This window comes from Mytilus galloprovincialis, chromosome 11, assembly GCF_965363235.1.
Source record: "Mytilus galloprovincialis chromosome 11, xbMytGall1.hap1.1, whole genome shotgun sequence".
Lineage (NCBI taxonomy): Eukaryota > Metazoa > Mollusca > Bivalvia > Mytilida > Mytilidae > Mytilus > Mytilus galloprovincialis.
In genome coordinates, this window is record NC_134848.1 from 17,266,301 (window position 1) to 17,338,389 (window position 72,089).

Below are 72,089 nucleotides of genomic sequence, written 5' to 3' on the forward strand. Positions count from 1 at the left end.
AGATTGGAAATTTTAATTTGAGAGTTAAAATCGGAGAGGACGAAAAAAAAAGAGGGGGGGGGGCGGGTTCTTCCACAGGGAATATTTTGTTTTATCTTAGGAACTCTACATTAGAAAGTTTTTTTTAATTATTTAAAAAAAAAAGGGAAAACAATTGTAAGGCAAATTGTGAAGGTTCTTTCTTCCTTTCTCCCGTGGGGCTATCTCGCATATATCTGGTTTACCGTCAAACCGAGCGCATGCATGTCTTTTTGTTGTTTCTGTCACTAGGTGGCTGTATCATTGACGTTTATCCAAAATTTTCATATTGAAGCACAATGCACACGTAAATATTGTTTTAGAACATGAATTTAAAGTTTCATGTCATGCATACTAAAGTAAAGAAAAGCAAAAAGGCGACTCAAAGAACTAAATAGAAAAAGACGAAATGATCTGATTTTCTGTACCTCAAATTTGTTTAACTGAAACAAAAAAAAATGTCTTCACTGGGAACTCTCGAGCTGAAACCTACACTCTTCAGGTTAGCAGGGACAATACTCTGTCTTTAATTTTGTCATTTTTGCGCATTGGATCGTTAAAAACCCTGTCAGTGGTTCAAAGTATTACTTATCAAAGACATGTCTACTAAGTTAACGAATGCTGCATTCGAATAGGGACAGCTCTATTCATTCTCAAAAATTTTGCAATCTTTTGACATAGAAAACACCCTTTTCTATTTAAAATAGATATTCTACATTATAAGGTGTCGACTTGAAGTTAGTAATGGAACTTGAATAACTTTGAAAAGTTTAATTTGTTATAAAACTTAAACAAAAGGTTGCCACATATGTAATATGATGGACACACCAACCTTTAATGACAGTACCCTTTTATGTTCCCTTATCCTTGGAAATCTTAAAAATCTTAAATATCTTCTTATTAATTATTGGTTTCCCCTTAAACATCTGACATTAATTTTAAATGGTTCTGCTTTAAAATTCATCTAGTAATCTTTCTATTATTTAAAATTATTAAAGGTTAAGATTTTTCATGTCCAGCCGCACATATTACAGTGTTATCCGGATTCATCGTTATACGATGCGGGAAAAATTGCTATTGTCAAGTTCAATTTCAAATAAATAGATTCGTGTTTGAACAAAACTATGATCTGATGTACAATGATTGGTGTATTCATTGTTGGTCTTTAATGCCACTTTTATCATTATTTGCTATTTCATGGCGCCCAGCTGTTTTTGAGTGTAGAAAGATGAGACGCCCGGAGAGAACCCCTGACTTTCGGCAGGGAAACTGTCAATCCTAGTCACTTAAGATTGGAGTCGAACCAAGCTACCACGTGTAGGGTTCAAACTCTGAAATAAGCAGTGAAGTAGTAATATTTACTAACGAAAGAAACTGTTTCTCACTTTATCCAGTTTTCGTTTGATATATAGTTTTGTTTTCTATTTTTCAAATTGAAGAAACTAAGACGTTTTAAAAACAATTTGAAGAAAACAAGGTAGCCGAGTGCATAGTTCTTTCAAACATATTATTGTATCGCTAGAAGGCTGTGTGGTCATGCCAAGAAATTGCCTCCGTTGAAATTTTGCAAACATCCCATAGAGCAAATTACATGGATGATTATTATTAACCATTTGGTATATGGCCGTGTTCTAAGCGACACGTACATTTGTACATGCAGGTCATATATTAATTTGTTGAATGAAATCCAATCTTTAACTACTAATAGGTGCCGCAGGAGGTCAACCGGAATTTTTAGCGAGGATTTCTTGGCATGTAACAGATAGAAAACTCAGGGTAAGAATTTATAGAGCAGACAAGGGGCAGTGGCAAATATTTCATGTATATTATGAACACAGAGAAGATTACCCAGGCACCCTTTGCCAAAAACAAAATCTTTTTCATCCATGTGCCTTTGGACTTTATGTTTTGAATTGTAGTTTCACTTTCCATATTCGGTATTCATTCTAATGTAAGCTCCACGTGGCAAAAATCACGTGATGCAGGAATATTGTATCTTGGAGTTAGGCTATTTCTTTCTTTTCTGGCGGGGACTCCAAGCAGACAACATGCATGTTTTATAACGCAACTGTATATTTTCTTATTAAATGAAGAAAGTTGCCGGTCCAGTACAAGGATAGATCGGTTAGAAAGCAAGGTTTTAATTTTAATTAGATTGGAAATTTTAATTTGAGAGTTAAAATCGGAGAGGACGAAAAAAAAAGAGGGGGGCGGGTTCTTCCACAGGGAATATTTTGTTTTATCTTAGGAACTCTACATTAGAAAGTTTTTTTTAATTATTTAAAAAAAAAAAAAAGGGAAAACAATTGTAAGGCAAATTGTGAAGGTTCTTTCTTCCATTCTCCCGTTGGGCTATCTCGCATATATCTGGTTTACTGTCAAACCGAGCGCATGCATGTCTTTTTGTTGTTTCTGTCACTAGGTGGCTGTATCATTGACGTTTATCCAAAATTTTCATATTGAAGCACAATGCACACGTAAATATTGTTTTAGAACATGAATTTAAAGTTTCATGTCATGCATACTAAAGTAAAGAAAAGCAAAAAGGCGACTCAAAGAACTAAATAGAAAAAGACGAAATGATCTGATTTTCTGTACCTCAAATTTGTTTAACTGAAACAAAAAAAAATGTCTTCACTGGGAACTCTCGAGCTGAAACCTACACTCTTCAGGTTAGCAGGGACAATACTCTGTCTTTAATTTTGTCATTTTTGCGCATTGGATCGTTAAAGACCCTGTCAGTGGTTCAAAGTATTGCTTATCAAAGACATGTCTACTAAGTTAACGAATGCTGCATTCGAATAGGGACAGCTCTATTCATTCTCAAAAATTTTGCAATCTTTTGACATAGAAAACACCCTTTTCTATTTAAAATAGATATTCTACATTATAAGGTGTCGACTTGAAGTTAGTAATGGAACTTGAATAACTTTGAAAAGTTTAATTTTTTATAAAACTTAAACAAAAGGTTGCCACATATGTAATATGATGGACACACCAACCTTTAATGACAGTACCCTTTTATGTTCCCTTGTCCTTGGAAATCTTAAAAATCTTAAATATCTTCTTATTAATTATTGGTTTCCCCTTAAACATCTGACATTAATTTTAAATGGTTCTGCTTTAAAATTCATCTAGTAATCTTTCTATTATTTAAAATTATTAAAGGTTAAGATTTTTCATGTCCAGCGGCACATATTACAGTGTTATCCGGATTCATCGTTATACGATGCGGGAAAAATTGCTATTGTCAAGTTCAATTTCAAATAAATAGATTCGTGTTTGAACAAAACTATGATCTGATGTACAATGATTGGTGTATTCATTGTTGGTCTTTAATGCCACTTTTATCATTATTTGCTATTTCATGGCGCCCAGCTGTTTTTGAGTGTAGAAAGATGAGACGCCCGGAGAGAACCCCTGACTTTCGGCAGGGAAACTGTCAATCCTAGTCACTTAAGATTGGAGTCGAACCAAGCTACCACGTGTAGGGTTCAAACTCTGAAATAAGCAGTGAAGTAGTAATATTTACTAACGAAAGAAACTGTTTCTCACTTTATCCAGTTTTCGTTTGATATATAGTTTTGTTTTCTATTTTTCAAATTGAAGAAACTAAGACGTTTTAAAAACAATTTGAAGAAAACAAGGTAGCCGAGTGCATAGTTCTTTCAAACATATTATTGTATCGCTAGAAGGCTGTGTGGTCATGCCAAGAAATTGCCTCCGTTGAAATTTTGCAAACATCCCATAGAGCAAATTACATGGATGATTATTATTAACCATTTGGTATATGGCCGTGTTCTAAGCGACACGTACATTTGTACATGCAGGTCATATATTAATTTGTTGAATGAAATCCAATCTTTAACTACTAATAGGTGCCGCAGGAGGTCAACCGGAATTTTTAGCGAGGATTTCTTGGCATGTAACAGATAGAAAACTCAGGGTAAGAATTTATAGAGCAGACAAGGGGCAGTGGCAAATATTTCATGTATATTATGAACACAGAGAAGATTACCCAGGCACCCTTTGCCAAAAACAAAATCTTTTTCATCCATGTGCCTTTGGACTTTATGTTTTGAATTGTAGTTTCACTTTCCATATTCGGTATTCATTCTAATGTAAGCTCCACGTGGCAAAAATCACGTGATGCAGGAATATTGTATCTTGGAGTTAGGCTATTTCTTTCTTTTCTGGCGGGGACTCCAAGCAGACAACATGCATGTTTTATAACGCAACTGTATATTTTCTTATTAAATGAAGAAAGTTGCCGGTCCAGTACAAGGATAGATCGGTTAGAAAGCAAGGTTTTAATTTTAATTAGATTGGAAATTTTAATTTGAGAGTTAAAATCGGAGAGGACGAAAAAAAAAGAGGGGGGGCGGGTTCTTCCACAGGGAATATTTTGTTTTATCTTAGGAACTCTACATTAGAAAGTTTTTTTTAATTATTTAAAAAAAAAAAAGGGAAAACAATTGTAAGGCAAATTGTGAAGGTTCTTTCTTCCTTTCTCCCGTGGGGCTATCTCGCATATATCTGGTTTACCGTCAAACCGAGCGCATGCATGTCTTTTTGTTGTTTCTGTCACTAGGTGGCTGTATCATTGACGTTTATCCAAAATTTTCATATTGAAGCACAATGCACACGTAAATATTGTTTTAGAACATGAATTTAAAGTTTCATGTCATGCATACTAAAGTAAAGAAAAGCAAAAAGGCGACTCAAAGAACTAAATAGAAAAAGACGAAATGATCTGATTTTCTGTACCTCAAATTTTTTTAACTGAAACAAAAAAAAATGTCTTCACTGGGAACTCTCGAGCTGAAACCTACACTCTTCAGGTTAGCAGGGACAATACTCTGTCTTTAATTTTGTCATTTTTGCGCATTGGATCGTTAAAAACCCTGTCAGTGGTTCAAAGTATTACTTATCAAAGACATGTCTACTAAGTTAACGAATGCTGCATTCGAATAGGGACAGCTCTATTCATTCTCAAAAATTTTGCAATCTTTTGACATAGAAAACACCCTTTTCTATTTAAAATAGATATTCTACATTATAAGGTGTCGACTTGAAGTTAGTAATGGAACTTGAATAACTTTGAAAAGTTTAATTTGTTATAAAACTTAAACAAAAGGTTGCCACATATGTAATATGATGGACACACCAACCTTTAATGACAGTACCCTTTTATGTTCCCTTATCCTTTGAAATATTAAAAATCTTAAATATCTTCTTAATAATTATTGGTTTCCCCTTAAACATCTGACATTAATTTTAAATAGTTCTGCTTTAAAATTCATCTAGTAATCTTTCTATTATTTAAAATTATTAAAGGTTAAGCTTTTTCATGTCCAGCGGCACATATTACAGTGTTATCCGGATTCATCGTTATACGATGCGGGAAAAATTGCTATTGTCAAGTTCAATTTCAAATAGATAGATTCGTGTTTGAACAAAACTATGATCTGATGTACAATGATTGGTGTATTCATTGTTGGTCTTTAATGCCACTTTTATCATTATTTGCTATTTCATGGCGCCCAGCTGTTTTTGAGTGTAGAAAGATGAGACGCCCGGAGAGAACCCCTGACTTTCGGCAGGGAAACTGTCAATCCTAGTCACTTAAGATTGGAGTCGAACCAAGCTACCACGTGTAGGGTTCAAACTCTGAAATAAGCAGTGAAGTAGTAATATTTACTAACGAAAGAAACTTGTTTCTCACTTTATCCAGTTTTCGTTTGATATATAGTTTTGTTTTCTATTTTTCAAATTGAAGAAACTAAGACGTTTTAAAAACGATTTGAAGAAAACAAGGTAGCCGAGTGCATAGTTCTTTCAAACATATTATTTTATCGCTAGAAGGCTGTGTCGTCATGCCAAGAAATTGCCTCCGTTGAAATTTTGCAAACATCCCATAGAGCAAATTACATGGATGATTATTATTAACCATTTGGTATATGGCCGTGTTCTAAGCGACACGTACATTTGTACATGCAGGTCATATATTAATTTGTTGAATGCAATCCAATCTTTAACTACTAATAGGTGCCGCAGGAGGTCAACCGGAATTTTTAGCGAGGATTTCTTGGCATGTAACAGATAGAAAACTCAGGGTAAGAATTTATAGAGCAGACAAGGGGCAGTGGCAAATATTTCATGTATATTATGAACACAGAGAAGATTACCCAGGCACCCTTTGCCAAAAACAAAATCTTTTTCATCCATGTGCCTTTGGACTTTATGTTTTGAATTGTAGTTTCACTTTCCATATTCGGTATTCATTCTAATGTAAGCTCCACGTGGCAAAAATCACGTGATGCAGGAATATTGTATCTTGGAGTTAGGCTATTTCTTTCTTTTCTGGCGGGGACTCCAAGCAGACAACATGCATGTTTTATAACGCAACTGTATATTTTCTTATTAAATGAAGAAAGTTGCCGGTCCAGTACAAGGATAGATCGGTAATAATTAGAAAGCAAGGTTTTAATTTTAATTAGATTGGAAAGCTTAATTTGAGAGTTATTATCGGAGAGGACGAAAAAAAAAGGGGGGCGGGTTCTTCCACAGGGAATATTTTTATCTTAGGAACTCTACATTAGAAAGTTTTTTTTAATTATTTATTTAAAAAAAAGAAAGGGAAAACAATTGTAAGGCAAATTGTGAAGGTTCTTTCTTCCTTTCTCCCGTGGGGCTATCTCGCATATATCTGGTTTACCGTCAAACCGAGCGCATGCATGTCTTTTTGTTGTTTCTGTCACTAGGTGGCTGTATCATTGACGTTTATCCTATATTTTCATATTGAAGCACAATGCACACGTAAATATTGTTTTAGAACATGAATTTAAAGTTTCATGTCATGCATACTAAAGTAAAGAAAAGCAAAAAGGCGACTCAAAGAACTAAATAGAAAAAGACGAAATGATCTGATTTTCTGTACCTCAAATTTTTTTAACTGAAACAAAAAAAAATGTCTTCACTGGGAACTCTCGAGCTGAAACCTACACTCTTCAGGTTAGCAGGGACAATACTCTGTCTTTAATTTTGTCATTTTTGCGCATTGGGTCGTTAAAGACCCTGTCAGTGGTTCAAAGTATTGCTTATCAAAGACATGTCTACTAAGTTAACGAATGCTGCATTCGAATAGGGACAGCTCTATTCATTCTCAAAAATTTTGCAATCTTTTGACATAGAAAACACCCTTCTCTATTTAAAATAGATATTCTACATTATAAGGTGTCGACTTGAAGTTAGTAATGGAACTTGAATAACTTTGAAAAGTTTAATTTTTGATAAAACTTAAACAAAAGGTTGCCACATATGTAATATGATGGACACACCAACCTTTAATGACAGTACCCTTTTATGTTCCCTTGTCCTTGGAAATCTTAAAAATCTTAAATATCTTCTTATTAATTATTGGTTTCCCCTTAAACATCTGACATTAATTTTAAATAGTTCTGCTTTAAAATTCATCTAGTAATCTTTCTATTATTTAAAATTATTAAAGGTTAAGATTTTTCATGTCCAGCGGCACATATTACAGTGTTATCCGGATTCATCGTTATACGATGCGGGAAAAATTGCTATTGTCAAGTTCAATTTCAAATAAATAGATTCGTGTTTGAACAAAACTATGATCTGATGTACAATGATTGGTGTATTCATTGTTGGTCTTTAATGCCACTTTTATCATTATTTGCTATTTCATGGCGCCCAGCTGTTTTTGAGTGTAGAAAGATGAGACGCCCGGAGAGAACCCCTGACTTTCGGCAGGGAAACTGTCAATCCTAGTCACTTAAGATTGGAGTCGAACCAAGCTACCACGTGTAGGGTTCAAACTCTGAAATAAGCAGTGAAGTAGTAATATTTACTAACGAAAGAAACTGTTTCTCACTTTATCCAGTTTTCGTTTGATATATAGTTTTGTTTTCTATTTTTCAAATTGAAGAAACTAAGACGTTTTAAAAACAATTTGAAGAAAACAAGGTAGCCGAGTGCATAGTTCTTTCAAACATATTATTGTATCGCTAGAAGGCTGTGTCGTCATGCCAAGAAATTGCCTCCGTTGAAATTTTGCAAACATCCCATAGAGCAAATTACATGGATGATTATTATTAACCATTTGGTATATGGCCGTGTTCTAAGCGACACGTACATTTGTACATGCAGGTCATATATTAATTTGTTGAATGAAATCCAATCTTTAACTACTAATAGGTGCCGCAGGAGGTCAACCGGAATGTTTAGCGAGGATTTCTTGGCATGTAACAGATAGAAAACTCAGGGTAAGAATTTATAGAGCAGACAAGGGGCAGTGGCAAATATTTCATGTATATTATGAACACAGAGAAGATTACCCAGGCACCCTTTGCCAAAAACAAAATCTTTTTCATCCATGTGCCTTTGGACTTTATGTTTTGAATTGTAGTTTCACTTTCCATATTCGGTATTCATTCTAATGTAAGCTCCACGTGGCAAAAATCACGTGATGCAGGAATATTGTATCTTGGAGTTGGGCTATTTCTTTCTTTTCTGGCGGGGACTCCAAGCAGACAACATGCATGTTTTATAACGCAACTGTATATTTTCTTATTAAATGAAGAAAGTTGCCGGGTCCAGTACAAGGATAGATCGGTAATAATTAGAAAGCAAGGTTTCAATTTTAATTAGATTGGAAAGCTTAATTTGAGAGTTAAAATCGGAGAGGACGAAAAAAAAAGGGGGGCGGGTTCTTCCACAGGGAATATTTTTATCTTAGGAACTCTACATTAGAAAGTGTTTTTTAATTATTTATTTAAAAAAAAGAAAGGGAAAACAATTGTAAGGCAAATTGTGAAGGTTCTTTCTTCCTTTCTCCCGTGGGGCTATCTCGCATATATCTGGTTTACCGTCAAACCGAGCGCATGCATGTCTTTTTGTTGTTTCTGTCACTAGGTGGCTGTATCATTGACGTTTATCCTATATTTTCATATTGAAGCACAATGCACACGTAAATATTGTTTTAGAACATGAATTTAAAGTTTCATGTCATGCATACTAAAGTAAAGAAAAGCAAAAAGGCGACTCAAAGAACTAAATAGAAAAAGACGAAATGATCTGATTTTCTGTACCTCAAATTTTTTTAACTGAAACAAAAAAAAATGTCTTCACTGGGAACTCTCGAGCTGAAACCTACACTCTTCAGGTTAGCAGGGACAATACTCTGTCTTTAATTTTGTCATTTTTGCGCATTGGGTCGTTAAAGACCCTGTCAGTGGTTCAAAGTATTGCTTATCAAAGACATGTCTACTAAGTTAACGAATGCTGCATTCGAATAGGGACAGCTCTATTCATTCTCAAAAATTTTGCAATCTTTTGACATAGAAAACACCCTTTTCTATTTAAAATAGATATTCTACATTATAAGGTGTCGACTTGAAGTTAGTAATGGAACTTGAATAACTTTGAAAAGTTTAATTTATTATAAAACTTAAACAAAAGGTTGCCACATATGTAATATGATGGACACACCAACCTTTAATGACAGTACCCTATTATGTTCCCTTGTCCTTGGTAATCTTAAAAATCTTAAATATCTTCTTATTAATTATTGGTTTCCCCTTAAACATCTGACATTAATTTTAAATAGTTCTGCTTTAAAATTCATCTAGTAATCTTTCTATTATTTAAAATTATTAAAGGTTAAGATTTTTCATGTCCAGCGGCACATATTACAGTGTTATCCGGATTCATCGTTATACGATGCGGGAAAAATTGCTATTGTCAAGTTCAATTTCAAATAAATAGATTCGTGTTTGAACAAAACTATGATCTGATGTACAATGATTGGTGTATTCATTGTTGGTCTTTAATGCCACTTTTATCATTATTTGCTATTTCATGGCGCCCAGCTGTTTTTGAGTGTAGAAAGATAAGACGCCCGGAGAGAACCCCTGACTTTCGGCAGGGAAACTGTCAATCCTAGTCACTTAAGATTGGAGTCGAACCAAGCTACCACATGTAGGGTTCGAACTCTGAAATAAGCAGTGAAGTAGTAATATTTACTAACGAAAGAAACTGTTTCTCACTTTATCCAGTTTTCGTTTGATATATAGTTTTGTTTTCTATTTTTCAAATTGAAGAAACTAAGACGTTTTAAAAACGATTTGAAGAAAACAAGGTAGCCGAGTGCATAGTTCTTTCAAACATATTATTGTATCGCTAGAAGGCTGTGTCGTCATGCCAAGAAATTGCCTCCGTTAAAAATTTTGCAAACATCCCATAGAGCAAATTACATGGATGATTATTATTAACCATTTGGTATATGGCCGTGTTCTAAGCGACACGTACATTTGTACATGCAGGTCATATATTAATTTGTTGAATGAAATCCAATCTTTAACTACTAATAGGTGCCGCAGGAGGTCAACCGGAATTTTTAGCGAGGATTTCTTGGCATGTAACAGATAGAAAACTCAGGGTAAGAATTTATAGAGCAGACAAGGGGCAGTGGCAAATATTTCATGTATATTATGAACACAGAGAAGATTACCCAGGCACCCTTTGCCAAAAACAAAATCTTTTTCATACATGTGCCTTTGGACTTTATGTTTTGAATTGTAGTTTCACTTTCCATATTCGGTATTCATTCTAATGTAAGCGCCACGTGGCAAAAATCACGTGATGCAGGAATATTGTATCTTGGAGTTGGGCTATTTCTTTCTTTTCGGGCGGGGACTCCAAGCAGACAACATGCATGTTTTATAACGCAACTGTATATTTTCTTATTAAATGAAGAAAGTTGCCGGGTCCAGTACAAGGATAGATCGGTAATAATTAGAAAGCAAGGTTTCAATTTTAATTAGATTGGAAAGCTTAATTTGAGAGTTAAAATCGGAGAGGACGAAAAAAAAGGGGGGGCGGGTTCTTCCACAGGGAATATTTTTATCTTAGGAACTCTACATTAGAAAGTGTTTTTTAATTATTTATTTAAAAAAAAGAAAGGGAAAACAATTGTAAGGCAAATTGTGAAGGTTCTTTCTTCCTTTCTCCCGTGGGGCTATCTCGCATATATCTGGTTTACCGTCAAACCGAGCGCATGCATGTCTTTTTGTTGTTTCTGTCACTAGGTGGCTGTATCATTGACGTTTATCCTATATTTTCATATTGAAGCACAATGCACACGTAAATATTGTTTTAGAACATGAATTTAAAGTTTCATGTCATGCATACTAAAGTAAAGAAAAGCAAAAAGGCAACTCAAAGAACTAAATAGAAAAAGACGAAATGATCTGATTTTCTGTACCTCAAATTTTTTTAACTGAAACAAAAAAAAATGTCTTCACTGGGAACTCTCGAGCTGAAACCTACACTCTTCAGGTTAGCAGGGACAATACTCTGTCTTTAATTTTGTCATTTTTGCGCATTGGATCGTTAAAGACCCTGTCAGTGGTTCAAAGTATTGCTTATCAAAGACATGTCTACTAAGTTAACGAATGCTGCATTCGAATAGGGACAGCTCTATTCATTCTCAAAAATTTTGCAATCTTTTGACATAGAAAACACCCTTTTCTATTTAAAATAGATATTCTACATTATAAGGTGTCGACTTGAAGTTAGTAATGGAACTTGAATAACTTTGAAAAGTTTAATTTATTATAAAACTTAAACAAAAGGTTGCCACATATGTAATATGATGGACACACCAACCTTTAATGACAGTACCCTTTTATGTTCCCTTGTCCTTGGTAATCTTAAAAATCTTAAATATCTTCTTATTAATTATTGGTTTCCACTTAAACATCTGACATTAATTTTAAATAGTTCTGCTTTAAAATTCATCTAGTAATCTTTCTATTATTTAAAATTATTAAAGGTTAAGATTTTTCATGTCCAGCGGCACATATTACAGTGTTATCCGGATTCATCGTTATACGATGCGGGAAAAATTGCTATTGTCAAGTTCAATTTCAAATAAATAGATTCGTGTTTGAACAAAACTATGATCTGATGTACAATGATTGGTGTATTCATTGTTGGTCTTTAATGCCACTTTTATCATTATTTGCTATTTCATGGCGCCCAGCTGTTTTTGAGTGTAGAAAGATAAGACGCCCGGAGAGAACCCCTGACTTTCGGCAGGGAAACTGTCAATCCTAGTCACTTAAGATTGGAGTCGAACCAAGCTACCACATGTAGGGTTCGAACTCTGAAATAAGCAGTGAAGTAGTAATATTTACTAACGAAAGAAACTGTTTCTCACTTTATCCAGTTTTCGTTTGATATATAGTTTTGTTTTCTATTTTTCAAATTGAAGAAACTAAGACGTTTTAAAAACGATTTGAAGAAAACAAGGTAGCCGAGTGCATAGTTCTTTCAAACATATTATTGTATCGCTAGAAGGCTGTGTCGTCATGCCAAGAAATTGCCTCCGTTAAAAATTTTGCAAACATCCCATATAGCAAATTACATGGATGATTATTATTAACCATTTGGTATATGGCCGTGTTCTAAGCGACACGTACATTTGTACATGCAGGTCATATATTAATTTGTTGAATGAAATCCAATCTTTAACTACTAATAGGTGCCGCAGGAGGTCAACCGGAATTTTTAGCGAGGATTTCTTGGCATGTAACAGATAGAAAACTCAGGGTAAGAATTTATAGAGCAGACAAGGGGCAGTGGCAAATATTTCATGTATATTATGAACACAGAGAAGATTACCCAGGCACCCTTTGCCAAAAACAAAATCTTTTTCATACATGTGCCTTTGGACTTTATGTTTTGAATTGTAGTTTCACTTTCCATATTCGGTATTCATTCTAATGTAAGCGCCACGTGGCAAAAATCACGTGATGCAGGAATATTGTATCTTGGAGTTGGGCGATTTCTTTCTTTTCGGGCGGGGACTCCAAGCAGACAACATGCATGTTTTATAACGCAACTGTATATTTTCTTATTAAATGAAGAAAGTTGCCGGGTCCAGTACAAGGATAGATCGGTAATAATTAGAAAGCAAGGTTTCAATTTTAATTAGATTGGAAAGCTTAATTTGAGAGTTAAAATCGGAGAGGACGAAAAAAAAAGGGGGGGCGGGTTCTTCCACAGGGAATATTTTTATCTTAGGAACTCTACATTAGAAAGTTTTTTTTAATTATTTATTTAAAAAAAAGAAAGGGAAAACAATTGTAAGGCAAATTGTGAAGGTTCTTTCTTCCTTTCTCCCGTGGGGCTATCTCGCATATATCTGGTTTACCGTCAAACCGAGCGCATGCATGTCTTTTTGTTGTTTCTGTCACTAGGTGGCTGTATCATTGACGTTTATCCTATATTTTCATATTGAAGCACAATGCACACGTAAATATTGTTTTAGAACATGAATTTAAAGTTTCATGTCATGCATACTAAAGTAAAGAAAAGCAAAAAGGCGACTCAAAGAACTAAATAGAAAAAGACGAAATGATCTGATTTTCTGTACCTCAAATTTTTTTAACTGAAACAAAAAAAAATGTCTTCACTGGGAACTCTCGAGCTGAAACCTACACTCTTCAGGTTAGCAGGGACAATACTCTGTCTTTAATTTTGTCATTTTTGCGCATTGGATCGTTAAAGACCCTGTCAGTGGTTCAAAGTATTGCTTATCAAAGACATGTCTACTAAGTTAACGAATGCTGCATTCGAATAGGGACAGCTCTATTCATTCTCAAAAATTTTGCAATCTTTTGACATAGAAAACACCCTTCTCTATTTAAAATAGATATTCTACATTATAAGGTGTCGACTTGAAGTTAGTAATGGAACTTGAATAACTTTGAAAAGTTTATTTTTTTACAAAACTTAAACAAAAGGTTGCCACATATGTAATATGATGGACACACCAACCTTTAATGACAGTACCCTTTTATGTTCCCTTGTCCTTGGAAATCTTTAAAATCTTAAATATCTTCTTATTAATTATTGGTTTCCCCTTAAACATCTGACATTAATTTTAAATAGTTCTGCTTTAAAATTCATCTAGTAATCTTTCTATTATTTAAAATTATTAGAGGTTAAGATTTTTCATGTCCAGCGGCACATATTACAGTGTTATCCGGATTCATCGTTATACGATGCGGGAAAAATTGCTATTGTCAAGTTCAATTTCAAATAAATAGATTCGTGTTTGAACAAAACTATGATCTGATGTACAATGATTGGTGTATTCATTGTTGGTCTTTAATGCCACTTCTATCATTATTTGCTATTTCATGGCGCCCAGCTGTTTTTGAGTGTAGAAAGATGAGACGCCCGGAGAGAACCCCTGACTTTCGGCAGGGAAACTGTCAATCCTAGTCACTTAAGATTGGAGTCGAACCAAGCTACCACATGTAGGGTTCGAACTCTGAAATAAGCAGTGAAGTAGTAATATTTACTAACGAATGAAACTTGTTTCTCACTTTATCCAGTTTTCGTTTGATATATAGTTTTGTTTTCTATTTTTCAAATTGAAGAAACTAAGACGTTTTAAAAACGATTTGAAGAAAACAAGGTAGCCGAGTGCATAGTTCTTTCAAACATATTATTTTATCGCTAGAAGGCTGTGTCGTCATGCCAAGAAATTGCCTCCGTTGAAATTTTGCAAACATCCCATAGAGCAAATTACATGGATGATTATTATTAACCATTTGGTATATCGCCGTGTTCTAAGTGACACGTACATGCAGGTCATATATTAATTTGTTGAATGAAATCCAATCTTTAACTACTAATAGGTGCCGCAGTAAGGTCAACCGGAATTTTTAGCGAGGATTTCTTGGCATGATGAATACATTTGTATTTTGAACATAACATATAGCTTTAGTCTAAGTTTTAGGTTTTGAGACGTCAATAATGCTTTGCAAGTCTGTGATAAATCTGGAGAAATATGCAGTGTTACCACGATGTCATAGAAGCAATTATATAGGGTTTAAATCCCTCTTGGGAAGAACAAACAGTGTGCTTATATTTTTACTGTGTTCTAATAAAAACGAAGGTGTGGTATGTTTGCAAACGAGACAACTCTCTACAAAAGACCTAACAACACATAAATCAACAACTATTTGTCAACGGTGTTGTATATTTGTACTGACGAATCAAAATAAAGTTTTCTTATCTTATCTTATAACGCACTACCTTTAACAATGAACAAAGCACATATCGCGCAGTCATCTTTAAGAGGCCCAGAAATAACAAAATGTAAACCATTCATTTCTATACGATGTTACAAAATCATTTCTATACGATGTTACAATATCATTTCTATACGATGTTACAATATCATTTCTATACGATGTTACCATATCATTTCTATACGATGTTACCATATCATTTCTATACGATGTTACAATAAAAATTATCATTTATATCGAGTCATGCATAACTAACAAGTCGTTATTCTTTGGTATATGTAATATTCAAACATTAGAGTATTGAGCTATAAAATCGACATTTTTTACATATTCGAGCGTCACTGATGAGACGAAACGCGCGTCTGGCGTAAATATAAAATTTCAATCCTGGTATCTATGAAGAGATTATCTACAACCACTGTGTTGATGCCACTGCTGGTGGAGTTTTAATTCCTTGCAGCACTTCTGTGTTGACTTGAGTTTTCATTGATATGTTCATAATTATAAATTAACTGTTAACATAACTCTGAATTTTTAAAATACTAAGGCTTTTCTAACTCGGGTATAGATTACCTTAGCTGTATTTGGCAAAACTTTTAGGATTTTTTGGTACTCAATGCTCTTCAACTTCGTGCTTCATTTGGCCATTTTTTACATTTTTTTTATTCGAGCGTCACTGATGAGTCTTTTGTAGACGAAACCCGCGTCTGGCGTAAATATAAAATTTCAATCCTGGTATATATGATGAGTTTATCATATGACGAAAGAGAGACAACCACTGATAAGATTCTAGTTTTGGATAGGGATACATAGGTTACAATAAACTATTTAATTTCAATGGTCGTCCATAAGTAACCCAACCACCGCGGGGACAATGGGAATCTAGATTCGGTGTATAAATAATAAAGGCCTTAGGGGAACACAGTTTTAACAGAAAAGAGTATAATAAATATTTTACACAATTAAACCAAATAAGACAGTGTAAGACGAATGGACAAAAATGGCCTCAATATGCCACGAAGATCCATATGTAAGTAATTATCCCCTTGAGAATTCCGAACTGCTAGTCACGAGAGATACTTTAGAGCTATATAGAATGTACAGGTTTTTATAAAAGACGTAATCAATAAAAAAAAGTCCTATTGTTGGGTATACAGTTTAAAACAACCTTATATGGGTCGTTTTCAAAAAATGTCGAATTTTCAGTACACCCATGCTAACTTTTTTATTTCTAATGGAAATTTCAGTTGTAATGGTTTAAATGAAAGCTTGTCGGATTTGTGATTCAGAACATTAATAATAAACACACCTTTCATCTATTTTGATAAGATTAAACTGCATTTAAGACCCATTTTGGGGGTATTTGTCTGCGTACAGTGTCAGAAAAACACATTTCAAATGATTTTTTTGCGATTTTCTGATCGCCTTGATATCTGCAAAAGGGACTTTTTAAGAACGTTTAATATTACTCTAACGAAAAATCGTAGCTTCTATATCATTGTATGTAACATATTATCTACAAACTAAATTGAATCTGCGTACAGGAGGTTCATGTCTTTCCTGTTACCGCTACTTAAATCAGCCGTGAAATTATTCTCCCTATAAATATTGAATCAGTCAGTGTTGATCTCAAAAGTGCAAAGTAATCTTTACATTTAAAACGCCTCGTTTCTTGAACGACAGTGTAGAGAAAAGAAATTTCAAGACATTTAGTGAAAAAAAATATAGCGTACTTTTTTTCATGTCTATGCTGTTACCACCAATTTTGATTAAATACACCAAAAGTATACTTGTAAAAAGTGCAATGACGTGTTGGAAACCAAATTCACAATAGAAAAACATAATCACTTCACCAAAGGGAGTAGTTATTTCACAACAGCAATCAAAAACGAAGAAATTTGTCTATCCTGTTATGTCTATCCTGTTACTATGGTTGCTATGGTTACAGTAACAGGATAGACAATTGTAGACAAAAACGTCGTTAATTTTTTTATCTTAACATATAGGTGCAAAACGAATGAAATATTTCGTTGTTTGAAGTCATCTTAAGGTTATAACGTATTAATCTTCCCAATTAAGCATTCGCAGGTGCAATACTGATACCGGTAACAGGATAGACAAAAAGGTAACAGGATAGACTTTTATATAGTAATATATCAGAAACGTACGTTCCTGTTACCAATGAAATGTAGAGAAAAGTAAACTAACTTATGAGGGATTTACTTGATGTTGGGTTTATTTGAAAGGGTGAAAAAATGCCGAACAATATAAATTGCTATCTTAAACTTGCATTACTGGTGGTAATTTTTACAACCTTTGAAAACCAATTTTTAGAGGCATTTTTCAGTACAACCTGTTAAATTGGCAAATAATCTATTATATTACAGAATGAATATATATAGAAGTTTATTCTCTTGAAAACCATCTAATTGTCTACGTAAAACAAGCTTAACATTTTATCTAAACCTTTTCTTAATAACCCAAAATTTCTTTTGAAAATGGTAACAGGATAGACAAAATAATGTACCACCGATCAAAAAATGTTTCAACACATTTTTGTATGACATCATTAAGATTGCATCTTTTAATATGTTGTTCTTAAAGTACTGTTTGTTTTGATTTGCTTATGTAGAGGGTTGTTTGAATAAGTAACTTTTAATAATTTTTTCAATTTCAAAATTCGACATTTTTTGAAAATGACCCATATTTTAATTTCCGCTAACAAAACCTCCCCTAATTTTAACTAGTTCATTCTTCTTGCTGTTTGATTTTTTTTATCATTAAAGTGTAAATAAATGAAAGATTAAATAAAGCCTTTACTATTTGTTATTATGGCAAGTTTTATTTACAATCGTACAATTACTGTAAACTTAGTTTAAACATATTCATTAATAGTGGATTGCGAAACAAGTTATGGCAACTTAAATGAATCCCTTTCCACTCTGCGGGTGCAAGTGCTGCCTTGTAGCGGCATTTACCTTTAACTTAGAAACTTTCCGCGGATTCTTTTTTTTTCGCAATGAAGTCTACTTTCAGCAAATTTTGCAACAATTTCAATTCGCGATTTATATTACTATGTTTGTGTATTCACAATAAGATAAAGCAGATCAAAGTTTAGCATATTTGCAACTATTTTCCTTGCATCTAAAGATCCATTGTTATATCCTGTGGCTATTTTCTACTCTTTGGTCTAATTATTGTCCGAATTTTTGTGCATTTTTATCTTTATGAATATTGTTTTTTTAACTTCTCTGTAACTTTGTACAATTGTACCTACATATTTTTGTGAGAATAAACTATCTATCTATTTTCTCTTTGACACCCTTCGTTTCAACATTCTATTCTATGTTCGCGTTTAAAATATTTTCCTTTACTCAAAAGTCACGATAATAAATTGCTCTTACATGTAAAGTCACAATAGAAAGTTAATCAATGGTAAGGAAGAATACCGGTACATCCATTAAAAACATGTCCGGAAAAAAATCCTTTCGACCTTACCAGCCTTTTTGGAGTTACTACCCTCATACTGAGTATAAAATATGGTAGGCCTTTCGTTTCTGCTTGTCTGGTAATTTGAGATAACTTTCGGTTAGAACGATTTCAAATTTGAAATTATTGATTTCTCAGTGCATTCAACCAAATTATATCTTGCATTACCAGACAGGAAAAGAAAACGCAAGCCATTTTTGTGCACCATTATACAATTTGAACAAGTCATCAATCAAGATAAATATAAAATAAGAAACCACACGAAATAATTTCATGTATCCTAAGCGCTTTTTTTTTTTTTTTAGATCTACCTTCATCAGGAACGCTCAAAGCAGAATTCTTGAAAGCCAATGATGCATAAGGACAGAAGATGTTACAAATCTATAAACCAAATAGGACCCAAAAAAACTTGCCAAATCCATTTAAGACCAACTTTGCCTGAGGAAGTTGAAACCTTATAAGCTTCCGTATAAAATAAAGTCAACTTGATTTGGGTTTTGTTCGTCAAGTTGTCAGTACTACCCTGATTCTTGGGCATATTGAGCATAATTTATGATCTTCATCACTATATCTAAATTATCAATTTACTACTTAATATTTTAAAATTTTTATTTGTAAAAAATAAATTAACAAAAAATTATCAACAGGTTTGTTAAAACTAATAAATAATAACAAACTAAATTAAATATTCGTGAAATAGGGAGTCTTGTCTTGAGTGAAGGATATAGGATATTTTCCATATATCATTCATATTATCACATTTAAAATGCTGTTGAATTTTAAAACTCCATTGTAAAATATCTAATCATAAAAAAACCTACAAACATTTGAGATCATATCACGTACTTTGATGCCTAAACAAATATACGGTAGAGAAAAAAGCAATTTAAAATACGTTAAACCGCTAAACAAGGCTTAAAATATCAGAAAAGGGTAGCTTTTAAAAAAAGCTTGACTTATATCGTTGTCTTATATCTGTATAAATTGCTCATAAATAATATTTTATTTACATTCTTGAACATTAGACGACGCCTGGTCTTTTCTGTACATGCCACACCTTGTGAGCCGAGGACTTATTTTACAATTAGGAGAAAATGTTTTGTGGCTATCGGACACATCTTTCATTTCCAGATAATCACTGTCTGACGACGAACGATCCGACGACGAACTTTCTTTTTCATGTTGTTTGTCTGAAATTTGAAGTTTCTTTTTAATAGTTTCGGATATCTCAACTTCCGGTCGAACATAGTCATAGTCTTTTTCTTCACGTTCTTCGCTTTCTTCATGGTGATAATCTGTGACACTCGCTTCCGCTCGGAACAAGTCTAATATTATTGATATGCCATTAGAGGCATCATTTAAATGGAATTTGTGTGTTCCTTCAATTCCAGAGTCATGGCTAAAATACAATTCACCAGTATGTGTAAGATATAATTTCAATTCACCGTCAATATTTTCCTTCGAAAATGTTTGGACGATATTCCAGCGTGTTGGACACGCAACTTTACTGTCAACTTGAAACGATTCCGGGTCACGGGACTTTAGTTCGGACGGATCAAGATTAATAATCCCAAGTTTGATATGACACCGGCTTGGTTTATTTCTGTTTTCTGATATTGCTTTTGTTTGAATTGTTAAAGAATGTCCCGGTTTCAGTTTTTTGTTAAGACAGCACACCGCGGCGGGATTTTCCACGAGAAGTTTTACAGATCGTCTGTCTTCGTCTAAACATCGAATATTGCATCCGGTCACGTGATGAAAACATCTGTCATGAATAGTTTCTGAGTCTGAAAATGGAAAATGCAAAATACAAATGTAATGTCATTTATAAATCAAAGTATCTTTATTTACCATGGTTCAAACCAGTAAACATATTAAAACAAACGAGTCCTCAAACAGAACATTGCTGTTGATTTATGTATGCCGCTTAAACCCATATGGGTAAAATGTGCATTTATATTCAATGTAACAAACAGAAATTTGAAACTAATTTTTCAGATAAGAGTGAAGATTTGGTATCATTACAATGTTTAATCCCGTTGCAATTGTTTAAACCCGTCCCAAGTCAGGAATCTGATGCTTAGTAGTTGTCGTTTGTTGATTCGGTACATCCGTGTTTCTCGTTTCTCGATGTTATATAGCTTATACAGTTGGTTTTCCCGTTTGAATGGTTATACAGTTATACTTTTTGGGACCCTTTATAGCTTGCTGTTTGGCGTGACTTTAACCTATAATGCTTTACTTTTTTAAATTGTGACTTGGATAGAGAGTTGTCATACAATATTTTCTTATATCTATTTGAAGTCAGCTGAGAACAATTTAAATAAAAACAACCCCGCTGCCTAAAGGAAAACACCAAACAACAAAACCTAGTATGAAAACGAGTAAACTTGCTCTAGACATTGAACTCATCCCATTCTGACTTTTATTAACCCGACACCCCAAATAAAAAAAAAATGGAAACAACCAAACAACCAAAACTTTTTTATAATCTAATTTCGAATGATTTCAAATGCAAGAATGCTACTACCCAATTAATTCTAAAAGTAGATATAAAGTATCAAAAGTAAAGCCGTACTCTTAAAACTTATCTCATTTCGAATGATTTTAAATGCAAGAATGCTACTATCCAATTAATTCTAAACCTTAAAGGAGGTATAGACTATCAAAAGTATCACGTTCCACATAATGTGAATTATTTCGATGAATAGAAAACTGTTACAATGACGACACGGTAAAGGATATAAAATTATATTCTATATAATCAGTTCATACCCGTACTGACATCTCACATAGATGATCTAACCGGTAATATCTTATTACACAACTACCCACATCTTACTAATATTTAATCATTATTTGCATGATTCAGTTCGTTTTCGTCATTTATGAATATCAGTTTATACTTCGTTTTAAAATACCGTTGAAAATTCAAAATCTGATTTGAGAGAACGTCAATATTGCCATTTGATAAAGGAATTGTTTAGTTGAATGTTCCTTGGGGTTTGGTATTTTTGTTTTTTCTTTTCTTTTATTAATTCTATTTATCAAAAAAGCATATATGATAAAAAAAAATATCTTCCCCTGTTTGTTATTCTATAATAAAATTAGATACTTACGCAAAACAGCTATCATATCTCCAAATTTAATGTACAAAAACAACCAGACTTCGCTATTAATGTCAACGGTCTTTGTTCCATTATAAGATTCAAAACTTATACAATCCTTTCCGTCTTTTGTATCTGAAACTATATTAACGGCCCCTAGTCTTTTATGTACTTTAACTTCCGTTGCAACAATAATGTCACTTGTTAATGCTTTTCTCATGTTCGTTACCAACGCCGGATCACGTTTTATTATTCCAACATACGCATGTCCGGTCCCAGTAAGATCCAATTTCAGTTTAGAATTATGTCGTAATGGCTGACTAGAAAATGCAATTCCACCTGAATATTTGTGATTCCATGAAGCTTTTTGTTTTTCCTTAGAAAGTTCTATATTTTCTCCGCAATGGTGGGAGAAATGGACATCCATTTTGTCTGAAATATAAAATATGTGTTATAAAGAAATAAATCAAGCTACAAACAACTTACATGTAGTTTATCTTTTGTCTATTTTACAATATTACAGCTGTTAAAACATGTTTTGGGGTTGGTTTTTTTTGGTTCTTTTGTAACAATCAGAATTAGGCTGATCTTGTTTCTCTCCATGCAGCGGAATTCGTGAATATATCTTCCGAACAAAGATTTTTTTTGCGATTTAACGTATTCTTTCGGTGAACCAAAAGAAAACAAAAGAAGAATCATTTACACCATTTGAATTTTTCAAATGTACGACTTTCACATGAAAGGTTTTCTGTAAGTCAACCTATAATCATACAAATCTTAAAACAGTTGGTTTAAAAGTTGTGTTTTTTTTTATTCCCTAATAAAAATTGGAAATACAACTAAACATCTATTTTTTTAATTTAAAAACATATAAGATTTGTTGCATGATTTGAACATCAACATATTGGACGTTCTGATTGGTCCAACTAGGCGTCAGTTTAGTTTACTTCTTTGTACCATTGTATCTTTATGGTGTATGAGAAATAAAGAATCTTGAATCTTGTTTAGAGGAAGTTGAGATTTCGCAACGAAATTGAGAAGGAAGGAAGTAAAATTTATGAATGGTTCCATTGCCAGTAAAATATAAAGACACCAAATAAGAAGAAAAACAACATTTAAAGTGCATTTACAATGACGATATTTTTCTGTTGACCATCATGATTATGGAGTAGTTTTTAAAACGATTCCGGTCAAGTTAGATTAACTCGGACTGATGAGTGTTTAACGCTGAGCCAGTGCATATCACTTTATCACGGCGAAAATCCATATTAAATGAAAATCAACAAATACAAATTTAGAGTGATCGGTGGTCACTCTTTACAACTATGCAACTGATTAACAGTTCGAAATATACGGTTGATGCATAAAATCACAACATACTATTTGAATGTGGTTTGGTTAACATCCTTTCACAAAAAATAAACTTTGTTTTCATAACTCCATTCCAATACTTATACTGACATAAAGATATACAATCTTGCATTAAATATATACATACACGCCCACAAAAATGTATATTAAATGACATTATGTCATTGTGCATATTAAATACCTTTAGTTTCCTTTATTCTTATTTTAAACACTTCAAATTTTTTTACCTGTATTTTGTTATAATAAGATATTTGACAAATCTATTCTTCCCGGTACAAGGTGGGAGTTTAAATAGAAACCCTACACTGGGGAAATACCTAAACACGTTTTAATTCTATTTTTAGACTATAGTGTAACTACTGTGTAGGAATTGAGCATATATGTCAAATGTAGTTTTTTTTAAACTATTGATAATAAATACCACCAAACAATACTCATATGTGTGGGTATAGGTCAATAAGTAGGACTACAACATCAATCAATGGTTTAAAGTGCCAGCCTCAATGAAGCGCAATAGTGCTAAAAGTGGCGTTAAACACTAATCAATCAACCAATAAATCGATCAGTCAAACAATCAATCAAATTGAAAATAAACCTTAAGTGTTTATCCTTTTAACATATTTTGTTTAGTTTCAACTATTTCTCAAAGCATGTTTTCGTGTGCCTGAAGCTATTTGCAGCGATAATTAACAAAGTGTCTAGCCACAAGTCAAGGTCGGGTAAACCTATAGTGTAGACTCTGTTTACAAGTCAAGGTCGGGTAAACCTATTGTGTAGACTCTGTCCACAAGTCAAGGTCGGGGTCTAGCCACAAGTCAAGGTCGGGTAAACCTATTGTAGCCACAAGTCAAGGTCGGGGTCTAGCCACATGTCAAGGTCGGGTAAACCTATTGTGAAGACTCAGGGTCAATCTTAACAATCATAGGTTATTTGTGATATATCGTACAGGAGTTTGATGGTTGAAATTCAGAGGAATGCTGCTCCATCAGTTCGACAGTTTTAAGACCATCAGTTGAGGCTTACTCAGTGTGTAATATAATCGAGCGATCTCCGTTCTCCTCTCCATACATCAATTATTCATGGAAGGTTTTTTTTTCTCGATTGCATTTAGTAAACATGTGCCTTTTGTAGCTGACAATGCGGTATGGGCTTTGCTCATTGTTGAAGGCCGTACGGTGACCTAAAATTGTTAATTTCTGTGTTATTTTGGTTTCTTGTGGAGAGTTGTCTCATTGGCAATCATACCACATCTCCTTTTATTATATGAGTTGAAACTTACGCATTGTGCAAGAGAATAATCGAGCAATCCCCGTCTCCATCTCCGCAGATCATCGAATACATATGTGCAGGGGTGGGGTAGGGGGGTAAGGAGGATTGACACAGCCATGATGCTCATTTCCCATTCAATCAATTACGAGAGAGACACCCTTGTAGATTTCGAAAAAAGAGCAGGCTAATGCCGCAACAAGGCAGCACTCACACCCTCAACGTGGAAAGGAATAAACATAAGTTGCAAAACTTGTATCCCAACCAACTATAAATAAATATGTTTAAATTAAAAAACAATTCAACCGATGAGACAGCTATCCACCAAAGATCAAATGATGTGGATGTAAGCAATGATATAGGCAACCCTACGACATTCGACAATAAAGGAAAATCTAACCGTATAGTCGGCTATAAAAGGCCCCGAAATGAAAACAAATATGAAACGATTCGTTGAGAAAACTAACGGCCTGATAAATAACACAAAAATTTAAGAAAAACAAATATGACAGACATATTAATCCAACGACAAACACTGACCTAGAGGATCCTGACTTGAAACTGGCACAAATCGAAGACTATTTGGTATAGTTAATTATGAGTTTAACTGTGCATACCTTTACTGAGCTGTTAAGTCCTTCATTTTATAAACAAGTTAAGAAAGTGTACACTTAGATATATAATAATAAAATATTTTATGGTTGGCTTGATAAAATAATAAACCATTTCATGGTTGGCTGAATACACTTGGTTTACCTTAGAACAGACCGCAATTTTACATCGATTATTTTTTACAATAATTTATTAAATTCTTTGTGGTAATAAGCTGATCTCATTATGATACCCTGTCACGGATATTCTGACATTTCCGCTCTTTTTAATTATTTAAATATTTGGAAAGTATTTTTTTTGAATCATTTGAATTCTAAACAGTCATACTGTATTTTTTTCTCTCCGAAATATATATCCTGTATTTAATCATTTTAGGCCAGGCTAACGAATTTCTACGTGACTGTATATATATTTATATGTGTATTTCAATTATATTGTATACTTATTGTTTAAAAGTTTATATATGACAATGCATATTTAAATATGTTATTTTTTTCAAATACGTTTAAGTGTATTGCCCATTTTCCTTTATTATTTTTTCTAGCACCCACTTATTCTCTTTTCATTATTTTCTAGACCCTTCCGTCTATTCTATTTTAAGCCCACTATTTCTTTAACTTGGCCCACTATATTCGTTCTACTGTAAAACCGTCCAGACTCTCAAAAACTAAATGTTCTATCAATATTTTATGTCCGATACTCCAATTGCATCAGCCAACGGTTTGATTCATTCCTGCCAGAGCCTACATTCAGAATGAGTACAGTACCATTTACAGACATAAATGCTCTTCCGTCTTATTAGTTAAAAGATTGTTCGTGTTAACGGTTTGAATCATTCCTGCCAGAGCTTAAATTCAGAAGGAGTACAGTACCATTTACAGACATAAATGCTCTTCCGTCTTATTGGTTAAAAGATTGTTCGTGTTAACGGTTTGATTCATTCCTGCCAGAGCTTAAATTCAGAAGGAGTACAGTACCATTTACAGACATAAATGCTCTTCCGTCTTATTGGTTAAAAGATTGTTCGTGTTAACGGTTTGATTCATTCCTGCCAGGGCTTAAATTCAGGATGAGTACAGTACTATTTACAGACATAAATGCTCTTCCGTCTTATTGGTTAAAAGATTGTTCGTGTTAACGGTTTGATTCATTCCTGCCAGAGCTTAAATTCAGAATGAGTACAGTACCATTTACAGACATAAATGCTCTCCCGTCTTAATGGTTAAAAGATTGTTCGTGTTAACGGTTTGATTCATTCCTGCCAGAGCTTAAATTCAGAATGAGTACAGTACTATTTACAGACATAAATGCTCTTCCGTCTTATTGGTTAAAAGATTGTTCGTGTTAACGGTTTGATTCATTCCTGCCAGAGCTTAAATTCAGAATGAGTACAGTACCATTTACAGACATAAATGCTCTTCCGTCTTATTGGTTAAAAGATTGTTCGTGTTAACGGTTTGATTCATTCCTGCCAGAGGTTAAATTCAGAAGGAGTACAGTACTATTTACAGACATAAATGCTCTTCCGTCTTATTGGTTAAAAGATTGTTCGTGTTAACGGTTTGATTCATTCCTGCCAGAGCTTAAATTCAGAATGAGTACAGTACCATTTACAGACATAAATGCTCTTCCGTCTTATTGGTTAAAAGATTGTTCGTGTTAACGGTTTGATTCATTCCTACCAGAGCTTAAATTCAGAATGAGTACAGTACTATTTACAGACATAAATGCTCTTCCGTCTTATTGGTTAAAAGATTGTTCGTGTTAACGGTTTGATTCATTCCTGTCAGAGCTTAAATTCAGAATGAGTACAGTACTATTTACAGACATAAATGCTCTTCCGTCTTATTGGTTAAAAGATTGTTCGTGTTAACGGTTTGATTCATTCCTGCCAGAGCTTAAATTCAGAATGAGTACAGTACCATTTACAGACATAAATACTCTTCCGTCTTATTGGTTAAAAGATTGTTCGTGTTAACGGTTTGATTCATTCCTGCCAGAGCTTAAATTCAGAATGAGTACAGTTCCATTTACAGACATAAATGCTCTTTCGTCTTATTGGTTAAAAGATTGTTCGTGTTAACGCTTTGATTCATTCCTGCCAGAGCTTAAATTCAGAATGAGTACAGTACTACTTTCAGACATAAATGCTCTTCCGTCTTATTGGTTAATAGAGGGTTCTGTGTTTTAAGTCAGTTTCAGCACTACATTGTATTGGCTATATCGTGGAAGTCCGTTTTTATTGGCAGAGGCAGCCGGATAGCATGGAGAAAACCCATTAGTCTCAACTCGGCCGATTTCGTACCATCATCTAACGAGAGAGCGTAGCGAATTCTACCAAGGATTGTCGAATGGGAGAGAACCATCGTTATTCTGTTGGATAAATGACAATCAACAAGCACGAAGCTAAAGTTCTTTATCTGGTTTTAAAATTCTTTTCTTTTATTTTTTTCTTTTATTTTATTTAGAACTTCAGAAAAAGAACAAATGGGCCAAGTATAAAACTAGGGAAAATAGCGCAAAATTTAAGAGAACAGAATTGTGTAACTGGTTAGCTTGATTTTCATTTTTACAATCGCCTGGTTCCTCCTGGACTCGAACCTAGGACTGCCGTGTTACAAGGTAGCGCATTAATCGACTGAGTTAAAAATAAAAGTACTTGCCTAAGTATCTACTAATTAAGAGAAGCAATCCCGTCATACTTCAACACTTCCTGCCTCATTCCAAATCTCAATATACACGAAAAGGGGGTCCTGATTCCGAAATCCCTGGCTTAAAACCATGAAATCCGGAGGTCCCGAATTTAAAGAATTCCCGGAGACCCGAAAGGATCAATCCCGAAATCCCGAGCTTAAAAACATCCGATCCCGACGTCCCGAAAAATGTCCTGCCCAACCTCTCCCCCCACCCCCCCCCCCCCAAATACATGGTTATTGAAATAAGTATAATTTTAATTTTAGAACAACCCTTTACCCTATCAGGCTCTTGACAACCAGGCTAACTCAAATTCGCGTATGTTAGCATAAAGCTAAGCTCCCTCTGTTTCGTATCTTACGTATGCATATATTTTAATAATATTTACATGTTTACGTCAAGTGATGAGATGATCCAATACACTGACGTGATATCGATTTGATTATGTTGACATAAACTAGATATACAATTTTTATCAGCTCTCTCCAAAAATTTATTGTGTCTTTCAATGCAAACTTATTATCATCCTATCTGTAAAGACTTATAGTATCATTACAATGTAAATATTTATTAGTTGTCTTTAAGCCTTGAAGTATGTCATACATGTATTATGACGCGAAGAGGATTGTCATGTAGAATATTTGAAGAGAATGTACCCCTCAATATATATATTCGAATGCAAAAATAATGACACATGGTTTGAATAGTGCTATAATCATAAGTCTCATCGATCCCTTAAAGAAATTCGATACTTCCAACTTAGCTAAAGATGAACATGTTTCATTTATTTGAAGGGCTTAGTTTAACCAAGTTTAACTTTACCTGCATAAGAAGGCATACAAAAAGATAAACGAAAGGAGATTTACATGTTTGCAAGCTCTCAATTCTTCCACAACTTTGGACTTTCAAAGAGTTTTTTTAACAACCTTAACTAGCTACGAGTGGTCTAGCAGGTTAAAAATTAGAAACAATTGCAAAAACCAGATCGTTGCTAAGCACATAAAAAAGAAATTATAAAACGTATCAAAAGACGAAGTGAAATAAAAATTGCATAGAAAATGGACTTGGCGTCTATGCTGGCTTATTTGTATTTGTTAACAATTTTTTACCCCTCCCCCTTCTTTTAAAAGTTAAATTGTTGCTTCTCTATTGATTGCATGTCGAATAAACTGGAACACCATTTACAAACTTTGATTTTTTTTCAAGATGTAACAAATATCAAAATTCAATAATGAATATGCAATAACAAAACCTAGGCTCATGTAAGAGTACTTTCACAGTCATTCTTAAATGATTGCCAGATGTATGTTTTGCTCAATGTCCAGTGGCAAATGTTTGATGAATATTCACTATCAGTCAATTCTTAAAAACAAATGATAAATGGTAATCAAGTGTTCATTTGACAATTTTACTATCAATACTAGACTAATCAAAGTCTCACGACAACAAGACCGGAAGAAGGAAGTAGAGTTATGTGTTCTGCGCAGATCCGGAAATTAAAAAACACGACAAAAAAATAAATTGAACGATTTTGAGTTCATTAGTACAATGAAAAATTCGGGAAATTTTCCCGATTTTTTTTTTTTTTTTATTGAATTTTCTACTGTAATAGGGACTTCGTCCCCATATTACAATCAATGCCAATGATACAACTCTCCACAAGTCACATTGTGATAAAAAATTAGGAGATAACTGTATTGTATTTTAAGCTCCGACGGCATCAATTGGGGATTTGATGGTCGCAAATTAAGTTTACTGGCGACGCGTTAGCGGAGACAGTAAACGGGTATTTGCGACCATCAAATCCCAAATTGATGCCGTCGGAGCTTAAAATACAACATTGTTATCTCCATTCTAATGAAACTGACAGAAAACAACGTTAAAACATGTATTTAAAATCTGTCATATGCCGTTTGCGCTTGCGCGTACGTCCCATAGCATCAATTGTCAATTGATGCCATGTAAGAAAGTGACGTTATCCAATCAAAATGAACGTTACAAACGTTGTTGCATTAGAATAACAATTATATGTCAAAGTTCGGCATTCAATGCGGACCCTTGGCTCACATCGAACAGCAAGTTATAAAGACACTAACAGGGTAGATGAACAATATAGTTAGAAACAATAGAATTTAATTTGTCTTCTATGTAATAAAAAAGATATTGGTGATGAATTGCATTATATATTAGAATGTAAATACTTTGAAGAAAATAGGAAACATTGTCTGTCACATTATTATTTAAAAAATGCAAATATTGTCAAATACAATCAGATTATGTCTTCAAAAAACAAATCAGAATTGATTAAACTATGTAAATTCATAAAGATTATTAACACAGGTGTATGTGCTCCTGGCTAAAATGGACTTCATATATTGCATTAGCAACTATTTCATGTATTTTGTTTGTTCTGCCTTGTTGTAAATATTATACATAATTGTCTTCTCTTCTCTATACCTATGTATATGGTTTATTGAGAATAAAGATATATACAATGAAAGAGTAAAAAATTCAAAAATGAAAACCAACGGTCTAATCTGCATAAATGACGAGAAACACATATGAACCACACCAACTTAGTTACAAACAAAAACCACTGAACAACAGCTTATCCTTTTTAATTTATTTTCGATAATTTTTTCTAGGGGAGGGTTGAGATTCCTAGAACCAGTTAAACATTTTTCAAAATTCATGACTGTCCAAAGTCTGGAGCATTGCCACCTGATATCTTGTGTTATATATAACTGAAAATTTTATTGGTATTTTTTCCAAAAGTCATTAAAAATTCCAATAGTCATTTTTCAAAGATTTTCATCTGAATATAAAAAAGAAGATGTGGTAAGATTGCAAATGAGACAACTCTCCACAGGAGACCAATTATGTTACAGAAAATCAACAACTATTATAGACCACCGTTATTATTTTCATGTACATGTAGGTTATAGAGGAATACATTTTGCAGATTTTGTGTCCCAATCTGGCTAAAAAACTTTACGATTTCTTGTACAACAGAATGATAAAGTAAGTGTATACATATAAAGTGAAGAATAAGTTCGGTTCTGACAAGTAATTCATTGCATGATCTTCTATGCATAGTATGATGTATCGACAAAGAAATGAAATTTGAGGGTGTGGACGGGGTTTACAGAATACAGAATAAAGGGGAAAAATAAATAGAAAAGAGAAAACGTACCAACAAAACAAAGAAAAGAAAACAATAAGGTACTAAACATACAGAAAAGAGAATAATTATGGGCTAAAAGTAAAAAAACGGAGAGAGAAAAAAAGAAGAATACAGAAATGAAGGTACCTCCATCCAGACCCTCAAATCTTGTAATTCATATACTGTATTTTTGATTGATTGTTTAAAAACAATGTTAAAGGTACAAAAAAAATAAAGCATAACGAACAATTGTAATATATGTGGGTCAAATTTACATGTCTATAATTTTTTTGTAATTGTATCAAATTAAATTTATTGAAATATCTTACCGTTATTTCTTTCGCATATATTTGTATGATCCGATCCATTAGAATCATTTTGGTCAGCCATTTTAAATTCTAAACAACTTGTTTACAAATTGAATTAATTTTATTATCCTTTACAGGTCTTTAAATTTGGAACATACATATTTGACTACTATCCGAATACACAATGAGAGTGTTTATTTATATTATCGACCTATTTCTTGTTGATTTACCTGTGTTAGTCTCAAGAATGGTTATTTGTTTACATATATTAAATTTCATATAGTACACTTCATCATGTCATGACAATAATTGAAAACCGTTACAAAGCGTTTAAAGATACCGTTATCTTGTTACAGTACGTCATCCTTTGAACGAAATACTTCAAAGGTTAAGGCGACTAGGAATAAGAAGTTTCCCGATCGAAATTGAAATCTCGAAAAACGATTTAATACGCGTCAAAATTCATGCTAATGTTAAGAGCTTTTTCATCGTTCGTCTTATATTATATCTAGTAATTAACATTTGAATATATTTAAAACATTTTTTATTGTCACCAGAGGGACATTCAAACTCATAGATCGAGAACAAACTGACAACGCCATGGCTAAATAGAAAAATACAAACATACAAATAAAAGTACACAAGACACAACATAGAAAACTAAAGACTTAGCAACACGAGCCCACCAAAAAACTGTGGGTGATCTCAAGACTCAGATCTGGACATTTTTCGACATGTACGTACACATGGTGGTCATAATTAATATTTTACCAAGTATTCGGAGTACAAGATTCGTGCTCGTAATATCAAATCCAACATTTTGATAGGTTAAGTTCTTAGTCTATGTAAAAAATCGTACTCCAAAGTTTCATGTACTCCAAAGTTTCATGTACTCCAAAGTTTCATGACCACCAGATGCACAGACTCAGAACTTAAGGTGGAACCTAACACTTTCACTCGTTTAATTTTCATAAAATTTTGTCAAAGTATTTAATTTGACCCTTTAACAAAAATATAAAAAATTCAAAAATTTTGAACCAATCGTTTTGTCGGAAAAATATCACTGGTTATAAAGCAGTTTGACCAACATCAATGTTGATCATTGAGAAGCTTAATATTCCCTTTACAATACAACGTAAATAAAACGTTCAGCTGACTTTACAGAGTTATCTCCCTGTAGTGTTAGGTACATTTTACCACCATAACCAATCAAAATGTTTGATTTTGTGTTTCGGGCCCGAATTTTATGACCATCAGACCTAGAATGAAATTCAAAACAGTGTGGCTGTGGCCATTGATTGACAAATTAAATTCATCCATTGACTGGGACGATTTACGTGAACGTTTGTCTGTAACGACTACTGTTCACCCTACGATAGACATTTAAACTGTGGGGTTACCAAAGGTTTCTTAACGCCTTTAATTATAAAATAATTCGAAAAAATAATCAGCAATAACCTTTATGTTTTGATTTATATAATTGATATAAATCAAAACATCGTGTTATTTCTGATTAATTTTTCGAATTACTTTATTAAGGTGTTGAGAACCTTTGGTGACCCCATAGTTTAAGTGTCTTTAAAAAGTACATAGTGAGCAGTGGTCGTTACATACAAACGTTCACGCAAATTGTCCCAGTCAATGGAAGAATTTAATGTGTCAATCAATGGCCACAGCCACACTGTTTTGAATTTCATTCTAATATATAAAAATCTGTAAGCTGACCTCTACCGGACTTTGGTTATTTGTGTTAATATAGGCTGATGCCCCATTACAGATAACACCACATTTCCCTTTACAAATATCTATTGGCATCGTGAAATGTTTCTACATGAAAACATAAACGCATTAATAGGGGCCATACATTGTTTTTTGTTTGTTTGTTTGTTGTTTTGTCTAACATTTTGGTATTTGGGGATTCCTGTTTATCTTTTTGGTGGTATTAAGTAATGCTTGTATCCTAGAAGAAAACGAAATGTACGCACGACAGTTCGTGGATACTATAAGTAGTTGTGCATAAAAATAAACATTCATTAAAAATCTGATGTTTAATAGAAAGTACAATGCGTTACAATCCTATTCAAAACATTGATTTTGGGAAGTGTAGAGCATTTATTTGGATTAGATTTCAATCAGGTATATTCAGGATTGCAATAGAACACTTGTCATATTTTGAAGTGACGTATTAACATCCTGCAGCTACACAATAAATGCATATATATAACGGACGAGAATGTTAACATCCTAATGTGATATGAATATGTGTTGACATTGTATGAGAAGTTTTTGATCTCTATAAAGACTTTTTGTCTTCAAATTTTCAATTCGGAAGTTCTACCACATGATTTGCGTAAAGCTTTAAATTTAAAAAGATCTAATTGAAATTGATAGCATAATTGCATGCGATGTGAATAAGGAGAAATATATTAACAAAGATCTGACGTTGTTTTTAAAAAGTTGCGCATTAAGATAAGCTGTATCATTGTCACACAAGTTTAAATCTCAGGATCAATGTATATTATACATTTATCTTACGTATGCTATTTAGAGTTTTCTTACACAAAGACGTCAGATTAGTTAATTATCCAGTGACGAAAACATGACACGAAACTTACTTTAATTTATATTCTCAAATAGAAGTTATATGTAGTGAAAAGTGACATATTAGTATCAAAAAACATATTTATATTAACAGTGGATGAGATTGCAAACGATAAAGAACAGGAACAGCAGTAAAACCCTGATGCTGACTGGGAGTAAATGTGCAACTGAAAATTTGGTACTGAACTGTGCATTTTACTTTTAACATTAAAAGGTTTAAGTTTAGTGGGCTACTGTCGTTTTCTTTAATCAAATTCATATTCAGATGGACAGCTTCACTGAACCGACAAAATTATCATTAGAAAATATTTAGACACGACATGTGCTTAATATGAGCAGGATTTGCTTACCCATCCGGCCTTACCACATAAGAACACACACGATTTTCAATAGGTTTGTCTAACTCAAACATAATTTTTCTATGTAGGAGTATGTTAACTGCTGTTTTCTTTTCGTATTTTTTCGTTCTTGGTCTTAACCTATTATTCCTGTTTGTATTCGTCATGCAATCAGTCGGGAACTTGACTGTTATTCAGTAGTTGTCGCTTGTTGGTGTGGTTCATGAGTGTTTCTCGTGTTTTATATAGATTAGTCCGTTGGTTTTCCTGTTTGAATGGTTAAACACCACTAGTCTTTTGAGGCCTTTCATAACTTTCTTTTTAGTGTGAGCCAATAATACGTGTTGAAGAGGGACGAAAGATTCCAGAGGGACAGTCAAACTCATAAATCGAAAATAAACTAACAAGGTCATGGCTAAAAATGAAAAGACAAACATACAAACAATAGTACACATGACACAACATAGAAAACTAATGAATAAGCAACGCGAACCCCACCAAAAACTAGGGGTGATCTCAGGTGCTCCGGAAGGGTAAGCAGATCCTGCTCCACATGTGGCACCCGTCGTGTTGCTCGTGTTATAAAAAATTCGGTAAATAGTCTAACTCAGTAGGTCAAGGCTATATTTTGACGTCTGATGGTTCACTTCTCCAAATTGTGATCCGGATGGAGAGTTGTCTCATTGACACTCATACCTAATCTGTATAAACTATATAACTAACTAGTCCTTATTTTGTATCTGTACATTTACCCCAATCCATTCATACAGCTTATTTTCCTACAGAGGGTCGTTGGTTCTCTCCTGGCACTCCGGCTTACTACACAAAAAAAATAGAACAAAAGTGTTGACAGTGGCGTTAAACACCAACCAATTAATCAATCATTCAGTTGTTACACCGGGGACTATCGCAAATACGGAAGGATTTACTGAAATTATTGAAAACATAAGTGTAAACTTTTTCAGGCAAAGTTGACCGTAAGAGAATTTACCAGTTCTACTTAAATCCCTTTAGCACATATGAGTTAAACTTAAGGTAAAATATTTAGAAAGCTGTACAAATTTCAAAATTTGATTAACCAGATAAGGACTTTTAATTGGTGGTCTGACAACTATAAAGCGGAAAGCGGTAAAACTACAAAATCAGAAAACAAAATGTCCTTAATTGTTATAAATGCACAGTAAGTTGTTTCGTTGTTGCTAAACCTTAAAACACACGATGCCACTGCTGGTGGACGTTTCGTCCCCGAGGGTATCACCAGACCAGTAGTCAACACAGTAGAGGGCCGTGGTGTAGTAGTTAGTGCATCGGACTACTAACACAAAAGTTCCTAGTTCGATTCCCGTTCGGGATGAAAATTTCAGGAACTCAATTTTCGGCTCTCCCTTGACACCATTTGCGAGTATGGTCATGAGGAAACGATGATAGTCCGTCGGAAGGGGACGATAAATGGCTGACCCGTGTTAAGAGAGAGACATATATCATGCACGTTAAAGACACCCTTGTAGATTTCGAAAAAGAGTAGGTTAATGCCGCTACAAGGCAGCACTCGTACCCGCAAAGTGGAAAGGGATATTAGGGATATAACTTGTTTCCCAATCCACTATAAATAAATATGTTTGAATTAACACTTAGGTGTTGACATGTATATCAATAATGTGATCATTTTTATAAATTTCCTGTTTACAAAACTTTGAATTTTTCGAAAAAATAAGGATTTTCTTATCCCAGGCATAGATTACCTAAGCCTTATTTGGCACTACTTTTTTGAATTTTTGATCCTCAATGCTCTTCCACTTTGTACTTGTTTGGCTTTATAAATATTTTGATATGAGCGTCACTGATGAGTCTTTTGTAGATGAAACGCGCGTCTGGCGTACTAAATTAAAATCCTGGTACCTTTGATAACTGTTTACAACCCAACAAAAATTGTTGTCATGAAGATCTTATGAACTGATTTGATTTTTACCCCTTATTTATCATTGCTTCATACCATGTATTTGGTAGATAACATAACACAAAAATCAAATTTATTATCTCAAATGAAATTTTTATATCTTAAATTTTTATTGAATGATAAAAACAGTTAAATTTAATAGTCCCATGACTGCCACTAGGTGAAAAAAGGGGGTCAATATTCCTTGACTCTTCATTACCTTGGATGTTTTACTAACCTCATTGCAAAAATTGTGGAAAGTCTTAAGAGCAGTAGAACAAACAAGGAAAAATCAACAAAAACTGGCTTTGATATTGAAAGTTTATAATCCTGTAGTCCAAAAATGAAATTTTCAAGTATTTTCTATCAAAGTCATACATTACAGTCAGTTTTAATTGAGCTGTGAAATTTGTAAAATAGTCGCATTATGCTCAGATAGGATGGTTTAAACTACAAATTGACTAAGGATTAAGAATAAAGCAAATCAAAGGATTTCTGGTCAACTTTATGGCTCTTTAAGTAAGAACAAGATGATGAGATGTTGTTATTCAATGAACAGCTACCCTTCAGCCAAGTAATCCACGAAAGAACTAAACGACGACATCATAGGTGATCAAAAAAGGAATTTTTAATTCCTAGTAGCGTCCAAATTGTAAATTAACTTCAGAAAGACTACTGCTATCAACATTAAATTCCGTCATTGACAACGACATTAATAGATGTATAGGGACAACCAGCGAATTTGTTTCTGTATTTGATTAAATGTGATGAACAGTACTGTGACGTATAGTTGCTGATTTCTGTGTCATTTTATCCCTTGTGGAGAGTTGTCTCATTGGCAATTATACCACTGTCTATTTATAGTCCCATGACTATTTGGCAAATTTTTTAGTGGACAAAGAATTACTAGCCAATCAAGAGCTTATGAATTCACTCAGGGTATTTGGAGGTTAATGAAAAAATACATGGACACTGTTATGCGCCCAAAGCCTCTTTCTGCATTAATCTTCACCAGGAACAATCTATACCAAACATTTGAAAGCCAAGAATGTACATATATCCAAACACTGGAAGAGCTTTATGACCTAAATAAAGGGCATAACAATAATAGCCAAATTCATCCAAGGTCAACTTCACCGTAAGGAGATGAATTTAGTTTCTAAATAATTGCTAAATTTGTCAAAGAAGAGTTTAAGAGATGAAATTTATACAAATTAATTCTGAAGCACGGAAAATATAACGAGCTAGTCTTAGGGTTTGGTACTATCAATCTTTTGTGTATAACGTAGTTGGCTGTTTATTTTCTGCTCATGTTTTGTTTCCTTTTGACCATTGTGTTCTCATTTGTATTTTGACTTATCTTTTTTCTTATTAACAATTTATTACTCTACGTCTTTCTATCATGATCAGAGATGACTTTAATAAATTATAACTGTTTTCTATGCACTCAATCGTTCGGAGCACAGTTATAGAAATATCAATTGTATCTGAAAAAGAAATAAAGGTTTAACTGTGAAAAACAGAGACAGGATTGCCTTAAGGGGCTTACTTTACGGTTTTGGGTTTGCACATTGTTGAAGGCCGTATAGTTTCTTACATTTATGTCATTTTGTCTCTGGTTGTTAGTTGTCTCAATGGTAATAAAACTGCATCTTCAAATTTTCATATATAAAAATAAACTGAAACTCGAAGAAACAGTTATTTCTTTTTGTTACATAGGAAAGGTATTAGGGGAACTAGCTGACTAAAGACGTATAGTTTTCACTTTTACATTGTTGGATTCTTGACGATTTTGGCAAGATATAATCACTCTTAAATGTTCGAAGAATAACTGACTATATTGTAAAGTAACATTTTTAATTCCATCTCAGTAAAGGTAAATATTTTTATAATATATTGTGTGTACAGTTTCAGCTCAGATTATTAACTGACCAGCATACATATTTCTTTCTCAGTTCCCACGATTGCAACTTTAACCTTTCAACTCTACCATGTGTTTTCTTTCAATTCTCACTCCTATCTAAATCTAACCAACTTTACTTTAAAGTGCACTCTTCACATCACTCTCCTTTATACAAAATTCGTTTCCTCTCGAAGTATCTTTTTATGTAACGAAATTAATTATAGAACGAAAAATACAAAAATAGAAATTAAAAATCAAGGAAGGAATTCACTTGAACTACATGTACTATCTAATAATGAAATTTCAAAATGAACCTTAATCAATTTACAACTAATTTCTAGTGCTATACAATCTACGTGCGCAGAAAAATAATAAACAGTACTAGTCTTATATCAAATTAATCAAAGAACATACATTAACAACAGTATTTAACCTAAATGCATGTTTAAACACAATAAACGTTTAAAATAGGTAGACAAAAGAAATATTTCTAGATTAAAAATTTTGATGTTTTTGTACAAAAGATTATCTAAAATAAACGAAATTCGCTAAATATTATTTACCCAAAAATAAGACAAAATTAAAAAAAAATGTTTGAAACAAACATGAAAGAATATGTACATTTTACGGAATTTAGCGTCTGATAGATGGAATCTTATTGTGCATGTGTGTAACGTACTTTTGACATTCTAAATTCAAATCTTCAAAGTCTACCCAAGATCGCAACTTTAACCTTTCAACTTTAACCTTTGTTTTCTTTCAATTCTCATCCTTTATAGATCTTACCAACTTTAATCTAAAGTACACTCTTCACAATATCAATAGAAACCGTTATGCAAGATTTTCCAAAAAAAGCGTACACTGTACTCATAATCTCATCGGTTTAGCCAATACTTTTTCAAACTAAAAAAAAAGTTCTTTGTGTTTTGAATTTTGAAGGTATTATTAGTTTATATTTTCAGGTACAACCCATCATACTGTTAATTTCATCATGAAAAAATATAAATCAACAATATTCTTTGTACACTAGTCGTCATTCAAAGGTATTAATATATAATATTGTATCAATATTTCAAAATATACGTTTACTGTTATGTCTTATTTTATGTACATTTTATCACATCTTCATTAATAATACAAACTATTTTAACATTTTATCTACAAAAACATATTAAAATTGCAGCTTAGTTGGATGTTGTCCTAATCGCCTCCCAACGACGAGAGAAAGCACACTTTGTGTTAGAATTCTAGCTAGACCACCCTACACACTTATGGATTGACAAGTCATTTCTTTTTTCGAGTATCTGATTTGGACAATTATCAAATAAAGAAAAACCTTTTCAATATTTCAAGAAATCATTTACTAAGTAAGCGTGGGCAGACGGACATGTGTTGCCCTTGAAGGACAGATTAAAAAGAAAAATTCAACTAAGCTGTAGTAAACTACATGAATACAAAAAATAAGGTAGTATACATTGAAACAAATATACAAAGTTAGAACATAAACATTATGTGTTTTAGTCTTCTGTTACTCAATACAACATCACAAAATTTGATAATTGACATATAATTTTGTAGTAGAATAAGATTTGTTTAATTGTGTTTAGGAATGTATTACATTTAATGACGGCAATATACAAATTGAATTGTTTGAAAAGTCACCGATTGCAAGTGTACAATTCAACTGAACTGTAATGTTATACATGTATCAAACGAAAATTAGAAAGCAACTCAAATACGAAGCTTGACAAATTAATTTTAAACTCATAATCATAATACAGTATATTGTTATTCAAGTCTAAAGTATTAATTGGCATATAATTCGCCTGCATTTAATAACAATCTGTTAATTTATTTTATTTTAGACTTATGAGTTACAAAATTTGAAGAACATGTTACTTAAACTGAATTGCAAATGAATATATCAGACTACACTTTAAATAAAACAAATGAATGACCCTGCATTTTACCATCAGATATAATCTTGATTTATATTCCGAACTACCATGGCGTTCATTTACCAATATAGACATACATGTATACGTATCAGAATTGCTATAGACATTATGATTTTTAATATATCTCACTGACACTTCAATAAAGTACATAATAGTTGAATAATACAACTCTAGCATACAATTATATTTTTAGAACATATGTCAAATGAAAATTTATAATATATAGCATGTATAGTTTATGGTCACTTTCTTAGTAACAAGAATTATAGAAAACAAAACACCCCTAAAACAAATCAGTAACATTCTTTTCAGCTTTACATTCATTAACGAAAAAGTACACTATATGGTGGAAACATAACAATCCTTATAGGACAGAGCACACTATTAGCAACATTTCATCATATAGAATTGCATCTTACACAAACCTTAATATAAGCATAAGCATAAATCATATCAACTACATACTTATAAACATCAAGCACATTACATGCATTAGCAGTTTCAATTTCCATAAATCAACAATATTACAGTTTGCTACTGAACAATAATATAAAGATGATTTAGATTTTATCAAATTACCATCTTTTAATTAACCTTGGCTAGGAGTGCTTGGCAACAGTTATTTAAAAATCTAGATCTACAATTGGGTTTATAGTGATGAGCCTATTCCATTGCAAACAATTTTTTCTATTATTTAGTTCTTAATTATTATTAATTATTAAGAGTTATTGATTTAAAATGCAACGTAACATCAACTTTTGTAGTTAAATCGGATGATACCTGGACCTAAATTTATTGTTTGATGCTCGTCAATCTTTTTGAAAACAATCTTTACAGGAGAATATTTAGGAATTAGAGTATGAATAAACTATAAAATATTGAAATATCTATTAAAATGCAAAATTAAATATCCACAATCAACACACAGATCTATCATTTTACTTCATGTTATGACGTGTGGCACTTCTTTAACAATATTCAAGATACAATGAAACAAAGACTTTACAGAAGACTAAAAATGATAACAAAAATATTTAAAACAAAAAAATTTATATTTTCCTGTTCCTAACAAATATAATTTTGCAGATAAATGTAAAAAAAGTCCCTGACTTCCATTCTTGACCATACTGGTTAGAACTTACCTTGCATCTTGTAGAAACAATGGATTAATGACTTTCTTATATTTCTATACATGACTTACGATATAATTGTATTGTACATTAAAATGATGTCTACATTTTTTCGGATTTTTTTCAATGTTAATTTATTTAATCAATAAGATACAATTAAAGTTCACCAATAAGTATTACATATGCACATTTCACAATTACACCATGTAAATACATGCAAATTATAAACAATTTAAATCACATGTTATAATTACAAGTTTGCATGATACATGTGATACATCGTACACTAACACTAATAAACTAAAATTATATCGAGCACTTATTTCTATCATCAACAGAACTAGTAGAAATATAACTATATAGTTTGAATTTGACGATGGTGAAATTTTCTATTCTAAAACAAAATGTGAACTAGTTCACTGAAATGGATGTCATACTAACATTTCAATTAACCAACCATTAATATCTTCGGAAATTAATCTGAAGAAAACAAGAATTAATTTAGAAAAAAATATCAATACTAAATTGTTTTCAATATTCAAAAGTTGAAAAAAGTGAATTGGTTGCGGAAAATCAATATGTCCTCTGTATGTTAAAAATAATGGAAAGTGTCAAGATATGTGTTTTCCTGATTTGCCGTTTTTTTTATTAATCATTGTTTCGCAAGCTTAGATTGTTCGATTGCTGATGATGCAACTGTGTACGACTTAATTATTTCTACTATTTGCATATGTTCATTGTCTCTGGCAATAGTTAACGGTGACTTTCCGTCTTTTCTGTTTAAGGTTAAGTTTGCACCGTTCGTCAAAAGTTCGTTTACTATATCTTCATGTCCTAATTCACATGCTAGAAACAATGGCGTACTGCCATTCTCGCTGAAACAATTGATATTTGAATTATTTTCAACTAGTAATTTCACAATCTCAATGTGACCCATTAAACTACCCATATGTAATGGTGATGCTCCCAGTATTGAATTGAATACCCAACTTTCTCCTTTCCTTCAATGTATGATTTGACGTGTTCAGATGCGTTCTCCCTAACTAGGTCTCTAATGTATTTAATGAACTCTTTAAAGGTCAGTCTTTTGTGTCTGATAATCAAAATGAAAAGTCTCTTCTGAAATACATGCATGACACTTTCATTATCCTTCACACACATATTTGCGTCAGCCCTTATTTTTAATAACATTTTTACAATTTTGGTATGACCTAGCAATGATGCTATAAACAAAGGAGACACTCCAATGAGGATACATTTATCTTTGGCTATACCATCATGGCTGAGTAACGAGCAAACAACCTCAACATGACCTTTTCGACAGGCAATCCATAGTGGAGAAGCCCCGTCAATTTTGCTATTATTTATTATTCTAACTTCATGGGCCAGAAGAAGAAGAACTATGCCTGTGTATCCCCCCTTGCAAGCTGCATATAACGGTGTTTCTTCTTTGGTTGTATCATTGAATATATCTACATCATCCGCAGCATGTTTCAGTAAAAGAGTTACAATCTCTAAGTGTCCTCTTTTACATGCAATATGCAGCGGCGTGGTTCGCTTATAGTCAAATGTATTTATATCTATATTGTGTGACTTATATTCCAGTAAAAGTTTAACAATATGTGTGAGTCCTCTCTTACATGCAATGAACAACGGCGTCCCTCTAAAGTTAGCTTTATTTATATCTAAATTGTTTGCATTATGTTCCAGTAAAAGAGAAACAGCCTTTGTGTGTCCTCTTTCGCATGCAATATACAACGGCGTCTTACTTTCCCTCCTGCTACTTTTGTTTGTATCTATATCGTTTTCATTATGTTCCAGAAGAAGAGATACAACTTTGTGGTATCCATGCTTACATGCTACATACAATGGTGTTTCGCGCATAGAGCTTTTATATGAAAGAGCATTAACGTGAGCATTTGTCATTAGTAACCCTGAAACTACATCACCGTTTCCATTTTTACAAGCCTCATACAATGGTAAAATCTTGAAAAATCCCGATGGTTTATTGACATCAGCCTTATTTTGAGTGTGAAGTAAGGCATAAACTATGTCGGGACGATTTGTATTGCATGCTATATATAAGGGACTTTCCTCGTATTTATTACAGCTGTTGGTGTTTGCATTATTAACTAGACACCATTCTACTAATTCGATTATACCGACACGACAACGGACTGCCAGGGCTGAATCTCCAGTTTTGTTATCAGTTGTCTCTATTAGTTGTGTTTGTGTCGTGTTTCCAATGTTCTCTAAATGCATAAGGAAATTTCTTCGGAATGCTTTGGTGCGTAAATTAATGTTCCCAAATATATCATGCAAGTTTCCTTCCATCCATTTAGCAACCATTTTTTGTATGTATTTTTCGACAAGCAATTTCGCGCATCTAATTCTTATTTCCATGATTTTGCCTGTAAACATAGAATCAATATATTTAGTTAAAAACTGTTGTAACTTATCGATACCTATTTTGCTTCCAATTGATATCATAACATCTTTACATTTTATATCAGAATTTGTTATTATTGAGAATGTACTTTGATGGGTTTTCATGAATGAAGTGTTGTACATTTGTGTTCTAACGACCATTCCGATATCTGATCGTAAGCACATTTTTGGTATACGCATATGATAGTTTTCATATCTTTGTGTAATTGTATCATCAGACTCTCCTTCTGTTGAAAGGAACATTCGACGTAAAAAATTACTACTTGCTGTGTCAATCAATGATATAAGTTCAGTCTCAGAAAATGAGCTTGTGTAGGAATATATGGTATCTCGGAACGTTTTGTTTTCACTGTTCCTGTTCACGGGTACATACACAGATGTTGTAATGTCACTTAACACCCTTTCAATGTACATCTGTAATAAATCTTTAGGTACAACGATACCATACAGTTCATATAGCCAATAACTGTCTTTTTTTAAGTCTTCTTCGGAAAGAACAAACATTCTATTAATAAAATCACTACTGGCTTTCTTAATAAGTAATTTCACTTCATCTCTGTCAATTTCTCTCATATAGATCAATAATTTAGCGCAGAAAATATTACTTTCCTTATTTCTATTATCTTGCAGACATTCTTCAATATTGTCAATTTTTGCCACATGATCAACAATTCTTTTGATATACATAAGTATAGAACCATCAGGTATTACAATATAAGGAATTGCATCCTCATCAATATAGTCTTTTGTTTCCTCTACTGATATAACACACACTTTGTTGATAAAATCGATACATGAAACTTCAATTATTGTGTTTATCTCCTCTTTGGATAGTGTTTTAGCATAAGCAGTTATTGCTTTTACATTTAATTTGTAACTTTCCTTCAGTTTGTATCTAATAATCTTCTCCGAATTAGTTATCCACTTGAAATTTTTTTTAATACACGTTTGTAATTCTTCATCTGAAAGTTTAAAAAAGAAATGTTTTCCGTAAGAGTAAAAGTCGTTCGTATATAACTTTTTCAGTAGCATATTCCACTAGAATTTTCGACATGTGTCGGATTGATGCGAAATAAAAAAAAGAAAATCAAACACAGTTTCACTTACTGCACAATAAACGTCTTCTAATTTATTGACAACTATTCTATTTAAAGAAGCATTGAGTTCATCTTTCACATCAGTGGCTGATATACTTTCTCTAATATTGTTTGTCTTTCTAAACAAGTAAATCAGATGATTTACCTTGGTTAGATTGTCAGTAAAAAATTTCTCTTCTAATTTATTGTCGAACACAACTAAGAGGAATAAGGCACATAATTTAATTTTCTCTTTCTCTGGATTTTTATTCAAAATAAGTTTAATACACCCTTCTGCAAACTGTACATTATATAATGAACAACTTAAAGAAAAAACCTCTTCACCATTTATATGCAGAAGGTCTGATATTTTTGGTGGTTCAAATTGCTTCAAATAATAGAAGAAGTAGTCAACAAAGAACTGATTTTTGAAATTTTGATTAGATACAACATCTTTTTTGTATCCTTTTCCTATATCTATTACCATTCTTTCCATGTATGTATTAATAAGGTTAAATGGGCACTTGATGACTCCTGTGTTCACTTCTAAAGTATCCATAACTAAACAATCGAAATATTGACATTCTGCACTTTTTTTCTCATCTGTTAATTCATCAAATGCAATCATTGTATGAAAGAAATTAGAATTTACTGTATGTATTAGTTCTTTTTTTCTTGATATACTTAATCGCCTAATGTAATTAAGAACACCTCTGATAGTTCTATTACTCGTCATAAAGTCTTTGAAGGCTGTATATTTGTCCATAGAACGCAAAAGCTTTTCTGTATACAACGCTAAGTATTTGTCCTTCAAAACGATCCCATAACATTTATACTCTATATTACTTTCATTTTTTATATCTCTTTTCGACCTTGCAAATAATGTTTGTAAGAAATAATCGCTTGCTGTTTGAATCAGGTTTTCAACTTCTTCCTCCATTCGTTCCATATATGTGAGTAATGATGTTTGGCATATCTTTGTCTGACTATTCCTGTTGTGCTCAAAATATGTATCATCGGCTTTTGTTAATTCTTCAAACCATCTAGAGATGTATGACTGAATGCAATCATCTGGTATAACAACACCATATCGTTCATATTCCAAATAAGAACTACACTTAATGTCGTCCATCGTCATTACACATACTCGATCTATAAAATCTTGACTGGCATTTTTTATATGGTACTGGATTTTTGATCCACCAAGCTCTGTCATGTAGTGCAGTAATTTAGCATGGAATATTTAATTTTTCTTATTTCTGTTAGCATTGATATGTTTATTCACGTCATCAGACATTGTAATGTCATCAAACACCCTTTCTATATATACCTGTATGACATCACAAGGTATTATAATTCCATAACGTTCGTATACATGAGGAGTGATCAGCTTTATATCATCTTTTACAATAACAAACATTGACTGTACAAAACTTGTATTTGCACTTTTTATTAGTTTTTTTTTTTATTTTAGATGAGCTTAAATTTATTAAATAAATAAGTAAAGCGGTAAAAAATAATTCGTTACTACAACATCTACATTGACTCATGTAATGTTTAACATTACCACAAACTGTAGTGTCGTCAAAAACCCTTTTAACGTATTTATGTAATTGAACAACATTGTTTAATTTGATACCCCAAGGCAGATAGCATGATGACTTTATCTCATTTACATCCACAACAAACATATTACATACAAATTCACTAGATGCAGTATTTATGAGATTTGATATTTGACTCTCTTGAAGTTGTTGCATATATGTACATAAAGCATTTTGAATTGTGGTTTTAAATGTATTCCTGTTTGACCATAAACATGCCATCGCATTATTTTATGTTTGACATTTCACTGAACACTCTTTCGGTGTACAATTGTAAGTTATCACCTTGAATAGTAATTACATACTCTTTACATTTTGTGTCGATAGATTGACCTGGTTCTTTGATCATAAATCGTTCTTCAATTAGTTGCCAACTGGCATGCCTGATCAATAATTCAGTAAAATCTATTTGAGTAACGTCGTTCTTTGTTCCAAAATAATAAACTAGAAAATCAAATAACTTGTCATGAATTGTGCGATAGACACCTTTAATATTCAACACAAATGTCCCAGACAATGTATCAAGCTCTTTTATCAACGATTTAAATTTGACACATTCATTGATGCAACACTTCTCAAGTATATCCTCTAAAATCTGTTTGAATTTGACATCCTTACCTGTTAAAACTTTCTTATCTAAGTGATTGTTACAAATAACCAATAGCAACAGAGCAATGATTTTGTACTTACCTTCCTTACAGTCGATAAAAAGATCGTCAAGTTCTTTATTAAAGCTAGAAAAGGGATCTTCTAAAAAAGATCCCAGGCAAAAATTTGGCTGGTCTTTATTTGTATATACCATTTTGCATAACAGAGGGAAAAAATCATAATGATATAAACGTTTAAATTCGTTTGTATCAGCTTCCCCTAAATACTTTAATAACATACTTTCTTTTTCTGATTCTGTTAAAGCTAGTTTTTCTTCGACTAAGTTACATATACATGTTTGAAAAAGATGAAGATCTGAATGTTTAAAGGCGTCATCCTGAAATACCTGTAATCTACATGTGAACATCAGCTTTACATGGTTTGTCTCTAGAATCTGACTTATATCCTTCAATAATTTCTTCCATACATCCAGCCTGTTTGTGTCTGCTGTAAAATTTCCACACAAATCATCCACGACAAACAAGGTTGGTCTGTCGAACATGAAATGTTCCCTTATTTCTTCCGGACTGTTCACTTTGATAATGGTATAACCTTTTCTTTCCATTTCCAATGCCACATGTTGAACTAGAAACGTCTTTCCTACTCCAGACGGGCCGACAACAGACACACACATATGTTCATCTATGCACTCCATTACCGATTTACTTGCCCTTGTATCAACGAAATATTCGTCTTCTTTTTTCCATTTTTCTAATGTTGCAATCATCCAATCTGAATTGAAAACAAAACATAATGTAGATTTAGTACCGATAACGAGAGAATATTTTAAATATTCTGGCAGATAAATAAAAATCGGCCAAAAAAGTATCTCAAAAATTTTGCATACGTTCGGTTCTTTGTAATAGCTAAGGCGTTTTGTGAATAAATGTTTTTTTCCTGGTCTGCTTTTCATATATGAGTTAAAGGGCATGGTGCATACAAAAATTTATTGTTTCAAATAATATAAGAGTCTAAGGTACTCTGTCATGGGTTTTACCCTTATAAATTAATGTCTCATAATCGGAGAGAGTAATGTACTCTATCAGATATTTTTTATCGTTACTAAATTTTGTTTTTCATCACTCTTAGTAATTTATAACCTAGTTAGATATCCGGTCATTTTCATAACTTATCAATCGTAATGTGTACACTGCGACTAAAATCATTAAACCATAATAACAAACACTTGTTTAATTGAATTGCAGTAAATATACTCGTTTGCATTTCGATTATCTTGAAGACGAACTTATGATTGCAAAAATATAGCGAGACAATTTAAATAAGAACATTCTTTTTTTTTTTAAATATTTGACAATTCAGAATATGTGTTTTACCTCAAATATTGTTTTCATAATTCATATTTATTTCTTGTTACTATTAATCATTATTTCTTTAAATGTCATGTATGTCATGCCATACATATAGACGCGACAACAACAACATGAAAAATACATGTTTTCGGTTTGTCAGTTTAATGTTTCAATTTCTGTCATAATATATTTAATTGTAAATTAAGAATTATCCAAAATAAAATCCGCCACTTTAAAATGTTGCTTTGACATTACAATGATTGTCTTTTTTATTTAACTTAAAACTTGAATTGAGAAAATTAACATAGAAATCCTTCAAAAAAAGAACTTCAATCGCCAAAACTATTTTTCTCTCCCAAAATTTTTGCCAGCGGAAACTCTGATGATGTCAATATAATTGTTTTCAGTTTTTATCATAAATTTCCATAAAAAGGAAAATAAATCTCGACTCTAAAGTATGAATATGAGTCACGAAACACCTTGTGCATGTTCAATGCATTCATCGAAATAAATGTATGACTCAAATGCTTCCGTCATATACATTTAATGCGCACTACATTCTTTTTCAAATTGCCGTACTTAATTTTACTGACCGTATATTAAAGTTGTATTTTTGAAATCAAACACAAAGTCCGACCTTGTAGAGCACTAATCTTAGACACGAATATATTTGACGAGATCTTCTGAATTGAATTTGTTTTGCTTTATCTATTAGAGCGTCATTGATGAGTCTTTTGTAGACGAAACGCGCGTCTGGCGTATATACTGAATTTAGTCGTGGTATCTATGATGAGTGTATTAATAAGTTAACAGAGAGTGTTTACCGTGATTGAGATTTTATATTTTGTGTTTATTTGAGTTTCCAGAAATGACATTCTTACATTTAAATCATATTTAGTAACTTAGGTGATCACGAATTTTGCAATAATAGTACAAGACAATGAATTTTGTCTGCAAATATGAAAAACAACTTATCGAAAATATTTGATGAAACATTCGTAGGTTTGTGTTATTCAAATTCTGTTTAAAATCATAGATTGTTTGTGGTAATGTTACTACCTGGTTGTTTTCTTGTGTTTTTTTTTTATTTCTCCTATCATTCATATAACAGGATAAATAATTGAATGGTAGAAGGTAGCATAATGAATGACGCAACAATTGTTATGCTAGTTCGGATAGTTATCGAAGGTACCAGGGATTATAATTTAATTTGCCAGACGAGCGGAACGAGAACATATTAATATTGAATACACTAGAAAAGGGTTTGAGTGCTATGATAGAAGGGAACTTGGGTAGCCACTTGAAAATGAGTGTATACTTGATAGATACAGATATGTTCCCAATCTTGTAACATTATCGCAGCACTTGGAATGTAATTTGAAATTAAAAGGTAACATTTAAACTGTATCAGCAACAGACTACAAATGTATAATTACTGATGTAAACCCGAAATAAGAAAATTTAATTATTGTTTTCCAATTAGAATAAATCTGTTGAGTTAAGATATTTTAATTTTGATTTATAAATACAACAGTACGACATTGTACAAGGAGTATTCTTGATCATATTGAATATCAATTTGTACTTGATATGGATTCATTTTCTATTGTTGTCTGTATGTAGCAGGTTTAAATACTATACCTGGAAAATTCTTTCGATTTAATTTAAGTTCTTTGATTTCAGCTCTTAGCTGCCCAATGTCTGAAAGTAAGAAAACAATGTTACGTTAATAAAATATATAAAGGCAATAACGGTTTCAATTCATCACAGATTTACCACAGATTTTCAGGTCAGGTGACTTGTATACAAAAGTGGAATAACCCATGAATGACGTTACCAATATTTTGACGTTAAGGAATAGAGTTAATAATTTCATTTTATAACTGGAGTAAAGTCTCTTAAATATTACTTGATATTTAAGTACACATTAAAATGTATTTGTAATTTAATCCCGAGTTGCGAATATATATGAATGAGCGTAAATGATTGCCAAAAGTGTAAACAATGTAGTGTATTCTTTGCTCTTATACTAAAATCAGTATTACATATATAAAATACTAATATGTATGCATTTTCTTATCAATAAAAGACAAAAATACCTTGTTTAGTTCCATAACATTTTGCCTCTTCTATTAATTTTTCGACATTACCAGATTGCTCTTCTAGTAAATCTATTCTTTTTTCGAAATTCGAAGTATAGCTTTTAATTTCATTGCATGTTGATTCAACTTGACCTTTTAAATTATCTATGTCCGTTTTATTTTTGCCTACTACCAAATATAATTTATCAAATTTATCTACAATAACGACTTGGAAATTCGTTAACGTAGTTTGATGATCCTCCAGGTTAGCAATGCTTATATTAATCCGAGTCAACTCTTGATGGTTTTTATTTTGCATTTCCCGTAATCTACTTGACGTATTACTTTTATTTTCTTCAATCTGCTGTCTTGTTTTAAGCTCATCGATTATTATTTGTTCCTCAATACTTTTGATTTGTGTTTGAATCATAACCTTAGCACATTGTTCTATCTCCATTTGTTCTTGTAGGTACGAAACTTTTGTATTAAGCTTTAGCTGAGTTGACAGTAAATTTTTCATCGTATTATCCAGAGTTATCGATTTAGCTAGAATTGCATCAGCAACATCTTGTGCGTTCCCAAGACCTGTTATTGCCTAAAAATAAAATTGGCCTTTTAATATATCATTTCCAAATAAGGAAACACAGAATGGAGAATGTCAGAAGTGCAATTGCAATAACTCTCATGTTTAAATTCATGATATTTGTATTTTCTTTCCCAAATTTCTAAACCTCGTCCTTGAGTTATACATAGTGTAAAACTTAAATTAATGTTAACAATATAAGATGGTGATGTTGATGATGATGATATATTGATATGGTATGATTTCCAAAGAGACAACTATCCAGAAGACACCACGTGACACAGAAATTAACAGCTATAGATTATGAAACGGCCTTCGACAATGAGCAAAGCCAGTGTCGCATAGTCAGCTATTAAATTCCCCGAAATGACAAATGTAAAACAGTTCATACGAGAATACTAACGGCTTAATTTATGTAAACAAAATGAACGAAAAATAAATATATAACACATCAACAAACGACAACCACTGAATTACAGGCTTTTGACTTGGAACAGTCACATACACACATAATGTTACTGGTTTATACATGGTAGTGGTATTCCAACCCTCCCTCTAACTTGGGACAGTGGTGTAACAGTACAACATAAGAACGAACTATAAAAAAAGTTTAATCTTTGTCACACACGAAAGACACATTATTTTGACTTTGTGACAAACTGTCATTTTTAAACATCTTACTGTAATGTTGTGTTGTCATTTTAATGTGATATTTCAAATGGACATAAAAAAGGGAGGTTAAGCATGCCACAAAACCAGGTTCAACCCACCATTTTTTTCTTTAAAAAATGTCCTGTACCAAGTCAGAAATATGTACATTGTTATATTATAGTTCGTTTCTGTGTGTGTTACAATTTAACGTTGTGTTTTTTTTTGTGTCGTTTGTTTTTTCTTGTATTTGAGTGTCAATTCACATTATTATAAGACGTGTCACGGTACTTTTCTATCCCAAATTTTTGTTATTCGCATCGGATTTTGTATAATGCTTAGTTCGTTTATGTATGTGTTACATTTTAATGTTGTGTCGTCATTTTCTTGTATTTAATGCGTTTGCCTCGGTTTTGGTTTATGACCCGGATTTGTTTTTGTCTATCGATTTATAATATTAGATAAGTGGTAGTTAAAATATTCCGTCGAGTCAAGTTATTGAATGCAGAGATTTACTATGTATATTCCTTGCTATAGGACATCCCAAAATATATTTTTCAAAGTTAGCTAGCCCGACGATAACAAATTAAAAACAATTTTTCAGTAAATGTAACACAACTTATTCGGGCGGGGTCTGAGAGAGCATTTCATAAAGCTGTACATATTTAAATCAAAAATGATCTTATGCATGGGTTTTACTTTAATGGGGCTCGTGGCTCAAAATGAAAAAAAAGTTAATATAGGATATCGCTATATTTTTCTATAAATGAACTTTTTTTTATCTTATACTTAATAGAAAAATGAATTAAAAAATAGGGTCACCGTTCATTAACGCTCACAATTTGCCTTCGAAAGAAGCATACATTTTTGTAAAGGTACTTTTTTTCTGTCGATTTACGAGTTTTGAACATCGGTATACTACTGTTGCCTTTATTTACTGCCGCGTGCTTAGCTGAAAAGAAGCAGATTACAAACACTTAAGTCTTTGATTTATCTTGGCCGTGGATCAATCCCGTGAGCTCTAGAGGCGGTTAACAATATAAGGATAGACAGAGCTTTGCTTAATTTTGTAATATCGGTCAGCGATTTATATATTTACAAAAATGTAGTTCTGATTGTTTTCCTTTTTTGGCATTGTAGATTATCATATAGTCCATTGCTATGTATATTGACGTTTGTTTTTGTAACAGTTCAGTGTTTCTGTTATTTTGGTTGTTTTTCTCTTATAGTTGATGTGTTTTCCTCGGATTCGATTTGCTACCCGAATTTGTTTTCACGAAATCATTTTATGTTTATTTAAAAGCAGTATACATTATTGTTGAGAACATCGTCTTCTTTTTTTTATTTCGTAGACTGCCTTTTGGTTTTTTCTTTTTTCTTTTGATGTTTGGCTGTTTGTCCTGTGCTATCCATAAAACAATGGGTAGGGTACCTTAGATTGAATGCTTAAATCAACATAAAGTATTAAACATCTAATAGGTAGACACACAAGTAATTTTCCATGACCAAAAAGAATTTAACGAGCAGATTGATACTTTAATCAGTAAAAATACTTGTTACTAATCTTAAAGATGCTTCAGAAGGGATTTAAGCTACTTGCACCACACTGGTCAGTTTACTTGTATTTGTTTACTTTCTACGTTGAAAAGTTGCCTCAATGATATAAGAGATATCAATTTGTTCTGATGTTATCATTTTCAGTATGAGCGATAAAAACAAACTTTAAGATATATAATCATATAAGTATACAAAAAGTATAAGGTATTTAACTTTGTCATGTTTTCTTGTTGTTTTTTTTTTAAACAATTCGTGTGGACAAAAAGATATTTTGTCGTTTAAAAATTATTAAAATTGCAAGATAAGCAAATTTCATAGTTGTTAAAATTTTATATGCTTTATTACCAGAAAATTAATAATTACAAATCAGTTTTCCCGGAGAATATATGAATAAAAAGATAAAAATGAACCAACGATGGCTTATCAAAACCGATGTAAAAGCTATTAAATTTTAATCGAATCCATGTGAATTTTGTGTAATTTTTTATTTTGATTGTTGGTTGATTGGTTTCCAAACGTTCAATGGCAAATATGTCTTGCATGTCAGCGCAAGAAAAATTAACAGTATACTAGGTAGATCCGGTAAAAGAGGTCAGCTGGGTTGCAGGTCGGAAATATTTTTACTGTCATGGAAAATGACGGTATATTAACTTAGCCTTTCAACAAGCCACCTGCGGACCCCTCACAGATTTGTGGCAAGGGTTCTTGACGTGAAGAGAGCGTTATACTCTCTCAACACGAGGCATCGGGATTAACGTCCATATTCTGACCGCACGTGGCTGCGCTCTTATTTTCATTTTCCTATATATCCAAGTAACTTTTTTTCACTCATTTTCAGAGGTAAAAAAATCTCTTAGATGGTCGGTGAATGCCATTTTTTTTTGCATTTTTTTTTTCACCATGCTTCAAAGTTTAAGTTCACAAAGTATTTTTTTTCTATACCCCTGAAACACATTAACTCAATTGTTTAACTGTTTACTGGTTTTGAAATAAGGTAATCAAAATGCAGAAAAGTGAATATCCGTTTATATCATGGAAAGGTGTCGACAATTTCGATATCATAATTTTTTCTACAATGTCTGATTAGAAGGGATATGATTGTTTATGATGCATTTATTGATTTTAAACATTTATCTACGGCAATATAGATTATCTTGAAGAATTGTATTACACAGCGAATGTTTGGAAACAATTTCATTACAAAAAATGAATCATAAATTAACTTATTTAAATTACGTTATATCATATTTTACATACTGTTTCCAACTCTGTGCAGATGTTATTAAAGTCGTTTGAAACTATTTTGCCATCTGCCGAGTGGGACACTAAAAAGTTCGTGTAAAACTTAATTCTCGCTATATTGGCACCATCACTGATATCACTCGGCAGTGGCAACTGATCAAATCCTGACGGTACCGGAGCAACCACAACAGGCGAAATGTTCCGCAGCAGACATACCATTAATGTCAGGTCAAGGTCGGTTGATACAACAGGTGGAGATCCTGAAAACGGAAATATTTATATCATAAACAAATTCAGCCAAACCTTCTTTTTATCCATATAGTAAAATATATGATCAGACACTCTCCAACATAATTGATGTAGGATATTCTGAATGTAATAATATATTCTTAATGTTATAAAGATAGATAATAAGATATAAGATTTTATAATATTAGATAAGTGGTAGTTAAAATATTCCGTCGAGTCAAGTTATTGAATGCAGAGATTTACTATGTATATTCCTTGCTATAGGACATCCCAAAATATATTTTTCAAAGTTAGCTAGCCCGACGATAACAAATTAAAAACAATTTTTCAGTAAATGTAACACAACTTATTCGGGCGGGGTCTGAGAGAGCATTTCATAAAGCTGTACATATTTAAATCAAAAATGATCTTATGCATGGGTTTTACTTTAATGGGGCTCGTGGCTCAAAATGAAAAAAAAGTTAATATAGGATATCGCTATATTTTTCTATAAATGAACTTTTTTTTATCTTATACTTAATAGAAAAATGAATTAAAAAATAGGGTCACCGTTCATTAACGCTCACAATTTGCCTTCGAAAGAAGCATACATTTTTGTAAAGGTACTTTTTTTCTGTTGCACTAATAGGAGAAAAAGAGGTAATATCGAAATAGAAAAAGAACTTAATTACAGAAATCGCTTACATTTTACAATAGTTTATTTTAAGTACAGCTCATTTGAAAACAATAATAACAAATATATTAGATAAATTAAAAAACAAGATATTTCAATTTCAATGCCAAAAAATGGCATGTTTGCACTAAAGGGAGATAATTTTGAGCTTTTTCAATGATACATACATGTTAAACGTCATCTTGGGCCAAAACGAATTGATTCATTTTTTATACCCTCGAGCCTCCTTTAAAAACCAATGCAGAATATCTTGTAAACTTTTATATCAAATGATAGTTGAATAAATGGTAATCACTATAGAACACGTTCTAACATTTAACATTGAATAAAAAAGAGTGTAAGAAAATTTTTAAGGAAGGCACATCTTGCCTGTTTTTCATAATTGAAGTATCTGCTTAGGTTCCGAGTTCCGGGAAATGGTACTCCAATATACCAAATTAAATGTACATGTATGTTGTTTTTTTAAGTACAAGCCACAGCAAGGTGTTACTTTGAAATGCAATTACTGTCACTTTATTTGAATCCATGACAAATTAGCTGTGACTGCTTTAATTAGGGAATTTCTCATAGAAAACAATGCCGAGATAAATTATAAGTGTTCCTCATATAACAGATTATCATCAACAAACACATTTTGGTGTTATGCCCGTTCAAATGGAAATTGGTCACATTTGATGTCAATTATTGTAGTTAATCATTTGTTTTCAATGTACAATTCTATTTATTGGCAAATCCAGTTCTTAATTTGCCACAATAATGTATATCAGCCGGTTTTGGTCATTTAGCATGCATACAATGAAACATTACCTACTATTACAAAGTTCAATATTTCCGACTGAAGTAAAAGAAACGTGTATATAGTAAAAATATATCTCTTGGTTAAATACTCCTATGATTTGTTTTATTTGTTTTATTTTATTTGTTTTTATTTGGGTTAGTATTTCATAATAAAAGGTAATTGATATGCACTCGGCTTAACCAAGGCCTATTTTTATTTCATGAAAATATAGCGAATATATGACATATTTGTAAGACCATCGTTTTCTTTCTGGAAACTAACAAGTTAGAACTGGTGGTATTGGCAAAAAACTTCATATTGATCATTGATAATATCCATATGCAGTTTATTTTGTATAAATATAAAAAAAAGATAATTTAAAAAAGAAAAAAAATGCTACATAGAAAAGAAGTTTCATGCTCATATTATGTATTTACTAACGTGAAATTGTGAATTATTCGATAAAAATTGGTCATGCCATGAAGAATAAAAAGTTACGTCACCCTAAAGTAAAAATTTGTTTCTCCTTTCTGTTTGCTGTTTTTACTAGGCACCACTTTCAGTAAACATGATATTTTTCCACTTTCCTTGATTGATATCCCAAATTCTTTTTTTTTAAATCTATATATATGTTTAAATTCAGCATAGACTTTTTAAGCAAACAGAAAAAAAAGAGTCCAAAAAAAAAATCAGAAATAATGGACTATTTTATTTCCCGCCATGTTTTGATATGCACCAGAAACTGGAGTTGTTATACAAGACTGGTACGTTGTGATATGAATATAATCCATATATGTCTACAATTCCAATTTGAGCCTTAAACCAGTAAAGTAGTGTTGTTTGGATAAAAGCTTTGTAAGATTTAACTTACTATAATAAGCTGAATAATAATATACTGGTGATCACTGTAGAACACTTTTTGACTTTTAATTTTGACATGCAATGACTGTCACTTTATTTGAACTTAAGACAAAATAGCTATGACTGCTTGGAATTTGGGAATATAACATCGAAAGTAATGGGGCGATAAAATAGTAGTGTTTCCCAAAATATACAGCTTAAAAAAAATAAGACCAATGGGGCAATGAATTAGCGATGTTTTTCCATTTTGTAAGAATTTAAAAGTAATGCACATACATAATAAAAGAATGCGTTTTGAGAGTACATCATATAAAACATACCTGTAGGAGGATATAATGTTTTCCACTGCTGTGCAAAAAGAATTCGTCTACTCCTTGGTGGTGGATTATGAAGATTAGATAAAATTGCCCTGTTTGTTGCGAGGTTTAAATCAGCTGATAAGTTTGGATGATTTCCATCAAAAAACCTCTTAAGGACAGGAGTAACTACTCGATAATGAAGGTAGACAATCCGCAAAAAGTTCTCCTCTTCGGGAGATGTCATACTGAGTTAAGGTTTAATTCATAAGTGATAGCAGTAAGTACATGTGTCCATCATTGTATGATACCTTGAAACAATCTATAATTAAATAAAAACGATATTGCTTGCAATAGTAAATGCATAGTAGTAATTTGAAACAAAAAGCATAGAAAAACAACTTGAATATAAGTTATCGTCAAAAACAAATGCACCTGTTAAACAATGGAATCTTAAAAATAATATTACATTCCTGTGAACACCAATTATATCTCTGTTACAGCAGACAATGTTCATGTACTATAATGAATCACAGTGTACGGCTAAACTCAAGAAAGACACATACGGATTCCATTTAAAGGATAGATTCATCAGCACGACATTGTACCATTATCTCAATGATATATCTGTGTTGAATAGATAAGAATTCTCTAAATATAATATCGGAATTACCTCAAAGGAACTAACTTAAGATAAATCAAATAAACAGCAAAAACAACTGTCCTTTCCTAGAACTTGATATTTTAGTTTTAAAATTGATGTAAAAAGGGATGATTTTCCGCCTTGTTGTTGTTTTCCCTTTTTAAAACGCCGATTTTTTGTTGGCACTGTCTGTGATTAAGATAATGATCTGTACCCAAGCTTTTACAATTTTAATATACCATGTATGTTAGTGTGTTTCGCTTACACAATTTTGTCAGTATAATGAACATTTAAAAGGCCTGTCATGCAAGTGAGGTGATAGGCTAGCTATACAACTAGGTTTAATTCACAATTTTCTACAGAAAAAAATGCCCGTACACATTCATAGATATTGCTATTTGTAGAATGTCTCTCTGTTTGGAATTTTCTTTAGAGTACAGTATTTTTGTTATTTTACTTTTACGGTCATTTTACCTGTCTCCAATCGTTCCCTATGCCCATGTCTGTAGTGACATAATTGATTTGAATGAGTGTAATCTATGTATTAATGGTAGATTATCAAGTAAAAGATGTTTTACAACTAAGTACTTAAAAAATATCTTTACTAAATTCTTCCATATATATGTTAGCGGCAATAAGTGCAATTCGACATTAAGCTTAAATTCTGAAAATATGTATGCAAGCATTAAGCTTAAAGCCTACAATACAAATGCGAGTAAATAAAAAAAAACTTTTATTCATTTAAATAAAATACATTTGTTAAATTATAACATAAAAGTTTTAAATGTCATCTACTGGCAATAAGATCACCAGAAAATATATTATGTATTTTAAAACTCATCAGATAATGCTTTAGAAAAGATGAAAACTTGATAGAAATGTGTGTTAAAATCATTTGTTATTACAAGTTGCGGAACTATGGCATAGACTATTGAACTGTTTCTCGGTTTTTAGCATTTGCACCGGATACTTCAACATTAAGATTTTCATGCACATTTCAAAAATCCTTGACTTCTGGACAACGACTGATGTTTTGCTACTTACGAACACATAAAGTTATTTAACAATTACTTGCCTCTTCTAGCATTAAATTGCACTTTGCATTATATGGAGTGCATACAAATTGAGAAAATATCCGTAAAAAAGCCACACAGGAGCTTTAATGTTACAAAATTTTGTAAGGTGAACTTGAAAAACAAAAATAAGTTGATAATTTCCATCTAGGTTTGATTGCAAATTTATCAAATCAACTTGTCATCTATTGTTAAAGTCTTTAGATAGAATTGACTTCACTGCTAAACCCTTCCCCATTGGAGTTCCTCTAGAAAGACATAAATTTTTAAATTTCCCTCATCATTTTCGTTGACTTTAGTTATCAACCCCTTAAAACCTCCAATGGTAATAATGTCATACCTTTTTGAATTGTAGTAATCTTTTATTGCCTTCTTTTCTGATGATTCCAAAACTGAAATAGTTACTTTTATCAAGGGTATATATTCCTTGTTACCCTGATTTGAATGTTGATCGCAAAGATTTAAGAAATTTGTCCTCAGTTGTAACTAAATACCAATAAATGCAGGTAAAAAATTGAAAAAGACAAAATGTTACGAGGGTATTACATTTAATTGTGAGAGGGTCACTAGCTGTCAAGTTCATGTTGCCGACTATGTAATAAATGTTCATGTTTTATCAAATCACTTAAATTGATTAACCTTATTGTATTCTTGAAAGTATCCAGACTCTAGATTAGGCATATGAATATACTTTAACATACCAATACATTTGACGTTTTTTTTATTACAATAACATGATATCTCTATAAGCTTGTGAATGTCATGGTAGGTCACGTGGAATTTGACACTCTTGCAACACGTGCATCGTCCGTGACTACTCGGATATACGAAATATAAAATTGTTATTCCTAAAAAGGACATAAAAAACGTCACCATAACACTTGTTACAATGTGACGTAGGCAAAAGCTATACAGAAAACTAAAGAATGTCAGAGGCTCATAAAGGGAAAATAAGGACGTGCATCCGTCAAAAATACATTTTGAATACAATTTTCAAGCAAAAGACACTTCACATACTTAGATTTGATGTTTTAAAGTGTCATTACAAATTATTACATACACAATAAAATATTTTTAAACAAATAATTAAAAAAACTATTTGTAAATGATGTATGCGGAACATATTAGGTTGGGTTATTCAATATATTGTAAAATAAAAAGCCAAAAACACATACAAACACAAAACATGAAATCTATAATTTTATTTAAATCATTTTTATAACGAAAAAAATAAATTGCCCAGGTGTATTTTTTATCAATAAAAATTACAGTTATGAATATATATGCTGCATTGTGAATGTTGAACAAACACCTGCACTTAAAAAAGGATTAAGAAAGAAAGGGGTACTTCACAATATATGTGTAATAATATATAAGATAATGGGATATAAACTCGAAGCCGAGACTGTCACAGTTTATTCCCTGTGAGACACCTGCATAAAATATAATACACATGTTCATTTAAACTCATCTTGAACGTTTAGAATGTGTGTGTATTTTGAAAAAAAGCTTGTTATGATTACATGATAAGCTAATTGATTTAAGATCTTATGCAATGGAAATATTTAGCAACATACACATTGAATCAAGTGAAATAGTTGCAATGTATTTATGTTTTCATCCTACCTCTTCGTTTTGCTCATACGTCATTAACCCTTTAGCAGATATATTTTGATCATCCATGTTTAACCGCCAGTATTGTGCCATACATACATGTAGAAAACATTTAAATTTTTACAATATGACTTACCGGATACATAGTTGTCTATGGTCTATTTATAACATAGATCATTGTTGTCTATTTAAATTGTGTACGAAATAGTTAACATAACACATTGAATAATGGTTTTATATTACAAATCAGTCACTTATAAAAAAGAGTATTTTAAGTGGGTTAATGTCTGTTTTCTCATGTGCGATGGTGGTTGACAAAGAATTTAAAATAATACTACAAATTGGTACATGAAGATAACAGTCATATGTCGCATTTCATTTGCCGTGTTGAAATTTCAAATGATGATTTGAAAAAAAATCGATGTATTGCAGTGTTAAAAAAACGTGATCAAAACAGTATATATATAGTAACACATGATTTGTAACAAAATACGTTTAATAAGCACGGTATCAACAAACGACAACCACTGAATTACTGGCTCTGACTGGAGGAAGGCACATACATACAGAATGTGGCCGTGTAAAACATGTAAGCGAAATCCGAACCCCCTCCTAACCTTGGACATTGGACTGCAACAGTACAATATTAGAACGAACTATAATTCAGTTGAAAAATGCTTGACTCATCATATCTTGTGTTTTTTTATTCTTATTCAGCGAGTTTAGAAGCATCATCGAAAATCTATTTATTGATTAAATTCATTGTCCTTATTGTTCCTTTTTGCATTCTTTTATAATTTTGTAAATGGCTTATGTGAACGAATTTGATTGAAATAACTTTTGATATTTTTAATAAATAAACTCTGATATGTTGTAGCAAATTGTTCTTTAAAGTAACTACTTTTTTTCAATGACTGCAAGGAGCTTTATTTAAAGTTCATATTGTATCTGAGAAAAAATTTCAAAATATAAAATTAGTTCCAAGTTTATTATAACATATTATATAAATAAGAAATTACACAGTCACACAAATGACAATATGCAAAAATTGGTACACTATCGTGTATACTACATCTTTATATTTTCATATTTATTTAGATAAAATACTATTATGTCAAAACATTTAGTTTTTTAACATCATATTACAAAAATCACACTATTTGGTAAACATCATTTGATAAATCAAATTCACTTTTTTTTCATATTAATTTTTCATGACATCATAATTTGAATATTACACAATATGATTCACATCACTTAATTTAGAATTCATGAAATAGTATCGTTTGAGAAGCCATAGATAAAATTTACTTGTGTAAAAACAACTTATTACATACCAAAATATATTCTCTGGGATGTAATTATGCAACTTTTGAAAAAATTGTACAAATCAAATGTATTGTGTTTGCTTATGAAATAATGCAGCGATAACTAATTCGTCGATTATATTCTTAACCCCATGGATTGACTCCTTGGTATAAAACTATATACGTCTTTATTGACCGGCAGTAAATATTGCCAAAGTTGGGTGTCCGTTTGGCTATGAAGGCTGTGTAAACTCTGAGCCTTGTCTAGTCAGATTAGGACATGAAATCCAATACCTCTTTTTAGAGAGTGTCATATTCTCTGTGCGTAAACAACCATGACAACAGCTATTTGATGGATGTGTAGATGGCATGTTGCAAAGCTAAATAACTGCCCTATCCAATACACACCATTATCGAATGGCATTCTAAATTTCTTCATTTCAGCTGACCTCTAATACAGGACATACCTATTGTGCTTATTGCAAATTTATTCTCCCCCTGAACATGCATGAATTATTTGAAATAAAAGGAAACAACAATACACAGTCATGTAAATCAATTAATATAATTTTGAAGGGTACAACGAGCAGTTTTCCAAATGACAGATTTTGGCACAGGAATAATGATTTTTAAACATGTTTGTGTAATATATTTAAATTAATGGTAATGTAAATAATATACTGTCTGTTTTGTTACTTCTGAACTAAATTGCATAAAACTAAGTCGATAATATCTTGACACAACAATACAAATTAAAGTTAAGATATTTGTTCAAAGTAATTTAATTACAACAATGCTTTGTTGTGTTTTTTGCCGCTTGAATTATATCAAAAACATATTATCAATCATATCTAAATCTCTAGTAACATGTTAGTAAAATAAGCCATTCGTTCACTTCTCATTACACAGGTATATTTTAGTTAAGTTATCTATGTTTGCTTCAATGAGTTCAAATCATTCCTCGATGAAAATAATTAAAATTCCCCCACACAAAAGGTTTCGTTTTTTAAGTTCTGAAACAGATACAAACTATTTAATATTACAATTGATATAGTTTAAAAATTTTAATATAAAAAAGATGTGGTATGATTGCCATAGAGACAACTATCCACAAAAAAACAAAATGACACAGACATTAACAACTATAGGTCACCGTACAGCCTTAACATGTTTTGAGGTTACTCAGTTCATGATTGTTTTAAAAGTAGATACAGTATGTTCGTCAGGGATATCTATTGTGAATACTGTACGAGGTCCTGAATGGGAGAACATTTCAAGTATTTCACTAATTGTTTTTTAAAAGTCCATTTTCCAGTTGTTCGTAACTATGATGATTTATTATGTGCTAGCTTAGACGATAAAACTATAAAAGAAAACATGTAATCCTACCACGAAACTTAATTTTGCCCCAAGGATTACCTGTTTTTATAACTTTAAATGCCAAACTATTTAAAAAAAAGTATGAAACGATTGCCTATTAAATTTCGTGTGCTTGGCCTAAATTGGGATCTTACTTAAAAACTATTTCGGTTGAAAACACCCAAGATTCACATGCTATAATACAATACACACACAGTAAAAAACAGACAGAATATTTTTAAAGAAACGCAATTGGCAGTCAAATATATCTAAAGATACACATACACATGATAAATGTTTACTGAATATAACCTATTCTATTTATTTTAAGATAGTGATTGACACTAGGTTGATTATTCCATTGTGTATAAAGGGAGATAATTCAATATATTCTAATATTGTAACATTAAGATCTGATTTGATCAAGCAGCGTATTGTGTGTTCCTTGCATTTTGTGTCATTATTTTGAAATAATCTTTTAAACTCAAAAAAGTTTGAAAATTCATAGGTTTTGATTAATTTTTAATTTAAAAATTTTATAATAGTTTTTGAATATCAAATAAAACATTTCTATATCTTCTCGAAGTATTTTTGAAATCTTTTTTCTCTTTCTCATAAAAATGGAAAATGTTGACTTACATTCCGAAATAAAAAACTACTATTCCTAAAAGTTTATATCTATAAGTTACTGTTCTTGATCTTGCACGTAAATGATTGGACTCTAAAACTGATCAAATTTAAATGCTGGTTAATTCAAAAAGGGATGCGCATGTGATATTAGTTTTCTTGTTTTAATAATGTAAATTTCTTATTATGTAAAAAGTTTAATATTCATATATGAGAGGATAAAACTATTAAAAAAATATACATTATCAATTATAATTTTAAATAAGAGAGTTGATTCCCGAGACACAAATAGATATGACAGTTTTCTACAATGAAATGACATATTATATCATGCAAATGAAATGCACATATGCATAGTGTAAAAATAAAAATAAAAAAACATTTACCTTCAATGATGGCAAATCATAAATCAATAACACCGGTTGTACTCTAGCCAAGGGTATGTTTATTATATTACTATTACAAAACATACATAAAATAAAATTGAGAGTTGAAATGGGGAATGTGTCAAAAGATAACAACCCGACCATAGTGATGCAAAACATTAAACATTTCATCTCACCAACTCTAACGTTTACCCTGAATGATTGCTACCTTGTTGAACAATCTTTGAACACTATAAATAAACCGTACATAATTTTTATAAATCTTTACTTATATGAACACGAATTGTCTTATTCCTCAAGACCGATTAAATTTCCAAACATACACGTTTTTCTTGGTATTTTAATTTCAAGGTAAATTTGATTTATATTTCCAGCTACTTAACATACTATCATGCTGTTAGTATCATCATGACAAAAAATAAACCAATAATAGCGGTTGTTCACTAGCCATCATATCAAAGGTATGTGTATTATATTACTTTTACAAAACATGCATAAAATAAAATTGAGAATGGAAATGGGGAATGTGTCAAAGAGACAACAACCCGACCATATTGCATGTAATGCAAAACATTAAACATTTCATCCAACCAACTCTAACGTTTACCCTGAATGATTGCTATCTTGTTGAACAATCTTTGATCACTATAAATAAACTATTTGTCCGATAAAAGTTCCAAATATACACGTTTTTCTTGGTATTTTAATTTTTGAAGGTAAAATTGGTTTATATTATCGGGTACATAACATACCATCATACTGTCAATATTATCATGACAAATCATAAATCAATAATACATGTTTGACACTAGCCATCATGTCAAAGGTATTAAAAGCCAATATTGTATTAATGTTACAAAATATGCATGCATTTAATTCAAAACGTTAAAAAATTGACTCTTATGTAAATAGGAGAAAATTTCATCACACCATCTCAATATTTATTGACATAACAAATATGTATTCATATCATTTTTCTTCTGTTAATTACATTTTATCCTATACCCTTGATACAACATGTTTTAACATGGTATAACTAATACCCTGCATCTCGGAATAATTTTGCCCCAACTTTGCTTCAAACTTTATGAGTAGGCACATGTGGGGCATTCATTCAAGCATGTTAGTTAAAGGAACCATTTTTTGTCATCGTCAGATGTTTAAATACAACATTTTTGAAAACTTTATAACTTTTTGCCATTATGATTTTGTTAGATTGTGTATGTGATAGAATGAATTGAACATAAAAAACAGGTGGAAAATGGAAAATGGAAAATTCAATTAAGCTGTAATATTATACATGTATCAAATGAAAAATACAAAAAAGCAACTTATCATGTTTACTACAAAGCATGACAAATCAATTATAAAGTTAAAGTTGTAGTTAATCTATAGTATATTGTCATTCAAGTCAAATGTATTAATTGACAAATACTTTGCCTACATTTAATGACAATCCGTTCAATAGCAATTTCAGGAGTTTCAAAGTTTGAAGGACAGGTTACCACTACTGAATTGTCAATTGACATATCAGAATAGACTACAAGTAAAACAAATGAGAGACCCTACATGTTACCATCAGACACAATCTTGATTTACATTCCAAAATTACCATGGCATCCTAACATTCATTTACTTATGAAGACAAAAAAGTATCAGTACTAAAATAAACATTATAACTATGCGGTTTTTGTTTTGCTCATTGTTGAAAACTGTACGGTAACCTATAGTTGTTAATATCTGTGTCAATTGGTCTCTTGAGTAGAGTTGTCTCATTGGCAATCATACCACGTCTTGTTTTTTATATCATGAGATATATGTCTCGTTTATAATTCAATAAAGAACGCAATAACTAAATAGTACCACTCTAGCATAAAATTATATTTAATAAAAAAAAAACAAATGTCAAATGGAAATTATATTTCGTTTATGGTGATCATAGACTAAATGTGATTTTTTCTTTAAGTAGCAAAAATTTAAAAAAAATGATGTATACCTAAAATAAACAATAAAATTCTTGTCAGCTTAACATTCATTTACAAACATTACATGAAACATAAGAATAATTACAGAATAGAGCACATTATTACCAACATTTTATCATATAGTATATAACAATGTATACAATATAGTATATTGTATCTATTACAATAAAATTAACGGTACCAATTTTCTTGCATCAGATGCGCATTTCGACAATACATGTCTCTTCAGTGATGCTCGTGGCCAAAATATTTGAAATCCAAAGCTTATATAAAAGATGAAGAGCTATAGTCCATAAGGTCCAAAAAGTATAGCCAAATCCGTGAAAGGAATCAGAGCTTTGCATGAGGGAGATACATTCCTTAATTTATAATAATTTCTAATATTTTGTAACAGCAAGGGATAAAATGTTAGCATAGCAAAACATATCAACTATACATAAACATCATGCACACTAGTACATTAGCAATTTCAATTTTCTGATATCAACAATATATCATTTTGATACTGAACAAAAATATAAAGAGGATTTAGAATTAAACCAATCTGCATAATCTGATTGTGGTTGTTTATAGCATTATCTAAAAACAGCTTGGTAACAGTTATTTCAATCGAAAACTATCATTTGGTAGATCGTTTATAGTGATGCAAACAAACTATTATTTTTTTAGTCCTTAACATAACATTAAGAGTAACTAATATAAAATACAACGTAGCCATCAATTTTTGTAGTTAGATTCCAATGATGCCAGGACATGAATTAAATTTGATACTTGTCAAGTTTTTTTAATCAATCTTCACAGGAGAATATTTAGGAATTACAGTATGAATCGAATATAAGATAAAATCTGAAATATCAATTAAAAAGCAAAATTAAGTATCCACAATTAACACACAAATCGAGCATTTTATAGAAATCGACTGTCATACAAGTGAGAAGTTTAGCTAACTATAAAACATGTTACATACTGTTATATGTCATGTGACACTGCATGTAACTATCTTCAAGAAATAATGAAATAAAGACAGTACAGAAGACTAAAAATGATAAAATACGCATTGAAAAAGGCTTATATACAAAAGATTCTAACAATTATTTGATACATGAGATGACACTTAAACGTATAATGAAAAAAAATTTAAAAAAAACAACAACAAAAATAACAAAAAAAAAACCAAAAAAAGAATATTAGAACGGGAAATATATACAATATCATTCAGTTTAGACAAATACTTATTTAAGAATTGTTACTTAACCTGCTTCTTACAAAAAAGCGTTGAAGATAAATGTCGAGAACTCCCTGTCTTTCATTATTGGCCATGTCGGTTAAAACTTCTCTTTCATCTAGTAGAACGAAGGGATCAATGACATTCTTGTATTTCTATACATGACTTCGGTTATAATATTATTGTAAATTAAAATAATGTCTATATTTTTCAGATTTTTTCAATGTTAATTTATTTAATCAATAAAAAACAATTGATGCTCAAAACAAATAAAACATATGCGAATTTCACATTTACACCATGTCAAAACATGCAAATTAGAAACAATTTAAATCACCTTCTACATGTTTTATTTACAAAGGAGTAGGTCCAGTAAGGACCGATTTTGGCCTCAAATTTCAGGTTCATCTGACGAAAGATTTTGACCACTTTTTAAACACTAAAGTGTCTATTTTATTTGAATTAATTAGTTTATGGGAAATATTTAAACTGATTAAGTCATTAAAAACGATCCGATTCAAGCTCAAATATGAAAAATCTACCAGATATGTCGAAAAATGTCACTTTTCAGATGGTTTTTGGAAAAAATGGAAGTGACCGCATCCGTGTTCATCCTCAACCTTTATATATGTTATGTGTTATCATCAAATACAACTTACATTTCAATATTAAGGATGAACACGAATGCGGCCACTGCTGTTTTACACGAAAACCGTCTAAAATTTAACTAAAATGCTAGAATTGTGAAGATTTCAGTAATTTAGCATGACTTAATGGTGCTAGTACCGGATATATGTGCATTGTATTGTCAAAAACAGCCAATATTTATGTAGCAGAAACATTCTACTGTCCAATAAATAACTAAAAGCTTACATTTTAACAATTTTGTAAAACTGCTATATTTTGGGGCCAAAAAGGGGTCTTACTGAACGTACTCCTTTACATGCTACATGCGATTTATAGTATATTAATACAATCAAAAATATATACAACAGAAATTATTTGTATAGAAAAGACATCCTGTGCTCAATCATTGAAATTCTCATTAGTATTTTTGCAAAAACAAGAAACAAAAAAACCCCAAACAACGGTTGACATCATGGCTGTTTTATCATTGTCCATATTGTCGTTTAGTTTTCTATTGATTCCCTTATATACTTATGATAGCATCTCGATCTTGTTCTGCTAATAAACTTAAATTATAACAAGAACTTATTTCTATCTTCAGCAGTACTAGTAAAAATAAAACTAAATAGTTTGAATTTGACGACTGTGAAATTGTTAACTAATATTCTAAAAATTATCTCAAAGGTTATCAGATATCTAGAATTCATGGTTATGATATTTAATAGTGGAAGGCAAGTTATTTTGATAAATATTTCAGTACAAACTAGTTTTATTTCCTAAGAATGTTTTATCTCCTCTTTGGAAAAGAAAGATGTTGACTTGATTTCTACATTATTTTTGATAGGGAAAATTGTGATGATTTTTGTTGATGCACGACTTGTGTTAACCCAATGAAAACTAAAAAAAAACAAAAATCACATTCATGTTATTACAATAACAAGATGTTAACTGCAATAAACATACGTTTTGATTTCTTTGGAAATTAATGTGACGAAATAACAATTAAATATTGTAAAAAAACCCATTGAAAGTCAACCTTTAATTGGTTGAAATATTTAAAAGTGGAAAGTAGTGAAATGGTTGAAGAAAAACTTATGAATGTGTACATTGGATATGTTTAAAAAATTAAAAGTAACAAAATCAGTGTTTTTCTTAATTTCCTGTCGTTTTTATATTAATAAGTGTCTCGCTTACTTAGAATGTTTGATTGTTGATGAGTCAACTATGTGTGACTTAATTATTTCTACTATTTGCATATGCCCATTGTTTCTGGCAATGGTTAACGGTGACTTTCCGTCTTTTCTGTCTAAAGTTGGGTCTGCATCGTTCGCCAAAAGTACGTGTACGATATCTTCATGTCCTAATTCACACGCTAGATACAATGGTGTACTACCATTCTCACTGAAACTATTGACTTTTGAATTGCTTTCAACCAGTAGTTTCACAATCTCAGGGTGGCACATTAAACTACCCATATGTAATGATGATGCTTCAAATATTGAATTGAATACCCAATCTTCCTCCTTTCCGTCAATGTAGGATTTCACGTGTTTAGATGCATTCTCACTAACCAGTTTCCTTATATACTCGATAAATGTTTTATAAACCAAGTTTTTCATTTTGTTGTCTGCTTCTTCGAATTTCTCAAATACCTGCATTACAATCTCTTTATTCTTCACACATATCGAAGCGTCGGCTTTTTTTTCCAATAACATTTTAACAATTTGAGTATGATCTAGTAATGAAGCTATAAACAAAGGTGACATCACATTGAGCATACAATGATCTATTTCCATAATCTTATGTTTGAGAAAAGTAGAGACAACCTCAAGATGGCCTTTCCGACAGGCAGCAAAAAGAGGAGAAGCTCCATCAATTTTGGTTTGATTTATTACTCAAATTTCACGTGCCAGTAGGAGATCAACGATATCTGTATATCCACCTTTGCAAGCTGCATATAACGATGTTTCACCTTCTCGTGTATTTTTGTTGACATCTACCTCATCCGTAGTATAGTTTAGTAGAAGAGAAACAATCTGTGTGTGCCCCTTTTTACAGGCAACATAAAGTGGCGTGTTTCCGCTATACTTACGTATTGGTAATTTATTAATATCTATTTGGTCTGCTTTTATATCAAGTAGCAGAGGTACAATTTCGAAATACCCATTTTTACAAGCTACATATAATGGTGTTTCGGATAAACCATTATTGACATCAATATCTTCTTTAAGCAGAAGAGAAACGATTGTTTTGTGACCACCAACACATGCCGCACACAATGGTGAGTAAAGGGCTAAACGAAATGAAAAAGCATTGACGTTAGCCTTATTTGTATGGTTTAGTAGTAGGAACACTATGTCAGGATGATTGTGTACACATGCTATATATAAGGTATTGCCCTTGTTTCTGTTATAACTGTTAGTTTCTGCAGTATTATCCAAACACCATTTAGCTAGCTCTGAAATACCAACAAAGGAACAGACCACCAAGGGAAATTGTTTAGTATTTGTATCTTCCGTCCTAGCTAGCGTTGATTGTCTTTCATGATCAGTGTTCCGTAAATGAGAAATGAATTCACATAGAAAGAATGGGTTGCTAAAATTAATGTTACCAAAGACATCATGAACATGTCCATGCATCCAATCAAATAACAATCTTTAAAGATATTTGCTGACAAGGTCGTTTGTTGATTTGACACAACATGAGATTATTTTGCTTGTAAATAGTGAATCAAAATATTTGATAAGATGCTGGTTTAATTTACTGCGGTCTATTTTATTATAACTGAGTATTTCTATCAAAACAGGGTCACAATCTTCATCGCCACGAGTAGTAATTTTGTATGAAGTTGAATCAATTACAATTTTAAAATTGAAAGAAACATAAGTAGAATTTTGTGTACCTTTATCAATGAATATTTGTTTAAAAAAATTAAAGTATTTCTTCGAAACAAACATACAACTGCTTTCAAATCTCGGTAAACTTATGTGTGTAGGTTCTCCTGATGATGACAAATACATTCGACTTATACATTTACTTCCTGCTGTCTGGATTAATGATGCAAGTTTATCCTCTGAAAGTGAATTTATGTACAAATATAAGTTTTCACGGAACGTTTTGTTCTCGCTGTTCCTGTTCACAGGTACATAAAGCGATTTTGTCATGTCACTAAAGACCTTTTCAATGTACATCTGTAATAAATCTTTAGGTATAACTATGCCGTAACGTTCATATTCCCAACAACTTTCAGGTTTTATATCATTATCTGAAATCACAAACATTCTGTTAATAAAATCACTGCTTGCTTGTTTAATAAGCCTTTCTATCTCATCTCTGTTCAATTCATTCATATGGTTTAATAATTTAAAGTGGAAAGGTGCATTTCCCTTGTTTCTATTGGCACGAAAGAATTCTTCGACGCAGTCACTTTTTGCTACATTAACCACAATCCTTTTTATATAGTTAGGTATATAGTTATCTGATATAGCAATATAAAGGTCTGGTTCCCCATCACTATGGTCTTGGTTTTCCTCTGCTGTTACTACACATATTATGTTGATGAAATCAATGCATGAACTTTCAACAATTGTTATTATCTCTTTTTCATTTGATTTTCTGACGTAGGCAGTTAATGAATTTATGTTTGTTTTGTTATCTCCGTTAAGTACAAAATGTATGTATCCCAAAAATTCCCCAGAAATTGTCATTTTTGTGAATACTCTGTTGATACAAGTAAACAATTCCTCATCTGGAAGTAGAATTTTTAATTGGTGTTGGTCGGATAAAGATTTCCTCACCCAAAACCAATCGAACAAGAGTTTTTCATCAGCGTATTCTACTAAAACTTTCGACATCTTATTTGAAGCAAAATAAAACAAAAAAAAGGAAACATTTTACTATAATATATGGTACTAAAAGCATAATTGACTCTTGGTTGGTTTACACCGATTCTATTAAAGAAAATATTGAGTTCTCTTTTTACTTCCATTGCTGATATATCTTCTTGAATATTAAGCGTCTGTCTGAACGAGAATTTCACATCTATTATTTTGATCAACTCGTCACTTATAATTGTCTCCTCTAATTGGTTGCTATAAACGACTAACAGGAACAAAGCAAATAATCTGTTGTGCGCTTTCTTTGGGTTTTCGTGCAAATGTTTTT

General features: G+C 31.9%; 1 protein-coding gene across 2 annotated transcripts; it reads right to left on the reverse strand.

Annotated features, from left to right (window-relative positions):
- Nucleotides 1-19,500: 19,500 nt before the first annotated feature.
- On the reverse strand, nt 19,501-25,033 carry LOC143051774 (uncharacterized). Of its 2 annotated transcripts, none has more exons than XM_076224699.1 (3): nt 25,000-25,033; nt 21,758-22,177; nt 19,501-20,425 (listed from the first exon to the last, which is right to left on the reverse strand). In XM_076224699.1, the coding sequence occupies exons 2-3, from the start codon at nt 22,170-22,172 to the stop codon at nt 19,641-19,643; spliced, it is 1,200 nt and encodes a 399-aa protein (XP_076080814.1). In that variant the 5' UTR covers nt 22,173-22,177; nt 25,000-25,033; the 3' UTR covers nt 19,501-19,640. The 2 variants fall into 2 exon arrangements, with proteins under 2 accessions (XP_076080814.1, XP_076080813.1); XM_076224698.1 differs by lacking the exon at nt 25,000-25,033 and adding an exon at nt 23,126-23,197.
- Between the last annotated feature and the right edge of the window lie 47,056 nt (nt 25,034-72,089).

What these genes read in the sequence shown, in the direction of transcription:
- LOC143051774 (XM_076224698.1), bottom strand. Translation starts at nt 23,180, where the DNA reads ATGAAAACAAAGTTTATTTTTTGTGAAAGGATGTTAACCAAACCACAT. An exon ending in AACCAAACCACATTCAAATA is followed by an intron (nt 22,178 to 23,125) that starts GTATGTTGTGAT and finishes TTTATATTTCAG; the next exon opens with ACAAAATGGATGTCCATTTC. An exon ending in AGATATGATAGCTGTTTTGC is followed by an intron (nt 20,426 to 21,757) that starts GTAAGTATCTAA and finishes TTCCATTTTCAG; the next exon opens with ACTCAGAAACTATTCATGAC.